The 60,657-nt window shown below is 36.7% G+C and overlaps 6 protein-coding genes and 2 long non-coding RNA genes across 10 annotated transcripts; 4 read left to right on the top strand and 4 right to left on the bottom strand.

The window, feature by feature from the left end:
* Positions 1 to 4,413: 4,413 nt before the first annotated feature.
* Positions 4,414 to 7,280, bottom strand: Z-ISO (15-cis-zeta-carotene isomerase). The gene is made up of 4 exons (XM_086587009.1): positions 6,659 to 7,280; positions 5,529 to 5,675; positions 5,204 to 5,413; positions 4,414 to 4,942 (listed from the first exon to the last, which is right to left on the bottom strand). The coding sequence occupies exons 1-4, from the start codon at positions 7,064 to 7,066 to the stop codon at positions 4,607 to 4,609; spliced, it is 1,101 nt and encodes a 366-aa protein (XP_086443135.1). The 5' UTR covers positions 7,067 to 7,280; the 3' UTR covers positions 4,414 to 4,606.
* A 2,248-nt stretch (positions 7,281 to 9,528) lies between these two features.
* On the bottom strand, positions 9,529 to 10,310 carry LOC147473810 (uncharacterized). Its single transcript, XM_086586972.1, has 2 exons — positions 10,083 to 10,310; positions 9,529 to 10,005 (listed from the first exon to the last, which is right to left on the bottom strand). The coding sequence occupies exons 1-2, from the start codon at positions 10,161 to 10,163 to the stop codon at positions 9,745 to 9,747; spliced, it is 342 nt and encodes a 113-aa protein (XP_086443098.1). The 5' UTR covers positions 10,164 to 10,310; the 3' UTR covers positions 9,529 to 9,744.
* Positions 10,311 to 11,065: 755 nt separating this feature from the next.
* On the bottom strand, positions 11,066 to 15,656 carry LOC147473808 (zinc finger CCCH domain-containing protein ZFN-like). Its single transcript, XM_086586971.1, has 7 exons — positions 15,056 to 15,656; positions 14,808 to 14,965; positions 14,573 to 14,635; positions 14,214 to 14,333; positions 13,740 to 14,033; positions 12,808 to 13,095; positions 11,066 to 11,607 (listed from the first exon to the last, which is right to left on the bottom strand). Exons 1-7 carry the CDS (start codon positions 15,120 to 15,122, stop codon positions 11,386 to 11,388), a joined length of 1,212 nt encoding a protein of 403 aa, XP_086443097.1. The 5' UTR covers positions 15,123 to 15,656; the 3' UTR covers positions 11,066 to 11,385.
* Positions 13,059 to 13,253, top strand: LOC147473809 (uncharacterized). The gene is made up of 2 exons (XR_015210268.1): positions 13,059 to 13,137; positions 13,216 to 13,253. It is a non-coding gene; the product is annotated as an uncharacterized LOC147473809 (long non-coding RNA).
* A 7,717-nt stretch (positions 15,657 to 23,373) lies between the features above and the next one.
* On the top strand, positions 23,374 to 29,203 carry LOC147473807 (leucine-rich repeat receptor protein kinase MSP1-like). 2 transcript variants are annotated; one of them, XM_086587013.1, is made up of 3 exons: positions 23,374 to 23,636; positions 24,403 to 24,466; positions 25,081 to 29,203. In XM_086587013.1, exon 3 carries the CDS (start codon positions 25,135 to 25,137, stop codon positions 29,023 to 29,025), a length of 3,891 nt encoding a protein of 1,296 aa, XP_086443139.1. In that variant the 5' UTR covers positions 23,374 to 23,636; positions 24,403 to 24,466; positions 25,081 to 25,134; the 3' UTR covers positions 29,026 to 29,203. The 2 variants fall into 2 exon arrangements, with proteins under 2 accessions (XP_086443139.1, XP_086443138.1); XM_086587012.1 differs by having other exon boundaries at positions 24,398 to 24,466.
* An 801-nt stretch (positions 29,204 to 30,004) lies between these two features.
* On the top strand, positions 30,005 to 36,153 carry LOC147473806 (putative pentatricopeptide repeat-containing protein At3g23330). Its single transcript, XM_086586980.1, is given in 10 exon segments — positions 30,005 to 30,278; positions 30,527 to 30,577; positions 30,654 to 30,806; positions 30,908 to 31,006; positions 31,104 to 31,176; positions 31,820 to 31,905; positions 32,351 to 32,434; positions 32,574 to 32,633; positions 33,121 to 33,352; positions 33,903 to 36,153. Coding segments are annotated over 10 exon segments (3,045 nt in total). The 5' UTR covers positions 30,005 to 30,197; the 3' UTR covers positions 36,029 to 36,153.
* Positions 36,154 to 38,675: 2,522 nt separating this feature from the next.
* On the top strand, positions 38,676 to 40,196 carry LOC147473805 (CRIB domain-containing protein RIC4-like). 2 transcript variants are annotated; one of them, XM_086586991.1, is made up of 3 exons: positions 38,676 to 38,946; positions 39,041 to 39,178; positions 39,633 to 40,196. In XM_086586991.1, exons 1-3 carry the CDS (start codon positions 38,817 to 38,819, stop codon positions 39,869 to 39,871), a joined length of 507 nt encoding a protein of 168 aa, XP_086443117.1. In that variant the 5' UTR covers positions 38,676 to 38,816; the 3' UTR covers positions 39,872 to 40,196. The 2 variants fall into 2 exon arrangements, with proteins under 2 accessions (XP_086443117.1, XP_086443116.1); XM_086586990.1 differs by having other exon boundaries at positions 38,715 to 38,946; positions 39,624 to 40,196.
* Positions 40,197 to 57,001: 16,805 nt separating this feature from the next.
* On the bottom strand, positions 57,002 to 59,739 carry LOC147473804 (uncharacterized). The gene is made up of 2 exons (XR_015210277.1): positions 59,600 to 59,739; positions 57,002 to 59,415 (listed from the first exon to the last, which is right to left on the bottom strand). It is a non-coding gene; the product is annotated as an uncharacterized LOC147473804 (long non-coding RNA).
* Positions 59,740 to 60,657: the final 918 nt, after the last annotated feature.

Here is a 60,657-nt window from a genome sequence, read left to right as displayed (position 1 = left end):
GAAAAATAAGGTGAGGCTGCCCAATGCAAAGATAAATATTAATTTTGAACGGGATGTTAGATTCTGTCTGAATGTAAAAATCGGAAAAAAGTGCAGGATGGAATGAAACATCTCGTCTGAAATTAAAAAAAACCGAAAAAACATGCAAGACAGAATGAAACATTCCGTTTGGAAAAAAAAAACACACGAGACGAAATTCAATATCCCATCCGAAGTTCACAACTTAGCCATTATCTCAGTTGAAGGTTTCACCCTCGTTTTGACTTGGGAAAATAGTCACCACCATATTCACCTTTGCATTAGGCAAAAGTTTTGAACCATAAAGAGGTGAATAAAATTACATTCCCACCATATCTCCTGCATTGGAAATGCCCTTAAGTGCAAAATTTTCTTAGAGTTCGAATTTGTGGACAGACTTGTCCACAAACAATACATTTCTATTGATTAAATCTATTTTCAATCAATAACACAATTTTTTTGGGCCATAACAATTTTTTGGGTAGCCACTCTACCAATCAGAAGCTGAAGTCTTGTGGACAGCAAATAGTTGCCTGTCCACAAATTTATTCTGATTTTCTTAATAGCCACTCCAAGCATGGGCGGAACTAGGGCATGGATTGGGTCGGGTTCGGGTCGGATATGGCTATATCCGAATCCGAATATTTTCATAATATCCGAACTTGAACTCAAACCCGATTATATCCGAAATTTAAATATTCAAACCCGACCCAAACCCGATTATATCCGACTAACCCGATTGGATAACACTAAAAAGTCAAAAAAATATATCCGAATCCGACAGACCCGAATTCAAACCCGACCCAAATAAATAAATGGATATAAAAATCAACCCAAACCCAAACTATTCGGGTCGGGTCGGGTCGGATTCGGGTCAAATGGACCCAATTCCCTGCCCTTTACGGAACCAAGGCGATTCGATGTGTAAAATGTTTTTAAGAGTGTGAATCGTTATAGTTGGGACATTTTTCTAGTTACTTGAAATCTCTGTGGTGAACATGCACCCCACTCAGCCCTGGTTCGACTGCATTTGTATATTTATATTTTCGATTGTCTTTCGTTTAACAGAAAAGTTGATTATTTGGACCCAAATATATTTCGGTATTTTTCGATATTTCATATATCACCGAATATAGAATTTTTTTTTTTCCGATATATATCCGATATGAAACTTTATATTTCGAATTTCGATATAATCGATATATATATATCGGTTGACTTTTTGACCATTTTAAAATATAAATCCGATATTTCCAATATATTTTCGATATATTTCCGATATTATATTTCCGATATATTTGATATTTCGATATTTTAAATAGTTTTGGTTACAAAAAATGGATATATATCGAAAATATATCCGATATATATCGGTTTTTGGGTACACCGATATATTGATCGATATCGATATTTTGGGCCTTGAATTAGATGACAAAATATAATTCTGATCTATCAAAAATAAAAGTAAGATTTGATTCTATCTTTGGACTGAGGTGTAACACGTGTTAAGAAATAGGTTGATGAATACACGAGTAGTGAAGTGACTGCTCTACAATGTAAGGCCTCTTTCTGGAGTAACGTAATCCAAGAAGAAATGCTTTCATCTTGGTGTAATCACGGAAATGCACGTAACATGGACGTGACTGATACTTACTTGCATTAAGTTTAAAACTAGAAATTCGGAAACTTAGAAATTCAACATTTGATTTTGATTACTTCCTGTGTGGATTTTACTGAAAAATAGCAAATAATTATTAGGTAACAGAATTAGATCGGTCTACTTGTTTGTTTCTGAAGAAGGCGTAGGAAAATATAATTCTAAAATGCTTGTGAAAAACTTGTTTTCGGTTGAATGGCGTATTCGATCAATATACAAATAGTCATATATACATCGAATTAGTATGAGCATATTTTTAACAAAAAAAAAACTAGTATGAGCATATCGACTGGATATATCGACATCAAGAGATGTAAAAAACAAAAGAGGTGTCATGTTGGCCGAAAATGTCAAGCATGCATATAGACACTATTGATTGGATTTAAACATTGCTATAGGTCGTTGGAGGTGATGCATTAGTATAGAGATAAGCAGTAAACACCACCCATTTTCCAATAGTCTAAAATTTAAAATGTGATCCACTAACCATAGTTTAAGCTGTCATTGTTCACATTATCTGCAATCACAAGAAGAATGGAAGCACAACTTTGAAGAATTATACAAAAATCGTCCACACCAGCCATAAACTAACTTTTTTCACCCACGATTTGACATTTTTCCATTGCATAATTAATACAGATCGGGATTTAATTAGTCAAATGTACAAACTAAAATATCAGAATAAGTAAGCAGATGTCATAGAGTTAAAAATTGGTTAGTTGGCCTCGTAAATGTCTTTGATTATCTATCTGAGATTCCAAGCACGTTCACCTGATCACCTCCCGAGCATATTGAGTGCCTAGCTATGAGGGAAAATCATGCGTGGTGGGTAATGAAAAAGATTGTTTGTTCAATTATTTCAAGTGTTTGTAATAGTTTTGGACTTGGTTCGATTAGCAGATAGAACAGGGCCTCTTCCAGAAACATTTCCAAAGGTTGGCGTTCTGGAACTGCGGGACATACGTGAATTTGAAACACAAGCTAACGGATAATAACTAGTAATGCATAGAACTTTTAGATTACAATAAAGTTTCATCGTCAATAATTAGAGACTAATAGACTATGCTTGACGTGGTTAAAAATTTTGTTCTTATTTGATTTACTCAAATTTTGATGTCGCTACAAACCTTCTCGTTTCAAAAACACCATGATTTTTAAGATTGTTTATGCAGAATGCAATTAAAGGCCTTAATATGTATATGGCCAAGCCACCAAGGGAATGAAATGTGCACAACTCGAATCAACATTCCTTGTGGGACTTCCAATTAACCTCAGCTTCGCTTTCAACCACTTATCAAGCTCTTTGCTGGAAGCATTTACATCTTCTTGTTACTAGTTGATCGGTACCAGTGCTTTGCGTGGACGCATGACCTACAAACAATCAGAGCATAGCTATACAAGTCTTCCACATAATAGGTTCCAACATATCTGCCTTACCATTGCAATATTTCATTTGGCATGACTAGCTTGATTCAGGGCTTTTTCTAGAGCACATTTCCCGCTCAAGCATTCTTAATTTGTCAAGTAATCTAGTCTTCCACTCAACAAAACTTGACCTACAAACTGTCTCCAATAATTCGTTAACAAGTCAAATGCCTCGTTTTTCATTTTACAGCTAAAACGAACTGGTTTCTGACTTTGTGAGAAACTCGACTTTCAAAAATCAATGAATTATAGTATTAGCATGAACGTGTTATGAGAACCTTTTTTTCTATGACCAACACATGAACTACTTTCTATAATGTCATGGTGTGTATTCTAAGAATTATGACATCCTACGAAGTATACAATTCTGCACACAATGAACGTGGTACACCGTACACATGGTGCTAAAAAGGATATGATTTTTACTTTATTTTGAGATATGTTTGCTGGGGTTAAAGCAGATCCCCACCTGATTATTACACAAAGAGTATGATCATTACAAGGAGGCTTGTCATGACTACATGATCAACAGACATGAGGCCTAACAAACTTGGGATTACTTCCTAAACATTCCCAAAGCCTAACAAAAGGTTGTGGTGTTGTTCAGTCCAAGACACAGGATTATCCAGTTTCTAGTTGAAGCACCAGATTCTCATTTTCCTAAAAATCATAGTAGAACTGATTCCTCCTAAATATTGTCAAGTGTAAATAATAGATCGCATACGAAAAGTGTTGTGACATAGGAAGATTCATACAAGGATTCTACTCAGATAAGAATCATAAGATAAGAATCACGCCGATTGGTTACGTTTGAGTATCATATTCTAACGTTTACTAGCCAGTTTGGCATGTAGACCAGTTACAGAGTAGCAAAGGGTATAGTTGAAATTTCATGAATAACAGTTTTGAATGCTGTTTAAGTGCAAAGAGATGGGAATTATACTCCTTCCAAAATGGTTCATAGCCTGACTAGTGACTAGAGAGGTATGTGTCCAATGCATAAAACTTCAGTGGCCTAGATCCATGTTTTTGTTGCTCAAAATCTTCTTAACGGATTACTAATTTACTAGGATAGGGCTTTTTTTATTTATTATTATATTCATTTTAGATATATACAATTGTTTGCTTGGTGGGAGGATCATAAGGCTTCTTATTTCTGATACTAATACCATTGGAATTTGAACTCAAAATTTCGCAGTGGCCTATGCCTATTTTTGGCCTCCTCTTCTTAACAACTAAATTGCTTTCATACTTGGAAGAAAACAAAAAATCCGATGCATATCAAATAATAATGTGGAAAATAAAACTGGTTCTATGCTTTTGCAAGCCACAACAAAAAAATTCATATATTCATATTTTCTTGATGAGAGAACCATATCATTCCAGGTATTACATGTGTAAATTTCTGCCTGCTTCCATAAAGAATCTACACATATTCATGGAAGGCCAGAGGAAGAATTGTACAGTGTACAGATTTACTCTAAACATACAGGATCGGCTAATATCCTACCAGTGAAGCCGATAACTGGCAGCCTGCATAAGCGGGTGAGCCCAATAGGCACCTAGTGTCACAGCTGTGATTGTTAGATATGGAAGACGAAGGAATTCCTTATAATAATCTTTAGGCAACTTTTGACGTCCGTCGAGTATAGCTGCAAAAGGAACAACGCTGGTTCTGCTCTTTACAACTTCAAAGGCCTCCCCGTAGCGCAATCCTAGCCTCCTATCACCATTCCAAACGCCAAATAGATGGTGTCCAATCAATCCAAAAGATGCTGCCACTGCTACAGAATTGCCAATCCACATTGCATGGGCCAAGCACCAGATCACCTGCCCAACCATCTGAAACAAATGCGAATGAGGACTGGTTTATTAAACAAAATTAGGGCCCCAAAGAACTCAGCCTTAACTAAAGTAGATATTCAGATATTCCAACATATGCAATTAACAGTCTTATAAACAAGTCTCAAAAGCAAAGAGACTTGTCCATATAATTCGAAAGAGAATAAATAAATATACACAAATAGATTGATGGTTAGGATCTCAATCTCAAGTAACCAAGCATCGTAGTTTCACGTATCAGTGAGTGAGTAACTTGAATACCTGAGGGTGCCTGGTAATTCTCATGATCCCAGTTTCCCATAGATGCATTTTAGGCTCATCAACTGCTGCTACTTCTAGCAAGTTAAACGTTGAGGGATAGAGGAAAAGGAAGGAAATGAAGTTTGAGATCCAAAAAACTTCATGCAGCCAGGGAACACTTTGGAGCTGCCACAACTGCACACCGTCATATCGGTGATTAATGAAGTACACCTGAGTGGAACAGTAAGAAAAATGTGTAAGACCATTTGACCAAAATGCTCAGCCTAGCTTCAAGATTCCGAGAAATTTAAATTGCTTCGTTATAAGCTGAAGACGAAAAACTTACAACAGTACTAACTGCCAATGGGAGAGAAATCCCAGCAAACAGAACACGGTATGCTCGTGCACCAATGAGCTTCTCACCAGGATCACGGAGACTGGCCATACCACTATGGACAGCGGCAAAAATGAAAACAAGGATCAACATCACAATCTGCAGGGGATGCAATGGGAGTAAGATGTATAAATTCTAAGAGGCAATGCATTAATAACAACTAAAGCACCAGGGCATTGGATCAGAAAAGATGAACAACAAACATCGTTGGTAAGATCCCCAGATGATACATATGTTAATCTTCATATGCTACAAAACATCTCTGGGGTGTCTATAACTCTATATGAACATCCACTGTCCATAGTTGCAATTGATATTTCACTTCTCTAAATCCAGCAGATGTCTTCGCTCACATTAAAGTTCCACTACATATTCACAGTGCCTATGAGTTTTTCTGTAAAAGTTTACGTCATGTCAATTTAAGGAAATTCCGTGAGTCCTAGGTAACTCTGAGACGTTTAATTAATGTAAAACAACTTCTTTTCCATATATCCGGGAAATTCAATATGTTCACTTCATGCCACCATAACTAATCATTTCCATGTATAATTTGTGTATTATCTTCTCCTGTATTCATTTTGGTTCAGATATTAATGTGCTGGACTTTCCCAATATTGCACCATTGTTTGTGTCCATCAGCCTACCATCTCCTTCAACAATGGTAAGAATTTTCTGTCCAAGATACCGATAACCACTGCTTTAGTTCCATGAGGCCAATTTTTTCATTGGCATGCAAAACCAATTCAATGTATTAGCTCGCAAGCTACCAAAATAATCCTTACCATACAGCACGCCTAATATGTATCCCCTATGTTCTATAAGTCTTTATATCTTCAAGTTGAACTGCATAACATTTCGCAGTTCCCTAATTTGGCCTGGCCTATCAAATAGCTCTAATATTAAAATCAGCTCAACAAGCATTTTCATTAACACTAACTAAAATAAAACAACTTGGCATATTCTTCAATTGGGGGTGGGTTAAAACATTTCTTCCTCTAAACTTCTACTTGGCTTGTTTATACTCAATGAACTATAGTGTAACTGAAAAAAACTGTGAAATGGGCAAAATGGAAAAAACTGACCTCATGGCTATCTGAAATCCCAGAAAGAGAATCAATAAACGCCTTCCCCCAACCAAACCCAAATGAAGAATCAATCCACAAAGCATCAAGTGCAAACAGAACAACTCCTAGAATCCCAGTAAAATAAACCCAAGAAGAAACCTTTTGCTGGAATATATCAAAAAAAGCAGAATCTTCACCAAGTTGAAACTCATCCACCACAACTGAACTCTTCCCTTCTGTTTCTTCTAATGAAGTTCTAGCTAGAATTCTACTTAAAACTCGTTGAAACTTAAAGGGCTTGTTTATATTTCGATTTAAAGGTGTTTTGAATACGGGGTTTTTGAATGGTTTATGAAAAGATAAAAAATTTGAACGGTGAGTGGGAGATAAGAGTGGGTTTGAAAGAAGAAGAGAAGAAGAAGCCATGAAGGACAGAGAGAGAGAAATGAAGAAGTGTTAAAGTTGTAGTGTTGTTTTATGTTTTAAGTAGTTGATTTTGAAGAGAAGTGGAAAAGGGTATCTGAAAGTAGTGATGCTTGAGAAAGTGCTTTTGGACAAAAGCTGTGTTTAGTGCTTCATCTTTCATGGAAGATGACAAAGAAACAACATTTGCGGATGCTCAAACTCTAAAAGCATCCAAATACACTTGGGCCTAACGGTAATATAAATATACCTAAAATTGGGCTTCTCAAAGCATTCGGCCCAAGCCCATTTCGGCCCAAGCCCATTTTATAACCCAAAATGTTCTTGGTTGGTTTATACTGCTCCTCTCTCAATGGGGGTTTACTAAGGAGAGGGAGAGGAGAGAGAGAGAGAGAGATTGAGAGTGCGTTGAGAGGGAGAGGGACGAAGATATGGGGACAGACAGACCGAAACCAACCAAACACTTTTTTGTCCGCGTACCCCCTTTCTGCCCAGAACGGGACGTTTGCTTCCACTCACTTGATTATTCATTTGCCTTGTCAAATTGGAAACTTGTTGGGAGTGAAGAAATGTTGATTAGGAAAGATAAACTACAATGTTTTATAGACAGCAGAATTTGGAGAGAATGAAGCTAATATGTTGTTTGGGAAAGTTATTAGAAGAAGAGTCAGATTCATATATTGGGCTATTATGCTACCAAGGACGAATCAAGGACCAACAAATTGAGTTCCTAACGTCTACCTTAGAACACAGTTGCTGAAACTTGATTGCTGTGCTTTATAATGATGATGGAAAGTTGAAGTTCCTTAAAACAGTATGGAGAAGCATATTTTAAATTTTAATGTTCTTCGAAAACTGTAATCTTACATTTTAACAATTGCTAGCTGGTGTGTTTGAGATAATTGGTAAACGCTTAGGCCTCATCCACTTGGGATCTAAGAAACCCAAATACTGATTTTTTGTTATGAGGTCGTAGCTGATATTCTTGTACTGAGCAAGGCCCAAAATATCGATATCAATGAACATATTGGTGTACCCAAAAACCGATATATATTAGATATATCAGATATTTCGGATATATCTATTTTTTTTGGTGACCAGTCCAAATTATTTAAAATATTGGAAATATTAGAAATATATTGAAAATATATTAAAAAATGATCAAAAAAATTATATGGGAAATCAAAAAATGATATAAAATTTTAATCATAAATTCCGATATATACTGTTTTATATTAGTGAATATATGTTGAATATGTGTACCAAAAACAATATAATTGATATATCCAAATGGTACTGAACTGAACTACTGAAATTGGGAACAAAAAAAAAATAACCTGATTAGTGTGAAGTGTGAACAATTGACTAAATAATGCTAAGAAACAACGAAGAACCAATCAATTGAGCTGCTTGCAAGTTTACATACACTTGGAATGAAAATCCAAAAGTGAACTTGAAAAAGTTGGATTCTAGTGGAACAAAATTGTAACTTCTGTGAGTTGCTTATTTAGCAGTACTCAATCAAAATTGTTTCACTGCAGCCATGGAACTCCACCTAAACAAAAACTGGCATTTTAAACAAAACCTTTTCACTCAGTCTGGCACTCCACAGTAAGAAACTTTTCCAAACCCACAACAAAACCTTTTCACTCACAGGGCAGTAGGCATCTCGTGTTCACACTTACAGTTGAGAAAACTAAAAGGAAAACAATGAATGAGAACTATCCAATGTATGCAAAATTTTCCAAACCCACCACAAAACCTTTTTTCCCTGGGTAGGCAAGTTAATCACAGGCAGCTCATGTTCACATTATCACATATTATGCTATGATATGAAAAAACTACAAAGGAAAATAATGAATGAGAAACCAGTCAACAAACAAAAATTAACCATCCAGACTGTTATATATGGATTGTACCTAGAAATTAATTCCTTCTACCCAACAGCCACCTATCTTATTAAAAGTTTAGTAGAAGTCGCCTTCAGACAATTGTCATTGACAACAACACTTCACAATCCTTATCAAAAAATCCCCATTTGAAGTGAACTCTAAAACTATGCATATGATGATATCAGCACATCATCTGATAGTAATGCTCATCTTCACCTTCTTTATTCATAGTTTCATACTCACCATTCTTATACTAAAACACTGATTAAGCACATAATAACACAAAGAACCAAGCTAGTCCAGTAACATCCTAAATTCCTACACACATTTTGAGATGATTTTGAAGTCTTAGAGACACAGTACACACACAAACACTCACAACAGTATAAAGTTTCCTCGTCATATATGCCATTTGATGGCAAGGAGATGCTGCTTTGAATTATTGTTAGAAGAAGGCCTCAGGGATTCTAGAGAACTGAGAGATTTGCCCACCATCAAACTTCACATTTCCCTGACACCTATCAAACAAATAATGAAATGTAGTGGAACCAATGGAACTGTGAAAGTGAAGACTTTCACTAAAACCCCCCCACCATATTATATTCCTCAGAATCATAAGAAAATGGTATAATGTTGCAACAGCACTAATGTCTAAACACTGGTGATTATAATATAACATGGTATAATAAACAAATATTCAAGACCAGATCTTTGGCATTCACACTTCCAACATACCCATCACCACTAGTGAAAAAACTAATCCAAAATAATTAAGAGAAGAAGGGAGTGTCAGAGATGGCACCCAAAGCAATTACAAGTCTTGGGTGTGAAAGAACAGACACCAAATGGCCTGTTTGGTATGTTGCAATTGATAGCATAGCAGCAAGGGGAAGGCAAACAAAGCCCTCTTGGCCCTCCACAGCAAGTACACAGTGCACATATCTGAAAGCTTCCAAGTCTCCTTCTAGTGTCATTCAGTACCACTGGCATAGAACTCATCCTATTTTCTGGTTCAATTAATGGCACCATTGAACCATTCTCAAGTACCCCCTTCAAAAGAACAAACATTTTAATTATATAACAATAATGCCATAAAAAAAATAGAGTAAACAGTGAATTATCCTTACATGAACAAATCTTGCATTGTGAATAGTGGCAATAATTGTAAAGAGAAAAAGAAAAAACCAGGAACCCCCAGAGCTGAACATTACAATTTTGTGAGTTGTGAAACTTGCAAGTGGAGTGTGGGAAACTATAAAGACTTGAAATGAGGGATCTGAATTAGGGAAGATGGGAGTAGAATTTAGTTGGAGGTTTGTAGGGAAGGAAAAAAATGGCTTGGTCTTGTTTGTTTTACAGTCTTCTTGTTCAGCGGTTTAAGGACCATTTTGAAGGATATTTTTTTATCTTACAGCTGTTACCACGTAGTCACGTACCCACTTGAAAATAAACACGAAGGACTATTTCGTCTTTCAGCTCAAGTGGTAGGGACTAGTACACTTAAAAGCCCAAAACCATGTATATACTCTAATAGGCAAAGAAAGCCCAAACACTTTTCCGGGCACTTCAGCCTAGTCGCTTATAAATTTATTAGATAACTGCAAGCAGTGGGGTCGTAAACGGAAGTGGAAAAGAGAGAGAGAGATGGGTTTGTGGTGGGGAGAGAAAGAGAGTTAGATTTGATTGAGAATGAAGAAATAAAGAGAGATTGAGGACCGACAGAAACCAACCAAAATACTTTTTGAGCCACATACCTCTTTGTCGGGCCAGAACGTTTGCTCCGCTCACTTGATAATAGACACAAAATCAACAGAAAATTAAGTTTCTTTTAAGAAGTAAATACATGAAGAATGACTTTTAGGAAATAACTCGTACAATATTAACACGGCCCTTTGTGTTTTCCACTGCAATGTGAAGCTCTGTATATAGTACAAAAGAGAGAAACATCCCACTAATATCGAGTGAGAAACAGATCATGTGAAAGGATGTAGGCGAATTTGTAGACCTTGATATTTAGTCAGCATATGGGCTGTTGAATAGAAAAGGCCATTTGTACATTGAGAAGCAACATTCAGAGAAAAGATGAAAAAGTGGAAAGACATCAATCAGATTTCAGAACCAAAAACACGTTCACATTGGTTTTCTCGGAACGTGGCATTATATGCAAATTTACATGATGCAACTATGTGAAATTCACAGGTGCTGAGTTTTCTGTCAAGGCAAAATGCATTTTTGATGAACAAATTTGACTCAACACGAAATTCTGTACAGCTCCAGCAATGGGTATAATAAATTTACAGAAGATTCATAATTGTCTTCCAAAGGTTAAGAGTAGGAAGTAACTGGTCCGATGGTTGAAATGGTACGCGATCCATCTCCATCAATGTTTTCGGCTCCAGAAGGCATCTGCTGTGTCACCGCCAATGAAAGTCACCTGGACTTTCCAGATACTGCTTCAACAGGCCCTTCTAATGACAAAGGTACTGCAGAAATTCCCGATGAGGACCCTAACAAACGTCGAACAACCGGAATATCGGCTGATGCTGAAGAAGAAAGATTATATGCATAGGGTCCCATAGGATGGTCAAATTTGCAATTCGGACCAAATTTGCAGATACCATAACGAGAATAAAAGATGCACAATGGCTCTCCCTGTTGGAAAGATAAGAAGCAGAGTTATTTTGCCGAATACATTCCGGTATAATTGAATTAAATATTTAGATTTGTATGGCTCAACAACATCCAACAAATAAATCAAGTACTGCAGTAGGACTAAGAAGCGCCAATAAGTATGCAATGTATTATTGGAACTATAACAACGAATACAAGCGAAGACTAGATAGCAACTTGTTCCAGTCGATTTACATTTTTTTATTCATTCTTTCATTTTTTTTTTATCAGTAAAGTAGAGGTTTATATTAATATAGAAAGAGAATCTAGGATGAGATATCATATTCCAGTCGATTTACATCCCAGCTCAACATCCAATAGATTTTAAATCCTTCCCAAATAAAAATGCGAGCTCTCCCAAACAAAATATAATATAAGGGCATCCAACATTACAAAGGGTCTCAGAGCACTTTCCCTTGTAGATCATTCTGGGCTCTCAGGAACTCAGAACAGTCTCAGAACTTATGATTCTGCAAAATTTGCTCCTCAATGATTTTCTTACGACAATACACTAGACACCATACAGCTGAAGCGGTAGTGGTATTCAAAGTTAGGAGAGAAGCCTGACACTCAAGTAGCCTATGGTGACAGCTCCTAACCAAAGGTATAGAGACCTTTATAAGGAAAATATAATCGAGAATGCACGAACCTCTAACACGATCACTTACCTTGGTTTAAGAGGCATTAAACCTACCACTCTGCAGATACAATTTCACCTTACATCTCAGTAGTACCAGTAGATTACTATTTTGTTTTCTACATATATGATATATCTACCCAGTCCAGTCCACATAAGAAGAATTCACGGAATTCACTTCCATGAAACTCATAAGCTACAAAACATAGGAACCTCCAAACGTCTTTTGAGGAGCTTGGTCCAGTATTAAGCCATATCAAGGTAGTCTCAAGTATTCATCTCAGTAATGATATCATTTCTAGAAGACCTTGTGACCATCAATATGAGCTCATGTGCTAACAAATAGGAGATAACTATATAAGTATGCAACTGTCAAGAGAACTTCTTATCTAACGAAAGAAAGTGAAACCACACTTCTAATTCTAGTATATAATTAACCACCGCCACTGTTGCACCATTGACATTAGAGGAAATAAGATTACGACTACACAAACCAGAAAGTACTACAACAAACAGAAAACTGCAAGGCTGAAGATATGACTCACCGGGCGAAGCGGAAGTCCCAATGGACTCAGCAAACAGTTTGGAACAGGAATCAATCTTTCTCGAGGATGATGGAACCTGCAAACAGTACCATATTTACAATCACCAGTCTTCATGTAAAACTGGCATTCTGGTTGACCAGGTCTTTCAGGGAATACATTATCCCTCTGCAAATTATAAAGCCCTTGAACTTCGTGACTTGTTTGACTTTGTCGAGGAGTACCATAATATTGATTGTTTCCTGGTGTTTGCTGCTGACGCTCTGAAGAAGATATTGAACCAATTTGTCCCTGAATCAAAAGCAATGTAGGGATTACTGAGCAAAGAGAGAGGTTGGTAAAAATTATGAAATTAAAAAGGGATGGTGACCATCACTCATGCCAGATTAAGATTACTGAGCAAAGAGAGAGGTTGGTAAAAATTATGAAATTAAAAAGGGATGGTGACCATCACTCATGCCAGATTAAGACGCAAACTGTCAATAGATAAAGGGATCGATGAAAAACATAAAACACTTTTATAGTTTCTGAGTCATGACTTTTGCATACATAAATTGTAGCATACGACTTAGGTACGGGTTAGGCACCCTCCTTACTGTACAATGCTTCCAGATCCATAAACTTGTTTGTGACTAGTTTCATTGCCTGTGGGTCTTTAATTAAATTTGGTGGAAACCTCAACCTCTTTGAGTAAACACATCGAGCCAACAAGGTTCATTTTCGAGAAAACACAAGATTCATAAAAAAAAAAAATACAAATACAAATAAAAATAAAAACTAATAATAATAATTAATTGATTAAAATAAAAAACGGTATTTACAAAAGGTTATACTACTTAGAAAGGATTGTCCTGCAAGAGACTGTATTCTTACAACCTTGAAAGCAAACCAAGTGTGTGCTCAATGAAAAATAAAACAACAGTCAAGGAACTTACAGTGTATGCATTCCAACTGGGAACGGATACAACTCCTTGAGGCAGTATAACCTGAGTATAACTCGAAGGACCTTGCCAACGTGGGCTAGGAATAAATGAGGTTCTTGACAAAGCCCAGTTAGTGACTCCTTGATAAGATTGCTGACCGGGTGTTGATGGTGAATGTACAGGAGGATAAACAGGAGAGCCGCGCAACGAAACCATAGCATTAGATGGTTGTGGGTGGTGAAACTTACAAGTGTTCCCAAACTTACACTGCCCAGTTCTTAAATAATAAGCACACTCCTTTTCATTCTGTATGCAGAAACTGAAGTCAGAAAATACATAATAATCCAATTCGAATTTGTGCTTACAGATGTAGGAAAACAACCGCCCGAGATATTGGTCGCATTTGTGCAGGGGAGAGATAAGAAATTGCAGAAAACGAGAGAAAATTGCGGAAAAATTACATTTCAAGTTTAAGCAAATACGAACCGGGCGGAGTGGATAGCCTAAAATATTTAGTACAACTCGTCCAGCAATACCAGCCTTGTCTCTAGGATGATGAAACTTACATGTAGCTCCAAATTTGCACGTTCCAGTCTTCAAATAATACTGGGAAAAAATATCAAAAGAACAGTTTGTCACTCTACTAAAACGTTAAAAGTCAAACATATAGTTCCAATTATTGATGTGATAAAATCATAAAATCAAATTCCAATAATAAAATTACAAGTTTTTTCAAATGTGTTAAAGGAACTTATTCAAAATCCCAAGAGAATTTTCATAGAAATGGAGGCGCTATCTAGTAACAGAGTGATATCAGATCAATTTTATACCAAGTACATGAGTACCTGACACTCGGGTTGCCCTATCCTTTCAGGGTACACTCCTTTTATCCTAGCAGCAGCAACAGCCTGGAATTTAAAGTCACGTTCATCAAATGAAAACCAAAGTTGAAAATCACTATGGACAGCAGCAATGCTAATCTCTTCCACTAAACAACAATCTAAATGCAGGACTATTACATTGCATGAGGCTAATTTCTAAATGACAAGTTCCAAACAATAAGATAAGTAGAGTACATACGAGTTTCCTGTTAGGAGGATGATTAAATCTGCAAGTCATTCCAAATCTACACAATCCAGTCCGTATATAATAAGTGCAGTCTTGTTCTCCCGGACGTTCAGGATACTGTCTAGATTCCATACTTTCATTGCCTCTCATATTCATTTCCCACATTGCATCTACAATATATAACATATATATAAACATAAACACGTGAGTTATTAGACCATATATATAAAGAGACAGCTGAGAGAGAGAAAGCTAATAACCTTCATCCAAGGGTGAAGAAAGAGATGATCCTTCAGTTACCAGATATCGGCGGAATTCCACCATCATATTCCATATTAAAACCAGTTTCACTACACTAGCGTCGGAATTCCTAGTGGAATTCCCATTTCTATGATGAAATATCGTACGGAATTGTTATATACCAGCGTCGGTGTGTTTGTTAGAGAGAGAGAGAAGGTGTGTGTGTGTGTGTGTGTGTGTGGGTCGTTCTCTCTCCTCTCCACAAACAAGGTGAGGGAATGAATTAAAACCAGTCGTTTTGGCTTTTCGCTTTTTTCACCCCCCCAACACCCGCGTTAAAGCAGAACTAGCTAACCCAGATACCAGATACCAGACACCGCCACTTTTTTGTATTCAGTATTGACTTGTTTTTTCTCTCTCTTTTTTGTGTCTTTTTGAGTTGGTTTTACGTGGTGTAAGCTAGAATTCTAGAACTAGTGGCATGGTGGTATCTTTGGAACAGATATTGTACAACAATTTTCAAGTACATCAACTGATCAACGATTGTGAATTTGTTTATGTGTGATTGTGTGTTGTCTTCCTGTCGGTAGATTGATATATGCCTAGGACTATTTTGTGTGTGTGTGTAATAAATTTGTGACCTCTGGAAGCTTTCGACCAATTGAAAACGCTTTCAGTATAAAAATTATCAAGTTGTGTGGAAAATAGTTAGATTATCCAACACATGTGGCAATATGAAAGTCTCACATCACTATTGGAAGTACTTCTCAATTTTATTGGCCTTGTATATATGTTGTGTGATAAATACTTTTATCCAAATGGAATTTTATGTCCATTGTGATCAACGTAAATGAATGTCAATCAATGAGTAATTCTAATCTGGCGAAGCAATTTCAAATGCACTAGTATTGACATGCAGTTGAATATCAAAGGATTGTTGCTATAAAACTATAGTGGAGGTGGATCTCACTGTTTGAACTTTACTTGGTAAGAACCAATAATTGAGTGGACAATATGAAAGACAAATATTCACTTTTTTTACTCTCCAAACAAGTCTGACACAACAAAATGCGATGAAATTATTCTGGTTTTTTATGGAAATCTGGATGATTAGTACACTCGTACACGGAATTTACACGGGAAGTTTTGGATCCTCAGGTTTCAGCCACCCAGTTTTGATACTTCCCAAAATTTTGTCATGAAACTGCGTTTTATTTGTACTATGTATATGTTGTCTGTATTCCTTGATTTGCACGTACTACTTGTACATCTATACGTCTTTTTCTGCATATAATATTTGTTAACCAATCTAAACAATGTGTGGCCTCCAAAAGATTTTCGGTCGTTAAAGAAAAGGTGTAACTACTTAGACGAATAATCAAGATATACACAGAAAAAGATAAAACCTGCGATATTTACTACATCCCAGTCCCAATGGGAAGTGTCAAAATATATACTAAGTTAATATGCTCCATATAAGGCTGGGTTTTGATAACCCGATAATTGATCCGAACCAACCGAACCAAACTGATAAAAAACGGTTTGGGTTGGGGTAATTTGGTTTGCCCTCTACCGACCCGAAACTAAACTGAACTAACAAGATATTAGTTTGGTTTCGGATATGTCCTCCACCGAATTGATGTGAACCCGAACCAATAAAATGACATTTTAGTAATATTTATGATTAATTTTGTATATGTTTATTAATTATGTGGTTGAAATTAATTGATTTAATTTAGAATTTAATTGATTTTATAGTTTTTTATTCGGGTCAATTCGGTTTCGGTTTGTAATATATTTTATCGGTTCAGTTCGATTTTAGATGAAATATAATATTATCAGTTTGGTTTGGTTTTGGGTTCCCAATTTTCTTATCGGTTCGGTTCGGATTTAAATTTTCCAAAACCCGATCCAAACCAATCCAACAACCCTAATTGCATATCTACTATTTATATAATAAAGTAGAGATATCTAACATTAATTTTTCTCTCTCCTAGGTGGCATTCTAATATTAAAGCTTTTGAGTCTACTATGCCACGTGTAATTCAAGTTTTTGAGTCTAATTAAAATTCTTCGGATGTGTATATCCCCCTCTCTCTATATCTCTGAATTCTAATATTATACAACCTAAAATGTGCACTTATTAAATTGTTTAAAGTTTCCTAATGCTCTACTATCACCTCTCTCTATATTAAAGCCAAGAACATCTGAGGTGGACTTGGATTTCCTATGTGGCAATTTCCCATTATTTTGTTCTGCCACATGGACCACTTCATTTAATTTGTTATGCCACGTGGATCATACTTAGTTTTTTAGAACAGTTTCATCTAAAAAAAACTCTTACCAAAAATACTTCCTTGGGCACTTCATAGATATATGACCACGGGTTTCTATTTTCTTAGTGGAAAAATTCAATTATTAAAACCCTCTCAAACCATTCGCCATTTTACCCAAAAAAAAATAAAATAAAAAAATAACTTTGCACTTCTTAAAACTTCTCAAACACCAAAAGAATCTCTAGATTACTTTGATTTTCGTGAATACGATCTCCTATCCGGCGAAGTAAGAAAACAATGCCTCAACGGGCTGGGGTGAGATGTCATTGCTAACCAATAAATAATTTATTTTGTTGCATTGTTTGTATATTTTAGCGTACCACCAATAATTAAGACATGTTCCATCGAGGAGTTTGGCACAAAGGTAAGATCACCTCTTTATTTTCTTTTTACTATGTTGTTTGTTAATTTCAGTATCTTATCATGTGTTTGTTGTCAAGATTTTGATTCAATTATCTATTACTTAGTTATATTTCCTTCTCCATCTAAGTATCATGAATATATAGTTGGTTAGATCCAATACGTGGAATATGTTCTAACGTTAGATCCAATACATTTGGTAATCTCCATTAACAAATTTCTAATTCCCACCAGTCAGCTCCGTTCCTTTCTAAGTCCAAACAATATTGGACTTCGAAACTTCAAACAACTTTTATCCATACTTTATTTTTCCTAGCATGAATGATTTTTTCTACAGTTGCTAAACATTCTATTAGAAAAATTAGCGATTTTGTAACTGATGAATGACAATCTAGATTATGTGTTCGGATATTATCGAACAGCGAGCTGAGTTGTTTCCCAGGGGAAACACAAATGAACTAAAAATAAAATTGTATTTGGCAACTCAACGCAAATTTGTATTGGTGCAGATGGGTAAAGTTTTTTTTTTTACTTTTTTACTCGATACTTCCATTGGATGTCCTCGGTAGTGCACTACACTTAACTTACAATGTCGTCACATCCACTGTTAAGTTTTTGTTTTTTGTTTAAAAAAAAAAAACAAACAAACAAACAATAAAGTAAAGAATTGTTTATGTTTTTTTTTATTAAGAAAATAAATAATTGTTTATGTTTTTTACTTGTTTTTTTAAAGAAAATAAATAATTATTTATGCTTTTTATTTTTTATTTGTTTTTTTTATATGTCGATATATTGGAAAATATAAAAAATACCAATGATATAAACCAATATATATCAGAAATATCAAAGATATTAACAAAAAATTAGTCAGATTGGTCAACCAAAATATGAGTACATCCCTTGAAAGCATAAGAAATACTCAAATTTGTATTTTTAAAAACACTCTGTGTTGCAACTTCAGCCGATAAACAGGCATACCTTGTCACAAAATCTTCAGCCCAATCTAAAAGAAATGTAGTAATAGAATCTTATTTTATTTCCATTACAGATTTCTTGACATAAGACACAATATGAAAAGTTGACAAAAATGCAAGTGCACTTATGGCCGACATATTCAACCCTCTGTAAAACATACGATATCCTTCAACTTGATACATTTTTTCATATACAGACTTCAATGAATAAGAGATTTTCTTAGAATCCCATAGAAACACCGCTCATTCCAATGAATGTGTTGACAGTTTTGAACACATAACAGATACAGGATCACATATAGGACTATTATCAGGCATCACATTCCTCATAACGGACCTCACCATCTACAACACAAATATAAAAAAAAATGCTAAGATTCATGTAGCTGTTATACAAAATGTAGGGAGCAAGACAGTACACGTTGACACTAATAAAAAAATATAAAAGACAATAAAGAAAATCTTGAGATGCAATGAAGAATCTCCACATGTTATTCAAAACACACACTAACATACAATACCTATAAATTGGAGAAGACACGAAAGCTAAAAAGAAAAAGCACATCTATGTTATAGGGTCCAATTTTTAGCAAATTAAACAATTTGATACCTATTATAGGTCCAATTCAAATTAACCATGTAAAATATGAAGCATAGCCATTCCCAGACTTCTAATCAACTTGTGAAAATGAGAAACATAACCATTATCATTAAATTAATAATTTTAAAGTGCTATCTCTCACTTTCAATAGGTTCACATAGTTAATATGACGATAATATATGACATTTATTACATGATTTTTGAGATGCAGAATACTGTTTTTTGTTTTTTGTTTTGTTTATTCTTTAAATTTGGAGAGTATTGAAATGGTGGGTCTGTTGGAGTACGTGTTGGGGGTGAAACTTTCCAATGTGGAGAGGCACTGTTTCGATTAAACGGTTGTAAAGTATGTACAATGACCAACATACTTTTTACCTTAAAGTTTTCCGACAATTTAGGGGGTGAAACTTTTGGGTTCCCTTATGATTTAAAACTTTGGTTTAAAATCGGTAATATGGGGCTAATTGAGAAATTCAGATATTCGCATTATATATAAGACAATATATACTCTTTTTAGTAATAGTATATAGTATTATTACGGTATTTTTATTGTATTTATTTTGTTACTTGAGTTATAATTAATGGTTGTATTAGTGTATGAGCATTTCTTTTTGGCTAATTGTGCAAATTGTATTGATATGTTGCGATCTACTTTTTTGTTGGTGTCAGAAGTGGGACATGTATGGTTTTCTTTCATATATTTTATAGAGTATTTTTTCATCAATGTGTGAGAACCATTGGTTAGATCTGTTTTCCTTCACTACTCCGTTAATTGGTTTGCATGTGAAGCCTTGTCAATTTGATTTAGCGCTACCCTTTAATTAATTATTTGAATTTCCCTATCAAAAAATAGGACTCGAGATCTCTACAACCGGGTACAGAAATAATCTCTGTAACCGTATTATCTCACCGTTGATCCGAATCCGAGATGTGTGTGTGTGCCTCGATACCTGTGTGTGTGCTCCGAGATGTGTGTGTCCGTGCTTGTAGAGATACGAGATGTGTGTGTGTGGTACAGGAGATCAAGTACCGGTTATAGAGGAACCGACTCAAAAAAATAAAAAATAAAATAAATAAATAAATAAATAAATAAATATATATATATATATATATATAATATTTATTTAAAATTTTTAAAATATATATATATATATATATATATACTTGAAGATTTTATAGTTTATTATTGTTTTATTTGTTATTACTACAAAATAGGCCGCACTCTTTTTAAAACCTTGCTCAAGAATCAAGAAGATATAACTGTTTTAAACTTTTAATTTAATTGAGTTTTAATAACCCGATTTTAAAAGTGTGAAGTCTCCCGTTTTATTCGTTAACTTAATTTAATAGTGTGATTCTCGTTTTAGTAAGAGACAGACTCCCATTTTAATTTAGAACTGCTATATTTTTCCTTTTCAATATGGGGGAGGAATTGTAATAGGAGATAACGTGGAATTTTAATAGTTTTTATGTTTTTTATATGATCAAATGCAGGAACAACTGGCAGTTGAGTGAGAAATGAAGAAAATTCAAAATCCCAAGAACTACAAAAAGCTCTGCAAATATCACTAGTGTGTCGGCCCACTGGTTGTTATTAAAATAAAGCATTGAATCCAACTTAAAAATGGGACTTGGCTCATAATTTAAAGTCTTAGGGAGGTTTTTTATTTTTTTGTGAAGTGTTTAATACATGCACACACTGAAGAAGTAACTATTGTTTTAAGAGCAATCAATTACGTCTGATTGAGTTTGTTATGAATTTCAGATTGAGAGAAATGAATTGCGTTTAGGGTTAACCAATATTATCCCCCACTAGATGAATTTTTTTTGTGTGTATTTAGGAGAAAATCCTAATTGGCTCATCTAGTGGGGGTAACACTACTTCAATAGTTCACCCTTTTTGTTTATTGGGTTGTTTACTTTACTTGAAAGTTGAAACTATTGAAAGTGAAGTTACTTTCCCGATCCGACATGGATATTTCGTGCCGGATCTTTGTTGGACTCTAAAACAAAATGTCGAAGTCTAATTAAAACTTTAGAAGTCATAGTGTTGTTGGGTCGGGCTTCTTTTCTGGCCCAAAAATTTAAAAGCCCAAATAGATGGGACAATCAGCTGTGCGGCCTGTGTCATGTTACTTTTTTTTTTGCTAACAAACTGTGCCATGTTACTCTAGACGTTGAACAATGCAACTCTTTTTTAAGGGGTTGCCATTGAACAATTCGTTATGCCATATCGAATATAATATTTAAAAATTGAGACAACCATCAATTATAATCTCTGTTACTGTTAGAATATTTCCAATGCAATTGAAAATAATTCCCTTCTTATCACCGCCACTTCAGTACTTATTCACTATCTTTTCACCGTTTTGGTGAAAAATAAAGTAAAACTGTGCAATGTAAATGTGAATAAAATATCTCGGATGGAATGTTAGATTCCGTCTGGAGATTTTTTTATCCAGACGGTATTTTGTTTGAAGTTAAAAAAAATCGAAAAAACATTTTGAGGCGAAGTTAAAAAAGAATTGAAAAAAAAATCGAAAAAGACACACGAGATAGAATCCAACATCCTGTCCGAAATTAACAAGTCAGCCACTATCTCGGTGAAATATTTCACCTTGAAATCAACTGGGGACTAAAGTCACCAATTTTTCACCTCTACATTGCACAACTATTTTCCAACAAAACTGGTAATTATAGTCACAAACCCCTTTTATTCACCTGCATTGCAAATGCTCTTAAAAAGATGCATTTCTGCTACAAAACGTCCACCGTATCAAACACGCTGAAATCGATATCATATCCCATTTGGCCATTAGGTTTGGTTATTAGGGAAAATGCATAATAATTTGTCCAAGAAACCGTTACGAACTAATTTGTTGATCCATTGAACCTGTAGCATACTTGCACCCCCCTTACCCAGCCCAGTATATGGCATGCTCAAGTATTAAAAACCAAGAATTTGAACTCGGGTGAGTTTGGTTTCATAACTAATGTTTCACATCCATCCAATTTTCCAAATTCTAATCACCACAGTACCACACTAGTTCAATACTTCAATCATTCAATGTAAACTGTGAACTTGTGAAAGCAGAAAGGAAAAAGGAAATTGGAGTGTCCCATGTTAGAATGCGTCTAAGTCTAAAGCAGCAGAAAGTTATGGTAAAAAGTTTGCAAAAAGACAACCGGACAAGTTACTGTTACTGGAGCAGAATCAAGATGTGCAGTTCACAAACAAATCTCTAGTGGTCCTGGATGTGCAGAAAATTGACCTTTGTGATAATAGGAAGAGATTCTGTGGCCCATTCTGAGTGTGACCTTTTTTGAATCCTCAGCCTAAGTTAATAATGATGGGCGGACTGTAGACTGGAGTATACATATTATTTTGGGATTCTGCCGCAAGTTAATCAAGATGTGCAGTTCAATCAAAATGCCAGATGCCAAATAATCAGTTTATACACAAATCTCACGGCATTTTCCTCTTCTGCTGTACATTGAAAAGTTTGACTAGTGGATATTTATCAGACAACATTAGATCATCTCTAGATGGCGAGAATATACTCTTTAAATTTGAAGAATCTAATCGCAAATTTCGATCAATTCTAGTTGGTCGCAAATTCGATTAGTAAAAAAAACCACTTCACGCGATATTATAGAGTGTCGCATATACAATTCCAAAACAACCCACGCAGCATTAAGAGTTGCGTGCAACCATTCTTAAAGTAAAAAAAAAAAAAATATATGAAATTAATGGCAATATTTACCGCCGAAATTACTATATCCGCATTTAAATTGCCAAATTTACAAACAATAATACGAACAAGTAAGTGATGCGACCGAGAAATTTTGAAATTTTTATTCAAATTTAAAGAATTTGACATGATATAGTCCAACCTAGAGATGCTATTATAAATTTCCAGGAAACAGTCATATTTGGAAACTGCATTAATGCCCACTCCTACTATCCATAACTCAAGTTTTGTCTTTTTGGGTGATGATGAGTGGACTAGTGGAGGCGTTTGTTTTAGAAGAGAGAGGAGTGAAGCAGATAACCGTCTATTTTTAGCTGCATGTGCCTTGTATACTGAGTAGTCATGCGTTCCACGCCAATGACGAATAAAGTAGAGTATCTTCCTTTCTGCTGCTCATGACAACTGACACTGAAACAGAGTTCTCTGGTTAAAAAGTGTGAAAGTGAGAGAAAAGCAAATACAAACAAATTATACTCAACTGCTTCATTCATTACTGAAAAACTCAAACACTTTTGTACTTCAAACGTTTAGTTTCACTGTAGCTTCTAAGCGTTTGAAACACCAGCTTCTAGTTCGAGGTAACCTTTTTTCTTCAAGTCTTTTTCTTTGTGGTTTTAGTAGATTTATGTTTGGTTTTGAGAGTTTTATGTAAGTGGTTAGTGTATATAAGTGGCTAGTGTATGTAGTGGATTCTCCAGCTTTCTTGTGTTGTTTTCAATGCTTCACTAGCTATTGCCGTTTTGTTGGAGTTTTGTATTCAACATTTCAATTACAAGTGTGTTGTGTTTGACTTGGAAAGTGAAACCAGGTTTTAACTTTTAAAGTGTAATGAATGAACTTGGTGTTATTTAATGTTCCCTTCTTCACTACAAAACTCAAAAAACAGTTCTTTTCCTTCTTCTTGTTTTATGTTTTTTTGGTGTTCTGTTTACAACCTTCAGTGGGATTTCCGACCAGTTCATAAAACTACAATAAAGCATAACATCCTTGTTCCTTACCAGGTTTGATTTTCCAGCTGACCCTGCCACCATAAGTTATATATCTTTTTGTGTGTAAAACATTTACCATTTTATTATTTTGGACTTCCTACTGTTGTAAGCATTTTCCATATACTGTATAACCTCTGTTTCAATTACCTAAATCCTAACCTTAGGCGAGCTATTATGTCATGTGATTAGTGACACGTTAAAACACCCAATGTTGACCAGTCTTCCATTTCAATTACAAGTGTGTTGTGTTTCACCAGTCTTCCATTGATGTATTCTGTTATCTTTATTATAATCTTTGGCTCTATATTTGAAAAGACCTACTCTTTAACAAATTTCGCTCTTTTCTGTAGCGAAGTTATGCACTCTGGTGGGCTTGTATTTAGGCATCAAGAGAAAAACAGTCTGCTTCAAGTTACTTGGTAAGTTGGTTGACTGATTGGTTATCTAGGGTGATTTTTTACTTGTAATAAATAAGAAATTGACGAAATTTTTAGTAATTAGTAATTAGCTTTTAATGTTTGCTTTCAGCTAATTTATTAGTAGAACAAGCAACAATTTAATTTCATGATGATATTCAGTTTTCTTATGTCTTTGTTAGTTGTTACTAGTCGTCCCTAGAGCAATTTGAACAACATGTTTTTCTAGTCACAATGCGTGAAAGATTTCCTTTACATGTCAAGTCTCTCCTGTATTGGAAAAGCTGTTTGAGTCGAGTGATATACTGGTGTCAGTGGTGTGTGAACAAAGTATCCAATTTTGGAATTCCTTGCTGTTAAACTTTTGTGCTAGACAAAGACAAGTCAATAGGAATTTCATTAAGGTACTGGTGAGTACAGTACCATAATTTCTAATGCCAATCAGGTTAAAAAAGAGCTTTGACATGGAGAAATCGAACTCCGCATGGCATCAATATGTTAATTATATGTTTGAATTTGGATGAACAAATCTACTGTTATAAACATACAGAAAGAGAGAAATTTGTAAAATTGGAAAGCAAAACTAATCCACTTTTCGCGCGTTTGGGTTGTCACAGGGTTTCTGCTGCCATTCTGGATTAATTTGAGGCTTACAAGCATTCAGATCGAACATGTTAACACCATTCATTGTCTTCAGAACCAGCTGTGGAATGATAAACGCAGTTCTAAGACGGCGTGCTTTCATTTTCATCATAATTTGCTTCTTCCATTCGTCCTGCAATGGGGCAGATAGTTCTGATGACCTTGAGTCATTACGTACTCTCAGAAGTTCTCTATTTGAAAGGAGACAACTTATTCCGAGCTGGTTCAATCGAGAAGTACCACCATGCAACTGGACAGGAATAACATGTATGGGTGACAAGGTTCATGGAATAGACTTATCGTGCGGTAATTTTCCATTGGATCTTCCATTTCCCAGCTGCATTGGAGAATTCAATGAACTTAAGTATCTTAACCTAAGCTCCTGTGCCCTGACTGGCCAAATTTCTAGCACGATATGGAATTTAAAAAATTTAGAATCCCTTGATTTAAGTCGTAACAGATTATATGGGACGCTTCCTCCAGTTATTTCTAACCTGAAGATGCTGAAACAATTAGTGTTGGACGAAAACAGCTTTACTGGCAGCTTACCGTCAGCCATTGGATTGCTCAGAGACCTTAAAGAATTATCAGTACACGCTAATTCTTTCTCAGGAAGTCTTCCAGCAGAGCTTGCGAATTTACAGAATTTGGAGTCTCTGGACCTCAGTGTAAACTCTTTCTCTGGAAATCTAGCTTCCATATTAGTGAATCTAACAGGGCTGTCATACTTGGATGCTAGTCAAAACAGATTCAGTGGACCTATCTTCCCGGAGATTGGAAGTTTGGCCGGACTTATAAGATTAGATCTCTCCAGGAATGTACTTACAGGATCAATACCATCAGAAATAGGAAGATTGACTAGCCTAGAATCTCTAATAATTGGAAACAACAAGCTCAATGGGGGAATACCAGAGACAATTGGGAATCTGGAAAAACTGGAGGAACTTAGTGCGGAGAGGTGCACACTTACAGGAAAAATCCCTGAAGCAATTTCCAATTTGAAAAGCTTAAAGTTTTTGAATATAGCAGAAAACAGTTTTGAAGGCGAACTTCCTGCAAGTATTGGTGAGCTTACAAATCTGCTTTATCTTGTTGCAACTGATGCAGGATTGAGCGGAAGCATTCCACGGAGTCTGGGTAAATGTACGAAGCTTATGACTCTAAACTTAGCTTTCAACTCCTTTTCTGGGCCATTACCAGAAGATCTAGCAGGACTGGAATCAATCAGCTCCCTTGTGCTTGACTCAAACCATCTGGCAGGTCCAATTCCCAAGTGGATTTCAAACTGGACGGAAGTGAACTCATTAATGTTAAGTAAGAACCTCTTTGACGGAACTTTGCCCCTGTTAGATTTGCAGTCCTTGACTCATATTGATGTCAGTTCAAATCAGCTTTCTGGAGAAATCCCACCCAAAATATGCAATGCGGAGTCATTGGCCATTCTTTCCTTGTCGCAGAACAATTTCTCTGGTACTATAGAGAACACTTTCAGGAAATGCTGGAAACTGACTGATTTGCTACTAGTCGGGAACAATTTGTTTGGCGAAATACCAGCATATCTTGGGAAGCTTCAGCTGGTTACCCTGGAAATGTCCCATAACAAATTTAGTGGCGGACTTCCGCGTGAACTCTGGGAATCCCACAGCCTTCTGGAAATATCGCTCAGCAACAATCTGCTTGAGGGTCAGATCCCAGGAGTCATATATGAAAACTTGAACCTACAAAAGCTGCAACTAGATAATAATCTCTTTGAGGGCACCATTCCTAGTTCTATTGGCAAACTCAAAAATCTGACGAACCTGTCACTTCATGGGAATAAATTAAATGGAGGGATTCCGCTGGAACTCTGCGATTGCGTGAACCTGGCATCTCTGGATCTAGGAGCAAACAGGCTAACCGGTCCAATTCCTAGATTGATATCTCGCCTGAAACAGCTTGGCAATCTTGTACTCTCTGAGAATCAACTTTCTGGTTCGATTCCTGATGAGATTTGCTCTGGGTTTCAGAAGTTGCTTCTACCAGATTCCGTATTCACTCAGCATTATGGCATGCTTGATCTGTCCTATAATGAGCTTGTCGGTCCCATTCCGACAAGTATTATGCAGTGCACTATCATATCGGAGCTGCTGTTGCAAGGAAACAAGCTTAATGGAACTATCCCCCACGAGATTGCATATCTAACAAACTTGACCAACCTTGACTTGTCTCTCAATTCTCTGACAGGGCCTGCTCTACCCCAGTTCTTCCGGTCGGAAAGACTTCAAGGTCTTGTACTCTCTTACAACCACCTTACTGGATCGATTCCTGATAGCATGAGTTCGTTGTTCCCAAGTTTGGTCGAGCTGAATTTTTCCAGCAACAAGCTCACTGGTCCCTTGCCACCCTCTGTTTTTAATATGAAGAGCCTGGCCACGTTGGACGTCAGCTTGAATTCGCTAACAGGTCCTATCTCATTCTGTAGAAGCAATGATCAGATAAGATCTCTTGTTCACCTGAACGTCAGCAACAACCTTTTCTCGGGAACTTTAACCGAGACGCTATTCAATTCAACTAGCCTTTCCACTCTAGACATTCACAACAACAGTCTTGGAGGGACCCTGCCCGTGTCATTCTTGATCAGTCAATCCTCTTTAACATATCTTGACGTGTCGAACAATAAGTTCCTATATGTTCCTTGCGAAATCAGTAGCATGCTCGGCCTCACCTTTGTTACCTTTCCTGGCAATCCATGTTCAGTGAACGACTCTTCCCCTGTTGTGCAAAATATCTCCCGATCTCCAGTTGATCGAGCCTATATCTGGGGCGTTGCATTTGGTGCAACATTCAGCTTTCTGTTTTTACTCTTTGGTATCCTCAAGTGGAGAATACTACTAAAAGAAGCTAAAGCTCTTGCTCTATGCAAGTCTAAACCTGCAACCACAGTTGAATTATCTTCCAAAGATGATGAAATGCTGATTAAGAAGCCAAAGGAGCCACTGAGCATCAATATTGCAACATTTGAGCACTCTCTGCTACGATTGTGCCCTGCTGATGTGTTTGTGGCAACTGAAAATTTCAGCAAGACTCACATTATTGGTGAAGGTGGATTCGGTACTGTCTACAAGGGGTTGTTGCCCGAGGGCCGGATGATTGCTGTAAAACGACTGAATAGCGGGCACTTCCAGGGGGACCGTGAGTTTTTGGCTGAAATGGAGACTATTGGAAAGGTCAAGCATGAGAACCTTGTTCAATTGCTTGGTTATTGTGTCTATGGGGATGAGAGATTTTTGGTATACGAATACAAGGAGAATGGGAGCCTTGACATGTGGTTGAGGAACCGGGCAGATGCAGTTGAAGCTCTAGACTGGCCAGTCCGCTTCAAGATATGTCTAGGATCAGCCCGGGGGCTTGCTTTTCTGCATCATGGATTTGTACCACACATCATTCACAGGGACATCAAGTCTAACAATATCTTGTTGGATGGCAGCTTCAAAGCACAGGTGTCTGACTTTGGCCTTGCACGCATTATCAGTGCATGTGAGAGTCACGTTAGCACTGTTCTTGCTGGAACTTTCGGGTATATACCTCCCGAATACGGACAGACTATGATTGCCACTACCAAGGGTGATGTTTACAGCTTTGGGGTAGTGATGCTGGAGCTGCTAACAGGGAGAGCACCAACAGGTCAGGCAGACATGGAAGGGGGCAATCTGGTAGGATGGGTGAGAAGGATGACTGAGATGCAATTGCATGATGGGCTGCTTGATCCATGTATTTTGAGTTTCGGACAGTGGAAGTATCAGATGTTACGTGTTTTAGCTGTTGCAATGGCATGTACACTTGATGAGCCATGGAAGAGACCAAGTATGCTTGAGGTGGTGAGGCAGTTAAAGGAGATCAAGTTAGAGGGTTGTGGGCAGTTACCAGTAAAACCAACTTAAAATCACAAAAGGCATTCCAGTTGACAATAGACAGAAGCATCTGTAACTCTGTAATAACCTGTAAATAAGTGATCGAACTAAAAATATTACAAAATCATGTTACTATATGATTTTATTACCTCCCTTATTTCAGATGCTTATATAATAGAAGTTGAAGATGTTGCTTTCTGTGTCCAAATTTTCTGTGTCCAAATTTACTCCATGGGAAGGTAAATAACTATACTAGAAATTGGGCTCTAGACACTTTCTTTAGTGTGTTTTTTGTCTAGAGAAAGACCAATATTATTTTTTGATTCTACTCCAATTTTAACAACACCCACTTTTTAGGTGTATTAACTGTTTTTAAAACTTCTTATTTCTCTTTTTTATCTTTTCATTTGTAACTCCCAATTTTTTCCACAAATAAATAATACGAAAATTTAAAATTTAATGTGTGTGTCAATTGTAGGTGTGTGTGTCAATCGAGGCTACTCATCAGGCAAGGATGCGTGTGTATTGTGCCAAGATATACTACAATCAAATAATACAATTGTCTTATAAAAAAAAACCATTTGTCCTTTTACAATTTCACAATTGAATTACATCAAATAAAACTTAAACATGCTATTCAAAATTATCATAAATGCATTTTAAATTGTTAAGCTGTATTGAAATTAGTTGTAATCAACACATATTTTTTCCGTTTTTGAAGTTGATGTTTTCCACATTGTTTTGGTCTCTTCAGAAATTCATCTTAGTTTTAATTGGAATTTTGTAGATTTGGGATGAATTTTAGTTATTTTGATTAACCCACTACTCTTTTGGTAACTAATTTAGTTTGTAGTTTTTTTTTCGTTGGTAGTTGGCTTCTTTAGTTAGGACTAATAAAAAATTCAAAATTGTAAAAGTCAGTCTAAAATAAGTAGAAGGGAAGAACCTCGAGTTTTGAAAGTCAAATCCGCGTATAGAATAAAATCGAAATTTTGGGTTACCAGTACTTAACATTGGCCCCCAGTTTCCAAGGACCAGGGTCGAACCAGAGACAAAACCGAAAAATTAGTGAGAGATCCAAAAAAACAAAACTATAACAAATGCAATGCTTGGATTCCAGTATACTTCTTCTTCTTCTAATTGACTCGATACAAGAATATCAGATCTAGAGATCTCACTTTTAATTATTAGGTTTATTCGTCATGGATAGAAGAAGATTCAGTTGTTATTACGTTGTATTCTTACTCTTTCTCTTCTTGCTTGCTGCTGTTTCTTCTGCTCAGGTGAAATTTTATAACACTTTTATTTCATTTGTTGGTTAAACTCATTTTATCTGTCAATTTATTTAACATTTAGGAAGCTCAAGTTCTGCTCAGGTGAAATTTTATAACACTTTTATTTTATTTGTTGGTTAAACTCATTTGATCTGTCCAATTTATTTAACGTTTAGGAAGCTCAAGTGAGAAAAACACTTTTTTATTTTATTTGTTGGTTAAACTCATTTGATCTGTTCAATTTATTTAACGTTTAGGAAGCTCAAGTGAGAAAAAAACCTTTAAGAGACCTTGGAAGGCGTAGTAAAGTAAGTGTATTAAATTGTTATACATTGTTTTGAAATTTCAAACAATTTAATTATTTGTATATTTTTGGGAGAGCAGATCGTGTTAGAGGACAATGAGAATGATACGAATGATACGGACCCTGAATTAGCAGTACTTAAGGACACTACGCATCTTGATCTTTCAGATACTGTTGGTCTTGGAATTTTGGATGCTTTTTTTGCGAGTTTGTCTATGATCTTAGTTAGTGAGGTTTGTACTTAATTATTTTCAATAAATTTCATGGTTTTGTTAGTTGAGTTTTATTACTTGCCCTGATATGTATTTTATTTAATTGCACTAAATGCTACTAGATTGGAGACGAGACATTTATAATTGCGGCGCTGATGGCAATGCGCCATCCCAAGTCAATTGTACTATCTGGTGCCCTTTCGGCATTAGTTGTGATGACGGTAAGATTGTTGTGGTCTAGGATCTCTTCCACTGATTTGAGAGAATTAAATTATTAAAGGATTTCACGTTTAAACTTATTGTTCTTGTGAAAAAAAGGTACTATCCACTGGACTTGGTAGAATTGTGCCTAATTTGATATCAAGGAAACACACAAATAGTGCTGCTACAGGTAACAATTTATCTTTATACTATAAATAATTTTTCTCTATAGGTTAAGCTTCTTGTTGTTGGAGTTTCTTTTACTCATTGGTTCACAAATTTCTCATTCAGTAGACGTGTTTTAGTACTTGTACTGGGTAATGCTTCTGCTGTATATTCTGTAAACTAATTGAGATTAGCATCTTGTAAACTTATGTTAGTCAGTGTCTGGCTGTAAATCAACCAGTATATGTGTTTACTCTGTACCACGTACATGCATGCTCTTACTACATAATTGTGTATGGGATGTAAATGTATGCAATGTGTTTCTATAAAACACGAGTGAAACTCCAGTCTAGTATGTAATGACACTGGACAAGTTTAGTTCAGCTTCTGGTCTGTGTGTGTAATACCCATCAGTTTTAAGGAAATGGTATGCCTGATCATCCACACCCCACTCTTGTTTTACGGGAAAGCTTCCCAAGTTGAGTACTTTAGATTTACATGTTTCTAACAGTGCAAGTACATCAATGAAACTATAATGCTTAAATAATTTCCTTAGTCCTTTGGTGTAAGTATTTCATGAGACAGGATGGGTAGCCTATGGCTGTTGGCATGTGTAGCCATCTTCATCTGTGATTTATTTATTTATCTTACCTTGGTTTACACTACAGTTCTTTACGCATTCTTTGGGTTGAGGCTGCTTTATATTGCATGGAGATCAGATTCAAAGGCATCACAGAAAAAGGAATTGGAAGAAGTAAGCTCTCTTCTATTTTTCTTTCTTTTGCACTGTCATGTATTCGGATTTACTTGTACTTCTGCTTCTGACAAGCTTAAACACGTATCTCTCTCTTCTTGTCTGCATTTTTACTAATTACTTTAATAGTAAGATGGTAGGAACATCTTAATATTTAGCTAAGGAAGTTAAGATTCTTGATAGTCTTATCCCCTAAGGTTGCAACTGGTAACTGTTAAGGTTTTGAAGGACAAAATTCACCTCTTAGCCCTTGGATGTCAAATTATACTGGATAGTCTGCTACTCAAATCAAGTAACATATTATACTGATACACTAGGTTATATTTCCTTTTATCTACCTATATTACTCAATGATTCTATCAGCTATATTAATTGAAGCTACATAATACTTAAGGTTCACTGGAGATGATCTAGTGCTTATGAACTGCCTTATTATTTATTGCAGGTGGAAGAGAAACTAGAGACACAGCAAGGGAAAACAGCATCTCGTCGTTTCTTTTCAAGATTTTGTACACCAATCTTTTTAGAGGTGTGCTCTTTCTTGTATTTTGTTGTATCTTGATTCATAAATGCATTAGGTTTATCAGTATTATTTCTTGAAGTCATGTACTGTGCATATTATTTGTGGCACCCTATTAATTAGAACATGTTTCCTACTTTGCATGCAGTCTTTTGTTTTGACATTTCTAGCAGAATGGGGAGACCGTAGTCAAATTGCTACAATTGCTGTAAGTTGTTCTTTTCCTTGTCAAATTTATATGTGGTCATTTCTTATCATGCTGACATCAGTAATTATCATTTGTACATACTTCTTAAGTTCTTATCGTGATATTTTTACGTGTCATAACAAAAAGGTGAGTTGGTGACTAGATGTTAGTTGCACTTGCTTATTTAAAAAATGATACTTCTTCTTTCTTTTGGATTTACATTGGCTAGTGGGAATTAACATTTCAAATAAAATAAAAAACACACAGATGATCAGGGTTTCAGATTTCACTGGTGTATTTTTTAGTTTATTTTGCTACAAAATGTCATTGAAGATATCCCTCATATCCTAGGTAGAAGCACTTCACAAAATATTTTTTATCTTGTGAATGTAAGAAAATCACATTCATCCTTGTTATTAAAATTTTCACTTTGCACAATGTATTATGCGAGTAAATACCAAGTCTATTGGATGAATACAAATTTACTGCAATTATTTTGATCCTGTAGCTTGCAACGCACAAAAATGCAATTGGAGTGGCTGTAGGAGCAACTTTAGGGCACACAATCTGTACGTCCATTGCAGTGGTGGGAGGAAGCATGCTAGCGTCCAAGATTTCACAAGGCACAGTAGCAACAGTCGGCGGCCTGCTATTCCTCGGGTTTTCCTTGTCGTCGTACTTTTATCCTCCACTGTGACTTCACCAGTCGTTAAACGAGACCTACATCCTGTTTCCTTCTGGTCCCATGCCGAATCCATTATATACTGCGTTCAACTCTATTATCAATTGTATTCTTTTGTATACTCATACTTGTAGACAGTGGAAAATATATACTATTCAGGCTAACTGCTTTCTCATCATAGTTGTAGTTGCTATCTAATTTCAGGAATTTTGCTTTGTTTTTTTTTTTAGGAAGTAGACCGAATGTCTTTAACTATTTCAGTCAGATTCCCTGACACATTGACATTTTCACAGTGAGTACTGGAATATCACTCTCAACCGACTGATAACATGCAGAAACCTTGTAATTTTTACATGACTGTAGATGCTTTTAAGGAATTATACTACAAATCCATCAATATGATATAATCAAATTCATAAATCTACTAGAGAGCCAGTGATTAAACTAAATTCTAGTGGTAAAATAATACGAAATATTTCCTTGTACTGAATATCTGGAACATATGCAGCGTCTAAGAAATTCGACCGTTGCTTCTACCAGACTTTCAAATTTCCCGCGTTTTCTTTCTCTTTTTATTCCCAGGTCTCAAACATCCATTAGACCCGCAGTGATTAATGGTGAGGTTGATTTACTCCATGCTGAAGCAATTAAAACTGGTAAGTTTCAAAACTTGGAGATTTCTAACTATCTTTTAACTCTATATCTAAGGAGACAAAACTTGGATCAAGCTAGAAACTTGTTTGATGAAATACCCATTCGAGATGTTCGCTCTTGGACAATTCTACTTACGGGTTTTGCCAAAATGGGTTTGCCAGAAATGGCTTTGGGTATGTTTATTGAGATGCAAAACGAAGGAGTTTGTCCTAATGATTACACTTTGTCGTGTGTTTTGAAGTGTTGTGCTAGTGTTAAAAATCTTCATTTTGGTCAGGAGATTCATGGATGGATGTTGGTTAATGGGCAAGGAGGAGATGTTGCTTTGGAGAATTCTTTGTTTGATTTTTATGTGAAATGTGGGGTGTTTGATTATGCGAGAAGAGTTTTTGATTTGATGACTGACAAGAATACTTTGTCTTGGAACATTATGATTCGTGTGTGTTTACAGAAAGGACACACGGAAGCAGCTCTTGATTTGTTTAGAAGACTTCCTTCGAGAGATGTTGGTAGTTGGAATACCATCATAGTTGGTCAAATGAGAAATGGGCATGAAAAAATGGCGTTGGAGCTCCTCTATGAAATGTGTAGAAGCGGAGTTGTGTTTAATGAAATTGCATACTCCACTGCCTTGCTCTTGGTTGCTTCTCAATCTGTTTTGGAAATAGGGAGACAGGTCCACGGGAATCTGGTGAGAAGAGGATATGATGAAAACAAGTTTATAAGGAATTCACTTATTGACATGTATTGCAAATGCGGGGAAATGGAAAAGGCCTCAACCCTTTTCAACAGAAAGATGCAAAATTCAGGAAAAATACACACGTCTAAATCCAACTGTGGATTACTCGAGACAAATGTTTCATGGAGCTCATTGGTCTCCGGGTATGTTCAGAATGGTAGGACTGAAGAGGCTTTTGAGCTCTTCCGCAGGATGGTTTATGAGGCAGTCCAAGTGGACCCCTATACCATCACAAGCATTATTGCAGCATGTGCTGATGTTGGGATTCCAGAATGGGGAAGGGAGGTTCATGCCCTAATCGAGAAGCTAGGATACAACCTTGATGAGTTTCTTGTATCAGCCATTATTGACATGTATGCTAAATGTGGAAGTTTAGAAGATGCTTTGTCTCTCTTTCATCGGAGTAATAGTAAAAATATTGTAGTATGGACATCAATGATATCTGGTTGCGCTTTACATGGACAAGGGCGGGAGGCAATTCGGCTTTTTCAGCTGATGCTGAAGAAGGGGATTAAACCGAATGAGATAAGCTTTATTGGGGTTTTATCTGGATGTAGCCATGCTGGGCTGGTTGAAGAAGGCCAATTTTATTTCAGGGCAATGCAGGAAGAGTATGGAATTGTTCCCAGGGTGGAACACTTCACTTGTATGGTAGATCTTCTCGGTCGTGCAGGTCGCCTCAATGACGCAAAAGAATTCATATACAAGAACAATATCTGCCATCGGAGTGCAGTGTGGAAGACCCTCTTATCTGCATGCAAAATTCACCAAGATATTGAATTGGGCAAATGGGTAACTGAACAGCTACTTAAAATTGAGCCATATAATACAGACTCCTATGTTCTGATATCGAATATCTGTGCAACTACCCACAGATGGAAAGAGGCAGCTGAAACAAGAAGTTTGATGCAAAAGAAAGGGTTTAAAAAGCTCCCAGGTCAATCTTGGATACGACTGGGGAATCGAGTTCACACATTTGTTGCGGGTGATAGGTCCCATTATCAAGCACATGATATTCATTCTTACTTGGAGTGGCTAATTGGGAAATTGAAGGAAGTTGGTTATTCAACTGATACAAGCTTTGCTATGCATGATGTAGAAGAAGAGCAAAGGGAGGCTATTCTTGGCGTCCACAGTGAGAAACTTGCAATTGCTTATGGTATCATGAGCACGCCGAGAGGATCCCCAATTCTAGTCATGAAGAACCTTCGAGTTTGTGTTGACTGCCATACTGCCATCAAATATATTTCCCAGGTAACAGGTAGGAAGATTACTGTCAGAGATGCTCGTCGTTTTCATCATTTCAGTGGTGGTAACTGTTCATGTAATGATTACTGGTGAGCTTCGAGTGTTGATCACACCATATAGTTAATTTTTCCTTGGTCATTTATTTGTTGAGAAGATCATGCCGACATAGGGCTCAGTTCGATTACATTTACTGCGCTTGGTCTGTGGTTAAAGATGAGGCAAAGGTGCTGATAACTTACAGCGGGTGTATTTGGACCCTGACTCACTTGTACTAACAGTGAATGGTATTCACTTTGTGCAACTCTTATTTTCTACGAGGATAAACGTAGTTCCTCTTGCTAGTCAATGAGTATCGTGTACGCTGCTTTGATGGATGGTATGATATCAACTATCAAGGAAGTAAAGCTACATTAGCATGAAAAAATTGACACGAGTGAAGAAGTGTTTTTCAATACAAGGTGCTGGGGAACAAAACTAGTCTGATGAGTTGTACATTATGTCTTCAAATTTTGGTTTTGTAAACAAATTGTGTCATTTGAACCATTTTTACTATGTGCTGATTTTTTCCGCTAGTGTCTTGTGCAGATCAACAAAAGTGAATCGAAATGATACAGTTCCAAGTTCTAACGTAATGTCAATAGGAACAATTTCTTAGTTCTAAAATAATGTTGCTCGGAAGTCGGAACAATTTTTTTTATTTTTTTTTGTAGGCAAGCGGGTAACGAGGTCCCCTACCCCTTTCCATTAAAAGAACTAAATGATAGCTTGTTACAATCTCACATACTCTATGCCTATAGCATCCTCATAAACAATCTTCCTAACATCTTCTGAGAAAGAACTAGGAATTATATCTACCTTCCTTACATTAGGTACATTTTTAGCTAAAGCATCAACCAATTTGTTTGCTTCCCGATACATGCTTTACTGTAAATTTTTCTAGTTGTCCTACCATTCCTTCAATGCTTCTAATTATCTTCCTTGCTTGCCACGGGTACTGCTCCTTTGCCTTCAAGAATGAGACAACATTTGTGGAGTCTGTTCGCGCTTCAAGTCTTCTAATGCCCTGGCCTATGGTTATTTCCATCCCCTGTTCCAGTCCTTGCAGCTCTAGCAATATCTCCATATTCTGGCGGATCTAGGGAGTGGGGCAACGTTTCCGTAAAAAGAAAATAGTTGTTATAATAGTATAGTGTATAATTCACCAAAAAAAATAAAATAGTAGTGCGTGTTAGTAATAGCATCCTGGATCCCTGCTAGTCAATCAACTTATTAATGTGCCAACGCTACTTCTGACTAGGAATAGAGGAATGTTTTCAGTTGTACTTAAGTACTTAATTGTAAACGTTCTCTTTTATGATTGCAAAAGGCTAGTCTATATTCTTTAATTGTACGTGTACAGAGTCTGCCGACGGCATTCTATTGTGGCGCACAATCCCCTTCTGGTTGATCTGGCAGCAAATCAGTTGGATTCTTTGTAATGTACAGTAGAGTCCAATATCAGTTATAAGCGTACGTTCTTGGGCTAGATGCATTTGTTTAAATCAAATGTGGTGTGATTTCCTGTTTTTGTGAATGGACTTGTTTTGACACTCAATCTAATTGTCTACATGGATGTTAACCGGCCACCAGTCTTCTTGCCGTGTTCAGTTGTTTATTAAACTTGTGTTTTTTACTAAACTGGTATCTGAGTGGTTGCAAGGTTATAACATGAAGTTTAAATTCGTTTGCAGATCAACCTAGCCTAGACGAGTATATATACTCCCAAGTTCATGTAACTATGTATGTAAGACCTTAGGATTCTTGAAAAGACCAAAGTTTGAGAATCAAGAACTCGACTCCCAACCTCGTCAACTGAATTGGGAGGAAAAAAAAACTGTAAAAAGCAAACTGTTCTTGTAAGCTTCTCTCTACGACGCTTGTACGTTTGGTACCCCTTCTCTTCTTTATTATTAACCGCCAGGTATAGTGGATTCGCTCACATGCACAATGCCACAATGGTGCAATTATAAAGCTTTACCGAACACATCCCTAATAATAAGTAACTTAGTAGACATGTTCTCCTAGCGAATTTAATGGAAATGGAGAGAAGTAGATTAGCTCGATCACTTGTGTGTGAATTTGGACATTAAACCATGTATGGGGACACTTGGTGAAAGAGTGGCGTACAAGCACAGATTTATCTCAATTATTGTCTGTATTAACAACACAAGAAGCTCTATTATGGAATGTCAACAAGGGTATATCGTGATTTACAATGTGTCACTTTTTCTTAATTTGTAACTTTATCTGCATGGATAGCTCTACATACATTTTCACCGAACTTAGTTTTCAGAACTTGAGAGCCAAGAAATCTGGACCCCTCCATTCAATTTTTTTAGTCGTGCGTATTTGGTAGAACTTGGGTCTTAGCATATCGCCTTTTGCCATACTCTATGGTCTATCTCTATATTGTAAATTCTCTTTCAGGAGGAGTTCAATTTTAGAAAAAAGTTAGAGAAAGAAAGAATATACGGAACTGATGTGCCCATTGCCCACAGAGGAATTAAGTGTGCGAAGTTAATTAAATAGACACAGATGTTAGATGTGTGTGGGCTCTTAAAATATGGACGTGCAATCAGCAAAAAAAGCAGGTCCAATTTGTACAGTTTACCTGACTGAAGCTCTCCAACCCACTCCACAATCACACTCTTTCTCTATCGCACTCACCAAACTATTTCTCAAAAATCATTCTAACTTGCTAACAAAGCCAATACCCTCCCAATATAACAACACCACTTTGAGTAGTATAGTCTCATGCTCTTAACTACCACTCACCTTCTTTCTATATTTTTATTCCTCTTCCTCTATTTTTATTTTTTATTCTTGTTTTGTTGATGAAGAAATGAGAGAGAGAATGGAAAGACTAGTTCTTCTTCCCTTCTCCATTGGATGCACATCTCAGTCTAGCGTGGCAGTGATCGAAAGCAGCAGCCCGAAAAAACCAAAACAAGAACCAGATCCTTCTCCAATAAGTTTGTCTCTCTATGACTCAGCTCTCCCTTTTAACTTGTTTTCATGTTGTTTTTTTCATTGACTAACTGGGGTTATACTTGATATACATTAAAGGAGAAGTTGGAGAGGAAGAGTACTTACCTAGTGCAAAAATGAAGAATCCAATTGGATTGTTGGCTCTTCCCAAGCCTAACATTTCCTCTGGAATACAAAGGTTGGTCAAGAGTTTCAAGAGCTTATCTCAGTTATTCGGTGAGTTTTTGCTCCGACATTGCTTATTTATTCAATATATATTGTAAGTACAACTAGATATATAGCTACATATAAAAGTCTGTTTTTTTTTTCGCTTGGAGGAGTTTGAGCATGTGAATAATAAGAATAAGTAAAAGTATGATCTGCACATCCTTATGATATATATTTTTAGGCAAAACTGGATTTACGCGTAGCAGATTGAAGAAGTTTCCAAGGTCGAATGATATCTCATAAACATTTCAGAAACTTGTCCTAGCTAGCACAAAGAATGTAGTGTAAATATACTTATGCATGCCTAGGGGGTTAGGCGATCAAGAGTTCAAGACCAGACCACACTAGCACCAGGTTTAATTGAGCTTGTTATTCACGAACCAGATTAGCTTTATAGGAGTATTATTCTATTCAATGTTCTAATTTGGTTTTCTTTCCTTCTTGTTTTTCTAAGTGTACAAAGACGATGTTGAAGAAATGGATATGGATATGGATATGGAGATAGGATGTCCAACAGATGTGAAACATGTGACACACATAGGATGGGATGGCTCTGCAACTACTAACCCTTTGATGGGATGGGATGAATTAAGAGCTCCTGAACTTCTCTCACTCCCCACTTACTCGTTAAGGCAATTTGAGCTGGCCATGGCTTCACAAGCTGATTCACCTGTAAATATTGCTTCTTCTAAAGTGTGCTGAAATGATGGTGATGATTATGATTGATGAATGATAACGTGTGTGTAAGGAATGTATTGAGCTTGCAACTATTTTGGACCTTTTTTGTTTAAACCTTCTAACTTACTTGACATGATGACAAATTGGGCAATTGGGCAATGATGAGGATATATACTTTTTTTTTACGGTAATAGGGTGTGGGGGCGCAGGCCATCGGGCGGCTACTATTGTATTTCACAAATTGTGACATGGCATATCCAAAGTCTTATAGGGTATGTGTAGTTTACAATGTTAATTTGAAAGAGTACTGGATCATTGTTGATTTGGTCAACAATGGTTGTTTTGTGATATGAGCTTTTATCAATCAGTTGGTTGGGGTTCTTTTGGTCCTAATTTGAAACAGTCTGGTAGGCACGGGCTATATACTAGTGATATATACACACAATGATTAGATACACATTACTGTTTTATAACCAAATACTTGCAGTAGGCTTCTCCGTGATACCTCACTCGAAAGCTGAAAATCTTTCTTTTTATGGGGATCAAGTAGATATATACGATGCTCTCTGTGTCATCATAATCGGTAAGTTAGAAACAATTGTTGGAGTTATCCCTCACATGAGGAGAGAACCGGAGTCGACGTAAACGGGACAATTCGGCCGCATCGACAAGTTACAATCTGCGATGAAGCGACTTCGCTTCGAGTTCGATAACATAGAGGGGACAGTATTTCAAAACATTCCAGCGCCAGCTCAGCTTCCAGTCTTGGTGTGATCGAGTGAGTGGCCCAAGGCCGAGGCATATTTTGTGGGGCCTTCTTGAAATTTGGTTTTGGAGATAAAACCAAAATCAAGGTTTTGAAAAACCTAACCTAAGAACCAAACAAAACAAGGAAGGATTGGAATCGGACTAAAACAAAAGAGAGAACCTTTCTGAGGAGATCTGACCACGTAAAAGAGATAAGAGTGATCTAGTAAGGGTGAGACTAAAAGGAGAGATTGTAATCTTCCTTCCCATTTTATTAAGAATGGCTCTTGTGGAAGTAGGCATCATTGGTTGAACCACGGTAAATTTTGTCTTGTGGTTTGCCTTTTCCGCTTTTTTACATTATTATTTGTTGTTGATAGTTGTTTAGCGAGTTGGGCATGTTAGTATAGGTAGTTTGTGATATTTGAGATTTATCACGGAGTTGAAGTGTGTTCATACAAGTTATCGTGTGTTGTGGGGAACCGATTGGTATTGGTGTAATCCCCAACAAGTGGTATCGAGCCTTGGTTGAATAGCCTAGGGTGTTATCGAATCTTTGTCGAGGAAGGTGTTTGTGAAATTCACGAGAGAAGATTTGAGGTTAAATAACTTGTAGAGATGGACCATTAGTGAACAACGAATAGGAAGAACTACACCATCTGGAAAGCCAAGATGGAAGACTTGCTTATCTTGCAAGGACTTGGCACTTCCGTTGAGAATGAGGGAGTAAAACCGAGAAAAAAGGCGATGAAATTTGAGTGGAAAAAGCTTGTGAAAAAGCTATTGGGTACATTCGACAATGGATAGGCGGCGGTGTCTTTCATGTGGCCTAAGAGACTACGACCTTCGGTCTATGGAAGAAACTTCGAAGACCTTTATGAGAGGAAGTCGGGTGGAAACAAAGTGCTAGTCGTTAAGAAGTTTTGGAACCACGAAGTACCAAGAAGGTTCTTCAATGTCCGAGCATCTTAATGAAGTCTGAGAATATCATCAATCGGATGCATTTGATGAAGATCAATTTGGGAGGCGAAGTTGAGGCTTTGTTTCTATTAGGCTCTAACCGAAAGTTGGGAGACATTAGCGGTTTTCTACATGGAGCAGCCAAGGATGGAATTGTTACCATGGAGATGGCTACCACGTCTTTGTTAAATGAGGGAGACTAGAAGGAGTGCAAGCGACTCTTCTAACTTCGAGGTCCTTTTCCGAGAAAGCGGGGAGAGGTCGAAGCGAAAACCATCTCGTTCTAGAGGTGATGGCGAAGTAAATCTAGGGGGTGAAGCTAGAACTCTAAAAGGCGAGAGGCAATGTTACTATTGTGCCACCAAAGGCCGGATATGAGTCGAAGAACGAAGAGGGATGAGAAGAATAAGCGTGTACATGAAGACATGGTGCGAGGCGGCGGAAACACGGCGGCGGAGATACTACCGCACTAGTCGATGACCCTAAAGTGGGAATGTGTCGGTTGTGGTGTGTCTTTGTCTTAGTACCTCATGTCGAGGATCTGAGTGGGTGATAGATCTGGGGAGCATCTATCCGTCACACCACCGAGGGGATTCTTCACTACTGTTTTGTGGTGAATATGGTGAAGTGAGGATGGCAAAGTAGATGGAGTCTCGAAGATTATAGGCATTGGAGATGTTCATGTAGAAACCAATGTCGGCTACACCTTGACACTTCGAGGATGTAAGACATGTCCACGACATACGGTTAAGCCTAATTAAATTTGGGAAATTAGATGATGATGGCTTTGTAAACTCGTTTGGTAGCGGGGTATGGAAGTTTGGCGGAGGTTCCATTGTAGCGGCGGAGGAAAGAAAACTTGCTCTCTTTACAAAAACAGGCTAGTTTGTGTAAAAGCGATGAAGCGAATCTGTGAAGAAGAAACTTCATCCGAAGCGTGGCACAAGAGGCGTGTCACGTGGGCATAAAAGGGATGGAAGTTCTTGCTAAGCAAAAGGCCATGCCGGACATTAAAGGTACACATTTAAGTACATGTACTCTTGTTTGGTAGGAAAGCAACCGCGAGGTGTCTTTCCAAAGATTCGATCTCCACGAAAAGGATCGCGTCCTTGAACTAGTGCACCACAGACTTATGTGGTCTATATGAGTGAAGTCCCACTTGGGGAGCCGTACTTCTTGACATTCATTGATGATCGTCAAGAAAGATATACCTATAGTCGAAGACCAAGGATGAAGTACTTGGCGTGTTTGAAATTCCAAACATGGTGGAAAGAGAGCTGGGAAGTTGTTGAAGTGTATTCGCTCGGATAATGGGGGTGAGTACATTGGGCCATTTGAAGAGTATTGCGAGTCATGGGATTAAGTCATGTGATGGCGGACCGTTCCCAAGACACCGCCAAATGAGAATGGAATAGCGAGAAGAATGAACCGTACAATTGTAGAGAGGATAAGATGCATGCTATCTCGCTCTAAGCTACCTAGAAGCTCTTGGGTAGAAGCAATCGTCTGGCCGTGCATGTGATCAACTTTGTCACCGGCAAAGCCTCCGAATAGTGATTATCGAGGAGAGTATGGTCGAGGAGAGATGTTGATTATGGATACTTGAGGTATTTGGGTGCGGGGCATTTGTGCATATTCGAAGGATGAGAGATCAAGCTTGATGACAAAGCCAAGCGGTGCATTTTTACGGGTTATGGAGATGAAAAGTTTGGTTACAAACTCATGATCCGATTAACAAGAAGGTAATCGGAAGTCGAGATGTTGTGTTCTTAGAAGACCAAACCATAGCAGACTTTTGAGGAGGAGGGTGAAGCTACTGGGCTTTCTGATGATCTTGTTGATTGAGAACGAAGTTCTTTGTGGAGCGTCGCGAGAAGGCATTGAGAATCACGAGAGAACCATGAGTTTGAAGCTCATGATGAGAATCTATTGCTCATGATGGGATAGAACCTATTGGTATAGAAGATGCAGATGAGATGCATGAACCACCCACAAGCAAGCGAAGTGCAACCTCACGAGGCACCGGCCGGATGGGGCAAGGAGAGTCGACATAGAGGAGAATAGCTTCAACGGTATCCACCACATCGTCACGTGCTACTATCGGATGGTGGAGAACCTATGTACTATCAAGAGGCACTTGAAGGTACGGACAAAGAAAAGTGGTTGAAGGCCATGCATGACGAGATGGATTCTTTGCATAAGAATCACACTTATGAGTTAGTTGAAACCCGGGGAGAAAAATTCTCAAGAATAAGTGGATATACAAACAAAGTCAAGCATGAGGGAGAACAATCCTCACCCAAGGCACAAAGCTTCGCCTTGTTGTGAAGGGATTCGGTCAAAGGAAAGGGATTGACTTTGATGAGATTTTTCTCTCTGTAGTGAAGATGACTTCTATCCAGGGTGGTATTGGGTATGGCGCAAGTATGAACCTAGAGGTTGGCGACTAGATGTTAAGGCGGCTTTTCTTCATGGAGACCTTGAAGAAGATGTCTACATGGACCAACCCGTGGAGGGTTTGAGGTCAAAGGCAAAGGAGCACCTAGTATGCAAGGTGATAAAAGAGCTTGTATGGGTTGAAACAAGCAGAGGACGATTGGTACATAAAGTTTGACTCCTTTATGGTGAAGCAAGGATACAAGAAGTACGCTTAGATCATTGTCGCGTTTGTTGGAGAGATTTCGGATGGGGATTTCATAGTCTTTATTCTTTGTATGTGGATGATATATTGATAGTTGGCCCAAACATCAACAAGATATCAAAATTTGAAGAAAAGACTTGAGTAAGTCCTTTGAGATGAAGGATTTGGGTCAAGCAAAGCAGATACTTGGGATGCGGATCACTTTCGTGGAGAAAAGAGTGGAAAGTTGTGGCTTTCTCGAAAGCTACATTGAGAAAGGTGTTGAAGAGATTGACATGGATCAATGGCCGGGTCGGTTAATAAAACGGTGGCGGTTCCGCATGACCAAAGAGATGTGTCTAAGGGTGAGCATGAGCGAGTCAGATGGAAAAAGATTCCTTATGCATCCCGCGATGGGCGGTTTGATGTATGCCATGGTGTGTACTAGACGGATATTGCTTTTCGCCGTTGGGGTAAAAGCGATTTCATCAAATCGGGTAAAGAACATTGGGAAGGTGTTAAGTGGATATTGAGATATCTCAAAGGCACTTCCAAATCATGTTTGTGCTTTGGTGGAAGTAAGCCCTTACTTGAAGGCTACATGCGATCACGGACATGGCGGTGATGTTGACTTCGATGAAGTCCACCTCAGGTTATCGGTTACTTTTTGAGGGGGAGGCGGTTTCTTGGCAATCTAAGTTGCAAAAGTGTGTTGCCCTCTCCACTTCTGAAGCCGAGTATATTGCAGCCAGCGAGTGTTGCAAAGAGTTGCTATGGATGAAGAGGTTCTTCGACGAACTAGGGCTTTGGGTTTGTAGTTTATGTGACGGTCGAGGCGCCATCGGCTTGAGCAAGAATCCGAGTTTTCATTCTAGATCAAGCACATATTATATGCGTTATCATTGGATTAGAGAAGTACTTTCGAAGACAAGCATTTGTGTATATCGAAGATCCATACCGACAAGAGCGGTGGGATATGATGACAAAGTCTTCACGAAAGGTAAGTTTGATGTTTGTTGTGCTATTGCGGAATGGCAAAGCACACCCTCCTCTGTTGATTTGGCAATTGCATGGAGGTAGCCCCCCATTTCGGGGGGGGAGATTTTGAGTTATCCCTCACATGAGGAGAGAAACGGAGCGGGACAATGGGACAATTCGGCATCCGATGGCGGCGAGAGCGCCAGCGCTCGATAGAAGCGCGACTTCGCTTCGAGTTCGATAACATAGAGGCGACCAGCTCAAAGTGGCATAGGGTATCGACTTCAGTCTTCATTGGTAGCGACTTCGCGCTTTCGGAGTGGCAGCGCCATTTCGAGGCATATTTTTTGTGGGAAGGTACCGAAATTTGGTTTTGGAGATAAAACCAAAATCAAGGTTTTGAAAAACCTAACCTACGAGAACCAAACAAGTCGGAAGGATTGGAATCGGACTAAAACAAAGAGAGAGAACCTTCTGAGATACAACCACAGTAAAGAGATAAGAGTGATCTAGTAAGGTGAGAGACTAAAAGGAGAGATTGTAATCTTCCTTCCCATTTTATTAAGGCGGCTCTTGTGGAAGTAGGCATCATTGGCGAACCACGGTAAATCTTTGTCTTGTGGTTTGTTTTTTCTTTGCTTTTACATTATTATTTGTTGTTGATAGTTGTTTTAGCGAGTTGGGCATGTTAGTATAGGTAGTTTGTGATATTTGAGATTTATCTGGAGTTGAAGTGTGTTCATACAAGTTATCTGTGTAGTGGGGGAACCGATTGGTATTGGTGTAATCCCCAACAACAATAATACTCCTCTCATAGTCTCATGCATCTACAAGGCGATTTGCGAAAAGAGAATACAAGACCAAACATCCATCAGATTTAAAGGTAGTGATACAATGACTATGGCCAGGGCCGGATCTGAGATTGTGGGGGCCTAAGGCGAGTTTTTAAAATCAGACCTTTGTAAAACTCAAAATATCAAGTAAAAATCATATGCATATTGTTTAGAGAGTAATAATTCATTTTAAAGGTCTTTTAACATCAAATTGCATTGGTGTAAGTGCCTTCTAGCTTAGTTGGTAAATAGACCGAGTTTCTGTACACCAAAAGGGATGAAAAATTGCTCAAGAATATTTCCATGGTCACGAAACAAAATTTCATCTGCTTTGTAAGCTTTGTAACCAGATAGACCCGAGTTTCGTACACAAAAGGGATGAAAAATTACCGAGATAGCTCCCAACAAGTACACCAATAGTAATCCGCAAGGGATCGATAGCTATGACACTGGAAAAATTTGGAAGTTCAAGTAGTGAAATACCATGGAAATATTTCCATGGTCACGACACTGGAAAAATTTGGAAGTTCAAGTAGTGAAATACCATGGATCCTCATGATTAACTTTTTTGCTTCAAGAGCTAAAACCATAGCCTCATTGAAAGTGGTTTTGGGTTTCTCACTTAATTGAACTCTAGTTGCATCCAATCATAGATGGATATAGGGGGTGCATGTAGGGGCGGTCACACCCCTTGAAATTAGAAAAACTCCACTACCACATAACTAATTGTCTAGAAAAATCTTCAAACTATAAGTACTCGTAGCCCGCAATTATTTTAGCAAACTTCCACTACCGCACCCCCAAAATTTTCACAACTATAGTGAGAATATAATCAACAAAAAAAAAAAATAGTGTGAAAAAAAGACTAATAAAAAATATTCCAATATTCCAATAAACCAAAGTTTTTTTTAACTTTTCTTTGTTCCCTTACAAAATTATCATTTATCATTTATTTTAAGTAAAAAACTATTAAAGATGGACAAATGTGTCTTTGAATGTTTAATGAGTTAATGAGACTAAAACAAATAGCCAAACGCCCAAAGCCCAACCGGTAAGTTTGTATAATTCTAATCACCTATAACAAACCCATAATTTCTTCTTCTTTTCTTTCACTCTCAATTCTTAAACAAGCTCAACAAAAAAAAAAAAAAAATAAAAAACAAATTCAGAAAGGACTTGCGGCGCAGCTTGTTGCACGCTTGTCCTAATTATTTGTAAAACTCGTTATCATTATCAATAAAGTTTTTACTTAAATAATAATAATAATAATAATAATTTTTTTTTTTACTTTCAATAATAATCTTTTATAATTTTCTCCACATGATAGTAAAATTATATAGACTTATAGCATTATAGAAAGTTAACAATTTGTTGAATTGTTGTAGACTTGTGAACTAGATTATGCAGATATATATAGACATAGTAGTATTAATTAATAACTTAAGTGCTTAAGTAGTTAACTTCATCAGTCCATATTAAATTTTTAGTAGTCAACGAACTCTAGTTTTGTGAATTAAAATAAATGTATAATTTTGTTGATCTTTATTGTTTAGACCTTTTGACAAAATAAAAATAAAAATAAAAATAAAAATAAAAATATATATATCGATCTTGGCTCTGTCTCTGCATCCAATGAGGCTTCGTCTCTGCATCCAATGAATCTTGGCTCCATCTTTGCATCCAATGAGGCAAGAAGAAGATAACTAGGACTGGTGCTTTGAAGTACCTGAAGGCATCGACATATCGATCTTCTCTCTATCTATAATATCTCCAGACATGTGTAACATAGATGATTGAGCAAGAGAACACAAAAACCTTCTGGGTGGACGTACTGCACAGCCAGATCAGCACCTTGCTCAAGAGCATAACATGGTAGTTCACGGTGAAATCTAAAATGAGCACCATGTGCCACATCAACTATAATGGGAATCCCATGAGAATGACATATCATTGCTATCTTGCTCAAATCACTGCAGATTCCATGATATGTAGGAGAAGTTAGTTACGAGTACAACAGCAGCTTGGCAACCTTCCATCTCCAACTCCCTTAATGCTATTTCCACCTAGGATGGTGTCAGCCCACTGGCAATATCCCAATCTGAGTTGTACTCAGGCATAATGTACTTAGGTACTGCACTAGATAGAACCATAGTAGATATGGCTGATATGTGTGAATTCTGAGGGAGGATGAGCAAGCCTCCAGGTGAATAAGTAGCCATGATAGCTGCCTGAATGCCACATGTGCTGCCTCCGACTAGAAACCATGTCTTAGATGATCCAAAAAGCTTTGCCGTTTCCTTTTGTGTATCTAATATGGAACCCTTTGGAGAGAAGATTGTCAAGCTCTGGAAGTTTGGGTAGGTCGTGAAGAAATGGTTTTGTCCCAATGAGGTGTGTCAATGAAGATGGTGCAGTTTGTCCTCTATTATATATGCCCCGAGAAGTAAAAAGATGCAGTATCTTGTTCAGCAGAAGCTTTTAGTGCACTAACGAATGGAGGGGCACCTTAATTTTGACAACTAGCAATTAGAATTTCCAAATTAATGATACTTTGTGTGCTCTTTACGGTCGGACCCTTTACCATTATTCTCATATATTCTTAGTTTCTATCTCTCTGACGGTTCGTTCTTGATAACATGTAGAAGAGTTAACATCTTTACACTTGTAACCGGATGAAAATGAGTCTGAAAAAGAAACAAAAGCTCAGTCTTAAAATTTTGTGAGTGTGAGATGCAAGAAAAGATCGATAATCAACAAAGCTTTTCTTTATTCATTAATGGTGAAACTGATGTTATAAGGCTTTGACTCTTTCTCTCTCTCTTTGTTACAAATAATCAAAAGCAGAGCTTCTCTCTCCTAAGTGTTGTGTCGGATGATTCTTGTAGAATGAATTGAGTGATTCTGATCTTCTTCCCCTTTTTCACTTGTTCTTTTTCTCCATTTATAAATGCTCCATATGGCTTCATCCAATAGCTTGTTGACATGTGTCTGTTCCTTTCCATTCTTTTGTACCTGCCATTTAGAGAATGATTGAGATAAAGGCCAATATCCCAAGTGTACGATATTTGGCCACCACATCGCCCGCTCTTAAAATTTTCAAATTTTATAAGTGAAAATTTGAAGATTTCGAGAATAAATTAGTAAATAAGCTTTTTTTTAGAGATACTGCTCATCGACACTGTACACCATGATACTGTTCATTCGATACTGTTCTTTTCTACTGTTCACCTTGATACTATTCATCCGATATTATGCATCGACACTGTACACCCCCTCGATACACTATTCATTCGACACTGCGCATCAACGCTATTCATCCAATATTGGAATTTTTGTAAGTAATTTTTGAAATTTGAGATGAAATTTTTGTCAGTAAATTTTTTGAATTTCGAGATGAAATTTTTTGTAAGTAATTTTTTTCTAAATCCGAGATGTCAATTTTTGCAATTAATTTTTTAGAGATGGCAATTTTTCGAAATTCGAGATGACATTTTTATTTTTCGATATTTGACATGGTATCGATATAATTCTACAGACATCAGGATTTTTTGATATTGACCTGGTATCGAGACAATGGGCTACAAATACCAGGATTTTTTTTTATTGACCTGAATATCGATATAATTCTACAGATACCAGGATTTGAATTGAAATTGAAAATTTTGAATTTGAAGTAAAATTTTGATATAAGTAATTTTTGAATCCGAAATAGGATTTTGACAATCAAAATTTTTGAATTCGAAATAAAATTTGATCTTGATAAAAAGAATTTTTGAATGAATTCAAAATAAGATTTGATCTTGATAAAAAGAATTTTTGAATCCAAAAATAGGATTTTGACAATTAAAGTTTTTGAATTCGAAATAGGATTTGATAAATGAAAATTTTGAATGCAAAATAGAATTTGATTTTGATAAAAGGAATTTTTGAATCCAAAATATGATTTTGACTGTTAAAATTTTTGAATTCGAAATAGAATTTGATAAATGAAATTTTTTTATAAAAGAAATTTTTTGAGCTCTTCATCCAATCTCAACTGATCGATCCATTTTGTCATTAAAAAGTTGCCCCTAAGCATTTTGATCGTCGATATCAGTTATCCTTTCTGGTCTTTCTTGAACATCGGCAATGGAAAACAAACATCATCAACCAACCAACACTACCTCTGCTGTCCTCTTTCTTAGACTTTGTCGATGCTCATTTCCTCTTCCTTCTTTCCAGAGAAGCAACACACAATTTAAATTCCAATCCAAATCTGATTTTTTGAATCCAATCCAACTTCCAATTAACAGAAGCAAACAACTACAACAAGAGAGACCATATGAAGATCCGAAGTAAATTTTCAGCACTTCATTTTCTTATTCTCTATTATTGTGATCGGTTTTGATCCTGAATCAGAAATTAAAATGAAAAAGAAATGAATTCAATTTATTTGTGTTCCATTATTAATTTTAGAAGCAATTTCTCTTTCATAAATAGAAATAACCAAAAATGAAGAAATAAAATTCAAAAACTTATCTTGATACTTTTGTGGATTTCAATATCGACATCCTCAATCTTGACCTCAGCATCGGTTCTCCATATTCAACTTCTTCAAGAAACCATCCAAGAAAAAACTATCTCAACCATTTGGCTCATCAGTTTCTTCTACTGTTTTCATTTCTCTCTTTGAACTTCACGTTTGAAGCTTTTTCATGAAGTTTTAATGGTGGAGAATAAGAAAAAACTCAATTGACAAACAAATCTCCTCTTCATCCAAACGTAGATTCGAAATTGAAAAAGAAGAAAAGAAAAATTTTTCTTGTCTTTGATGCACAGACGACGCCAATGTGAGATGCAAGAAGAGATTGATAATCAACAAAACTTCTTATTTATTCATTAATGGTGAAACTGATGTTACAAGGCTTTGACTCTTTCTCTCTCTTTGTTACAAATAATCAAAAGCAGAGCTTCTCTTTCCTAAGTGTTGTGTCGGATGATTCTTGTGGAATGAATTGAGTGATTCCAATCTTCTTCCCCTTTCTCACTTGTCCTTTTTCTCCTTTTATATATAGCGACTCCACATGGCTTCATCCAATAGCTTGGTGACATGTGTCAATTCCTTTCTAACTTTTTTGTACCTGCCATTTAGATAATGATTAAGATAAAAACCAATATCGTTAGTGTACGATATTTGGCCACCATAGTGAGTATCTTCAATGCCGAGAGATAAGATAGTAGATTTTGTTCATACGATGCTTCTAGTTAGGGGTGGGAATTTGGCCCTAACGACCCTAACCCCCCTCGACCGACCCGACCCTAAGCCCTATAAAGCCCTTACAACTAAAGCCCTCACAGAGTTTAGGGGGTGACCCGCCGGCCCTAATGCCTTCTAAGGCAGGGTCAGGGCTAAGGTTCTGAAACATAGGCCCGACCCTAACTAAGCCCTAACCAAGCCCTAATTATAATTTCACTATAAAATACACAACTAAAACTATCCAACTCCTTGTTACATATTTTCAATTAAAATAACACTGTTATTTGTAATTTATCACTTACCGTATGGGTACTTCTAATAACTTGTCTTATATCATAAAAACTTATAAACCTAATTGTTTCTATCTCATAACTCATGTACACCTCACAACTCTCCGTCTAACCTAGTCGCCAAGAACAATAATGAGCACTGGGCACTAGCCTAATGAAAAATAGGTTGACGTCAGTAAAAACTCATTCCATACTCTTATTTGTCTTTGTGTTCTTCAATGTTAAATGTAATTTTGGTGAGATTTGAGTACAAGAAATAACAGATTTATGTCAGTGAAAACTCATTCCAAAATGTGTCTTGTGCATTTTAACTGTAATTTTGAAATATAAATATGACTCTTTATGTACTTCAGTTTATTAGATTGTGGATATGCATTTTAAATTGTTGGACTTATCAAGAATTATTACTAGATTGATTGTTATTCAAATTTCAAAGTGGTGGGACTTTGAGTTTGCAAATCTTTGAATTTTTTTTTATAATATAAGTGAGTTTTAAAACTGATGTAGTAAAAAGAAGAAAAATATATAGACCTGGCCTGACCCGGCCCTAAACTGTTAAAGAGGGCTTAGGGTAGGGTCAGGGCTTGAAAATTAGACTTATGACCCGGCCCTATGGGGACTTTAGGGCCGGGCTGGCCCGACCTTAATAACTGAAAGGCTTTAAATGTTTAGGGCCGAGCTAGCCCGACCCGGCCCATTGCCCACCCCTACTTCTAGTTGTGTAACATATTATCTAGTCTAGATTCTATCTGGATGCAATTTGCACATACACGTACTGGAATCTAAACAAAAATGCATGTTCTATTCAATCGTCAACCCGGTGTGAACCCGACTTTTTGGGTTTTGAATGGGTATCGGATTACCCGAACTCAGACCGATTTTTAGCAGGTCGAGTATTTTGTTGAGAAGTGTGACCAAACCCTACTCTAACCTTATATTTTGGGTACCCATCAGGCTCGGGTTCGGGTAAGATAAAACCTGGTCTAAATGAAGAAAGAAGACAATAAGAAACTTTATTTGAAATGTATATCTACATTTTATTCCTTCTTCGGCTATCCACCAATCCTTCAAACAAAATAAAACTTCTAATGAACTTGGAAGTAATTATCACCTATACTCGGACATAATTATTTGATATGATTTAAAAATAGATGGACTCGGAATGAACTATAGACACATGATCACATGTAATTACTGAAAAAATTGGAAATCCTGACATAAATTTTTTCATAATCCAATATATTAAATAATTAATCATTGTAAACATAAATGAGATCATAATCCAAATATTTATCTAACTCATTTTTTTATATGAGATTAGTAGTATGCAATTGAAACCGGATTTGGGGTTCGATTTCGGCCTGGGTTCGGTTTTCTGGTTTTTTAGCCCTTTTAACAGGTTTAAGGCTAAATTATCGGATCAGGCTCAGGTCGATCCGGGTTTAGAGAGTGTGACCAAACCCTACCCTATGTATTTCGGTTTGGATTTGGGTTGGGTTTTGTCAGGTTCGGATAGGGTTTGGTGCGGGTATTTTGTTCGGGTTTTGAACGGATTTCGGACAAGATGGACATCCCTATGTGTATATGTATTGTACATTTATATTGAGATTAATGTCTCAATTATAAAAGGGAAATGGTCGCCATAGTCTGGCAAGTGGCACATGAAAACACCTCGTCCCCAAAGAAATTAATAAAATGAAAAAATGCATACCGTAGTTACACGTATGTTGAAGCTCCGAAAACGTTTGACACAAACCCGACTTTTGTTAGTCTTAGGCTAACATGTCAGATCCTTAGTCCGGGTTTGGTTTTGTAAAATCAAAACCCGTCTCGGTTTTGGGTTGGACTCATATTAGAATATCAAAAAACCGAAAACCCCGAGCCCATGTGCACATACATACATATATATATATATATATATATATATATATATATATATATATATATATATTTTTTAATCTTTATATTTTTATAAAAAATAAGGTTAAAAATCTCTATTTTAGAGAAAATAATGTAATCAACAAGGTTATTTCCCTTTCAAACAATCAAATCTCTTTGATTTTATTAGAATATTTCAATTTTGGTATTTTTTACCTTCTAATTCCCAAAATAACCTAAGAAGCTTGACCAACCCGACATAAACCGATCTAACCCGAATTGGTCGGGCTAGCGTTTGGACTGAAAATTTAAGGATCGTCTAGGATTTGGTCCTGAGTTTGGGTTGAAACATTTGAAACTCGGGTTGGGCTTAGGTTATATCTCAACCCAACCCAACCCGCCCGAGTTCCACCCCTACCTGTACCCAATTGATTCGAGGAACTTATTAGTGTGATGGTTTCTGGAAACGAATAAAGAAAGAAACTGCAGATGGTGTGTTTTTTTTCCACTGGAATTTTAAAAGTCCAAAATATGAATACTGGAAATATAAATATTGTCTGATACATATCAAACCACTGAAATTCCTTCACGCCGAAATATCATGTTGCGCAAAATTATATCGAGAATGGAGTAGTCACCTTTTATTGATACAAGTACGCAAACCATGGTGCGCATTGTTTTTTTTGTTTTTTGTTTTTTGTAAAGTCTTAAAACCCATCCCTTGAATTCGATAGTTAGCATGATTTTTTTAGATTCTAATTGTAATTATGTAGGAAAGACTCATCTATTTTTTTAATAGGAAATAATTATGTTATTTAAGTGACATTAGAAATGTTTTTCTAAATCTATATAATAAAAAAGGGAGCAGTAGGACGACAAATTCCACCTTACAAGGTGATATTTGGTCGTGCCACCCTCTCACCATAGCCACTAGATTGTTTTTCTGGAGTGAGTTAACAAGTTTTTTAGGGTGAGTTTAAAAAATGTTCTCACCTCACTTACCCCACCCAAAAAAAGTGTGGACTGTTTTTGGACTGTTGGGCTATGGAAACATGAGCGAGGGTGGGAATGCTACCTTGCGATATATATGTGCGCGGGGGGGGGGGATGTGCCGAGAGTCTTTGAAGGCGGCGTATTTGTGTCGTACTCTCAAAACATGAGTAGGGGGCGGATGTGCGTCGGGAGCGCCAAAGCCGAAATCACACGTATATGTGCCGTACTGGGGCGGATGTGCGTCGGGAGCGCCAAAGCCGAAATCACACGTATATGTGCCGTACTGGGGGCGGATGCACGTCGGGGGCACCAAAGGCGCCGATGATATCATACCGTGATGAGAGGCGGGGAGCGCCGAGCCGAAGATGGCGAGATCTGTGCCGTGACGGAGACGGATGCATCGAGCGAAAAAAAACGCCAAGATATCTATATTGTGCAACACGGACAAATACTAGTTATTAATAAGAGAGAGCTTGTTCTAATATTAGCGAGGGAAATTAGAAATAATTATATAATTTAAGTGATATTAGAGAGGTTTTTCTAAATTATTAATAAATAGAGGGTTTGTTCTAATTTTTGTGAAGGAGGTGTTTCGAAATTGAGCGACTATGAAAATTACAAATTGCCTACTGTGTAGAGATTTACTGAAAAAGAATAATCTCTACTCTGAAGATTCCCTTTCAAGCTTCGACTTTAAAACCTGTGATCATGACACAGACAAAGAATTCGTTGAAGATTTTCAGCACCTAATAAGGGAAGATTTTGATCAAAGACTTTTCAGTAACAACAAATAGCTTAAGTACATTCTGCTCGTCTTGAAAATAATCCCACTCATGTAGTCATTTGAAACACTTTCCAAAGTTTGTACTTTGTAGAGGACGACAGTGCCAAGAGCCCAAGACATCTGAATACTAATTTTTTGCTTTATCTACAAATCGTTGCTAGTGTAAGAAAACTGAAGAAACATATACTAGACGAAGAATTAAGGACAAGGATTTGGTTTCAAATCTTACATTCTCTCGTGAGTCGTGACTACCTTGACATTAACAATATAGCCGTGGCATTCAAATTGTTGATAAAGGAGCTTGCGCTAGAAGTAGTTGATCTTGGGTCGGCCAATCTCCGTGCATATTTAGGAGATGTCCTTTTTGTCCGGAGTCCTTGAGCATTAAATTTGTTTCTGAATGCGTAGTAATGGTATTTATAGCTTGTCGAGGCCATATTCCTGGGTTTATGCTACAAGTTGAGTATTTTGAAAAATATCTTGCTAGTGCTGATGGTTTAGTTCAAGACCAAGTCTCAAAACAGTCAAAAGAGAATGCATTGGCTTTGAAGCAGTATCTGTTCTTTCTGATGAGGTTGCTAAGTTAAAAGGTGATATCGAATCTAGTGGTGTACGACTGTATGTGTCTTATCTCATTGTAACGCTGAGAATTTTTATGTAAGTATTGTGTTTACTGATTTTGGCAATAACTAAGCATCATAAATATAAAATGCTTCCAAAACAAAAATGAAAAATAAGTAAAAAGATGTATCTAAATTAAGTCCAGCAAGACCTTGAAACTCAACCCCTCCACCATCTTAGGGTGGCACTTGCAGGTTTAGGCCCTATGTGTGATCATCTTTAGTCTTTAACTAATATCTGCAGGAACTAGCGCTAGCTTGCTATATATGGACTTGATTCTCCTGGAACACTAGAAACCTAATTCTCCTTGAGTACACACATTAAGGAATAATAAGAAAGCAGAAAAGTACATCTGGATAACATTTATGCAGAGAAGTTATTGATAGAGTACCCACCAAAATGAAAGTAAGGGTGGTCTAAAACCTATATTCATGTCAAAACATTCAAAACTATTATCTTCAAATCTTCCCTCCCCATTATCTCTCTATTTAACACAAGTCAAAACAGTCCCAACAGTGTGTCATTGTAACCTTCAGTTTTGTTAAGTAAAACTATTAACCTTCAACAATATTGAGGGTATCCAAAGAGTACATGTAGATCGAAGTATGTAGTTGTCCATTTCTGACACCCAAGCTCACTCATAATTTTCTGACATGGAGAGGTTATACTTTCACTTAACAAACTCCATAACCATAAGGCCATATATAACAATATTCAATGAGAACATATATGTGGTTTTAATATGCAAATGCTCCATTACCTACGAGGCCAATAGGTCCAACCAAAGTTCATTCTTAAACTAAAGTTTAACTTTTCTATGCGTAAAAAATATTTTTGGCCTACCTTTTGTTAGAGAGAATCGGGCCATCTATCTGAAACTACACTAGTTGATGTAAAAGGACTTTTCAGATACCAACCATGACACTCCATTTGTGTAATCATGTACTAAACGGTGCAACACAGAATAGAGCTATAAGCCAAGATTAGCGCAGGATAGAAATAGTTTAGAAACTTCACATAAGAATCAAAGTTCTGACATGACTCTACCACATTTACCAGCTAGTATAGGGTTTTCCTTGCCAGTTTAGGATTTACGATATCTAAAGTAGGGACGTACTTCAGTTCCTAGTCCTATGTTAAGAAAGGTAGAGATGAAACAAACCTCCACACAAGACAATGTATAAAGTAATATCAACACTAAACACTCAAAGTAAGGATGGAACCAAATTCTCATATTGTAGCTGGTAGACTAATCTTTAGAAAAATCATAAGACGAAAAGTTCACAGGGACATCTGATATTCATGGAGTCTAAAAAAATTGAAATAATTAGCAACAACATCTGATACGAAAAAATAAAATAAAAAATAAGATAAAAAAAATAAAAATTGATGTTCCATCTCTATTAAGTACTGAACTTTTCTAAGCAACTAACCCGTAATAAGTCCAAAAACTATAACAACACACCCTTAGCTTAATTATGGGAGGCTCAAATACAACTATGCAAAGAAAAGACCTCTAAGAACTTTGTAACACAGTAATAAGCTTGCTACTGTGAAACCCATCATAAAAACCTATTTTGTGTGGTAAATGTCAGTGTTTGAATTCAGATAGCTAACACGTATGAGTATTAAGTTTGTACTCATCGGATCATCATAATGAGCTTACTGAGATGAGCAGTTAGCTATATATAGCTATATATAGCAGTTAGCTATAGTTATTTTGTCCTTAGTACTAGTGATAATATATGGACGATATATACTTCAAACATATTAGACACAAAATTAGAAAATGGAATGTATATAAAATGACCTTATGGTTAAAATAACTGGGAAAGACATGTGGTACAAGGTATCTTGAAATCATCTACTGATCGAGTTAGTGAAGTTCGATCATGCTTGGAAGATGGAAATGGACCAATCGGTAAGGGCAAATATAGGCATATTTTACTACGGGTTTTCCAATTCTATGCCAAATGTTTTATGGCCTTCACTAAAAAGAAACAAGAAAGGTTGTTATTTTTCCAATGAACAAATAATAATTGATAAATAAATAGAGGTGAGGCCTATCTTTTCACATTAAATTATCATTTAGATTGTAAGCTAGGTCTACAAAAGTTCCTTCTTCCCTAGACAAAGAAAAATAAGAGATTTCAACATTAGCACATGTTTAATTAGCTGGAAATGGACTATCTCCTCATTCAAATCATGTTATTGCAATGTGGTTTAAATGTAAAAATAAATAAATAAAGCGCACCATGGCTTGCCTTGAGGTTCGCCTCAAATCCTCATAGAGAAAAATGCATGAGGGCTATACTAGTTGAAGAGGCTTATCCCTCACACTAATGAGGTGCACTGCACGCCCTTGCTACTTACAAATAAGGATTACGCACTCCTCACACAAATGAGGTGTAACCCTTGCTAGTTGCTACTTAAGCCTTGAGGCTTCCCCATCACACTAATTAGGTGCACCCCTTGCTACTAATCAGTGAAACCATTTTGATAAGCTGTCTTTTAATTTCTTTATTGAATTCTTACAAACTTATACTTTCAAATTTTCTGATAACATTTAATCCAAGGAATATAAATGTTTCAATAGGGTGAGGCTAAATCGAAAAAGCTTCCCCTTTTATATATTGAAATTAATGAAATGCTTCTTCATAGAGTTCACGGAATAACACCTTCAAAGCATTGCAATTTGTAAGTGCCAGGGTCTATAGTTATTTCCTAATGCTATTCTCACTTTTTATTTTTATTTTATTTTCCTAACCTTATCCTTTCAAAATTTTTGAAACACTTAAACCTTGGCGCACACACTTATGGTTCTCTTATCATTGTCCACTTACCTAAATTCAGAGATGATAATGCAAGATCCGTAATTCGTACAGATCTGTGCACTTGCGTTTATTCTAAAAAAGTTACTATTGTAGACACTTGTGTTTATTCTAAAAATTTTACTATTGTAGACACACACTTAGGACAGATCTCTAAAATCATTACAGGTAGATCGATTAGAAAAATAGTAACAAATGAGCTATTCAGCTGAAGGGCTTTGTGTCAGCTAGCTAACTCATTGATCTGGACTGATAATCATAGCTAACACATTAAACTATCATCACATACTCAAATAACTTTGAATTCCACCTAACTCCTAAGATGATGATCCAAGGCTTCACTAAAATAGAGAAAAAATAAAAATTGGAAAAATATAGAGGGGGGGTTTGATGTTGTTCATGTACAGAAATCCTATGATAACCTAATAGCACAAATTGATGTATGTTGTAACAGTGGTTCTGCTTTCTTGATAGAAACAAACAAACAAGCAATATATAAAAATAAAAAGTCGCAAACCGGAATATATATATATAAATAGTATGCATTTTTTTTTGCTATTAGCAAAAGAATGTCAAATAGTATGCATAAGATGACCTTACTTTGGGTTGTGGAGAGCATAAATCTTATGACAACGAGGGAGAGCACGCATGTAAACACTCATGAATCCATATTTGCATGAACGCCGACTCGCGTGCTCTCTCTCCTTGTCAACCAGATTAAACCAATCTTAGCTAGTTAGCTTCCTTAGCAAGAACCAAAAGACGACTAATTAGCTGCCGCTCCATTTCTTTCATTTCTGCATGACCAAAGTAGCTAGGTTATAAGATCTACTACAGCAAAAAAAAACTCAAAACCAGATCCATAACCTGATCACCAAATCAAACAAGAATTTATACATCTCACTACAAACCCTAATATTAACCTAATTACACTAAATCAAGGATGTAACCAATGGTCAAGAGTGTGTAACAGTAGCACACCTCTTATTTTCTTTTCTGAATGGAGTCTTTGACGTGGTACTTTTTTTCTTTTAAAGTTTTATATTAATTGTTCAAGGACAAAGATAAGATTGGAGATAAGTACTAATGCTGATGATTATAATTAGTACTATTTCTCGTTTACCGTCCCATTGACGATCGACACGTTGATTTTATGGTATTTGCCATAAGTTGGTCAAATGTGTTCTTTAATTGCCTACCCCATTCTCTGTTTCCACCACATAATTTTGCCTTTTACTTGTGTCATTGATGTCGGGAAACGTGTCGAGGACTCACTGGTGTACCGTATCCACTTGTTTCACATGCGTAGGGTCCGCGTGTGGTTGTTAAATAACTTCCATCTGTGTAGTTAAGCCGTTCAGGTGCCCTGATGTCCTTGTGTGGAAGGACAAACTTGTTTGATTCCGGTTCCTTTTTTATTTAGGTGCCCTCGATGTCCTTGTGTGGAAGGACAAACTTGTTCAATTCCGGTTCCTTTTTTATTTCGATAATACCAGCACCATATTCTATTGATGACAAAGATAGAGTTTATACCAGCACCATAAAATGGGTGGTCCACTATGGAATGGAATGGAATGGAATGGAAATAAAATGGGTGGTCCACTATGGAATGGAATGGAATGGAAAGGAAATAATTTTAAATGGTATGTGTTTGGTAGAACCTGGGAAAGGAAAGTAAAACTAAGGGAAAGGAATAATCGTGTTTGTTTCAGAAAAGCTATGGAAAGGAATAATCAGATTGTTGAGTGGAGTGTATTAAGTAGTTAGTTCCTATTTATCTATTTTTCCTTTCTTTCCACAAAAAGGCAGGGGTTAGCTAAAGACAAAAACCTTTTCCATTTGTTTCCATATAGAAAAGCCCATTTCCTTTTTCATTGGGTAAACCTTAAAAATGGAAAAGGTGGACCACTCTTATTTTCCTTTCCTTTCCATAGTATTTCCTTTCATTTCCATCATAACAAACACACCCTAAAGGTTACACTGGGGGTGACCACCAAGAATCTGTTTAGAAGCCCAAGAGGCTAATCCACCAGCCAAAC

Source organism: Coptis chinensis, unplaced genomic scaffold, assembly GCF_015680905.1.
Source record: "Coptis chinensis isolate HL-2020 unplaced genomic scaffold, ASM1568090v1 utg1761_pilon_pilon, whole genome shotgun sequence".
Lineage (NCBI taxonomy): Eukaryota > Viridiplantae > Streptophyta > Magnoliopsida > Ranunculales > Ranunculaceae > Coptis > Coptis chinensis.
The sequence above is the reverse complement of the archived record's forward strand: the minus strand, read 5'-3'. Positions and strand labels throughout refer to the sequence as shown.

Coding starts and splice junctions, on each gene's coding strand:
- Z-ISO (XM_086587009.1), bottom strand. CDS start 7,066: ATGGCTTCTTCTTCTCTTCTTCTTTCAAACCCACTCTTATCTCCCACT. Junction 5,414..5,528: donor CATTGGCAGTTAGTACTGTT/GTAAGTTTTTCG, acceptor TGTTCCACTCAG/GTGTACTTCATTAATCACCG. Junction 4,943..5,203: donor GAATTACCAGGCACCCTCAG/GTATTCAAGTTA, acceptor CATTTGTTTCAG/ATGGTTGGGCAGGTGATCTG.
- LOC147473810 (XM_086586972.1), bottom strand. CDS start 10,163: ATGTTCAGCTCTGGGGGTTCCTGGTTTTTTCTTTTTCTCTTTACAATT. Junction 10,006..10,082: donor ACAATGCAAGATTTGTTCAT/GTAAGGATAATT, acceptor GTTCTTTTGAAG/GGGGTACTTGAGAATGGTTC.
- LOC147473808 (XM_086586971.1), bottom strand. CDS start 15,122: ATGATGGTGGAATTCCGCCGATATCTGGTAACTGAAGGATCATCTCTT. Junction 14,636..14,807: donor ATCCTCCTAACAGGAAACTC/GTATGTACTCTA, acceptor TTTAAATTCCAG/GCTGTTGCTGCTGCTAGGAT. Junction 11,608..12,807: donor TGGGACTTCCGCTTCGCCCG/GTGAGTCATATC, acceptor TCTTTCCAACAG/GGAGAGCCATTGTGCATCTT.
- LOC147473807 (XM_086587013.1), top strand. CDS start 25,135: ATGTTAACACCATTCATTGTCTTCAGAACCAGCTGTGGAATGATAAAC.
- LOC147473805 (XM_086586990.1), top strand. CDS start 38,817: ATGAGAGAGAGAATGGAAAGACTAGTTCTTCTTCCCTTCTCCATTGGA. Junction 38,947..39,040: donor ACCAGATCCTTCTCCAATAA/GTTTGTCTCTCT, acceptor TATACATTAAAG/GAGAAGTTGGAGAGGAAGAG. Junction 39,179..39,623: donor GAGCTTATCTCAGTTATTCG/GTGAGTTTTTGC, acceptor TGTTTTTCTAAG/TGTACAAAGACGATGTTGAA.